General features: G+C 35.0%; 2 pseudogenes; one reads left to right on the top strand and one right to left on the bottom strand.

Moving 5' to 3' along the window:
- Window positions 1–11,749: 11,749 nt before the first annotated feature.
- Window positions 11,750–21,730, bottom strand: LOC113196081 (UDP-glucuronosyltransferase 2B31-like; annotated as a pseudogene).
- Window positions 21,731–45,051: 23,321 nt separating this feature from the next.
- Window positions 45,052–45,617, top strand: LOC113196076 (dual specificity protein phosphatase 18-like; annotated as a pseudogene).
- The last annotated feature ends 25,891 nt before the right edge of the window (window positions 45,618–71,508 follow it).

The raw sequence follows: 71,508 nt of genomic DNA, 5'->3' as shown, positions 1-71,508 counted from the left end.
GAATTTAGGTCCTTTGCCCTTTTTTTTTTTTAAATTGGAACTACTTGAGGTTTCCTGTGTGTGTTTTTTCTATATTTAGGATCATCTCATCGTCAAATAGGAACAGTATTTTCCTTTATGATTTTAGATGCCTTTATTTATTTTTTCCTTGTCATTCTGCTCTTGTTAATACTTCCAGTACCATGTAAATAGAAGCAATGAGGGTAGGCATTCTTGCCTTGCATTGAATCTTAGAGGAAAACCTTTCAGTTTTTCCATTTATGATGATGTTAGCTGTGACTTTTTCATATATGGCCTTTATAGGAACTTTCCACCTATATCAATTTGTTGAAAGATTTTTGTCTTGAAAAATTGTGAACTTTGTTCTCTGCATCTAGGGGATGAACATGTGGTTTGTATCATTCATTTTGTAAATATAGTATATCATATTGACTAATTTGCATATGTTAACCTTCCATTCCAGGCATTAAATCTTATTTGCTTATACTGTAACTTTTTGGCATGTTGAATTTGTTAATATTTTTGGGGTTAGGGTTATGGTGGCTCATAAAATGAATTTGGATTATTTCTTCTACCTTTTTTTTTTTAGATCGAGTTTAAGAACTGTTGGTATTAATTATTTTGATGTTTGGTTAAATCTAGCCATTAAATCATCTAATCTTGGGCATTTCCTTGTTGAGATTTTTAATTACTACTTCAATCTCTTTGTAGTTTATTCAGACTTTCTGTTTCTTCTCATTTCATTCTTGTTTTCTAGAAATTTATTTCCTCTAGTTTATACAATTTATTGACATATGTTATTCATAATAGTCTTTAATGATCCTTATTAATATCTCCACTTTTGTTTCTGATTCTATTTGTGCATTCTCTTTTCTTTAAGTCTTAGTCTTGCTAAATTTCAGTTTTATTTGTCCAAAATCTCTTTTGTTAATTTTTTTCCTGCAGTTTTCCTGTTTTCCTTTTGATTTCTTTGTTCTGATATTTATTGTTTTCTTTCTTATGCTAAATTCCATTTTATCCCTCCCCTCTCCCATTCTCCTTCCTCTAGTAGAATCTGTTAGTTTATATTTGATTAGTTCTTTATGCTGTCCTATCCTTCCTTCCCCCTTTATTTTACTCTACCTTCTGCATATGAGCTAAAACATTTTTCATTTGGCTAATTTGACTGAGCATTCTTTATTTCCATCCCATATACTGGCAAATGCCATAATTTCATTGCTTTTTTTTTTAAATGAATGAGTAGAACTCATTTTATGTGTGTGTATTTGTGTGTGTATGTATGTATGTATATGTGTGTGTGTGTGTGTATATATATATATATATATATATATATAAAATTGCAATTTCTTAATTCATTCTTCCATTGCTGGGCATCTGGGTTGATTCCATAGTTTAGCTGTTGTAAATTGTGCTGCTGTAAACATTGATGTGGCTATTTTACTGTAGTATACTGATTTTAGATCTTTTGGGAAAATACCCAAAGAGTGGGATAGCTGGTGGTTCCATGCCTAATTTTTCTGAGGATTCTTCATACTGCTTTCCAGAGTAGTGGTACTAGTCTGCAGTCCCACCAACAATGTACAAGTGTACCTTTTCCCCCACAACCTCACCAGCATTTATTGTTTGTCTTCTTGATCTTTGCCATTCTGACTGGAGATGAAATCTTTGTGTAGTTGTGATTTGCATTTCCCTGATTGCCAGAGATATTTGACATATTTTCATGTATCTGTTGGCCATTTGTGTTTTTTCTTTTGAGAAGTTTGTTTAGTACTTTTGCCCATTCACTGATGGAATGATTTGATTTATTGGTCTTAAGTTTTTTGAGTTGTTTCTGTATTCTGAATATCAGTCCCCTATCAGAGGAGTAGCTAGCCAAGATTTTCTCCAATTCTGTAGGTTTACCTCTTCACGCTTTTCACTGCTTCCTTTGCCGTGCAGAAACTTTTTAGTTTGATGGCACTTATTGATTCTTGGTTTTATTTCTTGTGTTTTGGAGGTCTTATTAAGGAAGTTGGTGCCAACACCTAAATAATGAAATGTTGATTCTGTTTTCTTCCTGAAGTTGTAAAGTTTCTGATCTAATTCCTAAGTCTTTGATCCACTTCAATTTGAGTTTTGTGCAGATTGACAGAAAGGAGTCTGATTTCATTTTTCTACATATAGCTATTCAATTTTTCTAGCACCATTTGTTAAAGAGTTGGTATTTTCTCCAAGATTTATTTTTGGCACCTTTGTCAAATATCAAATGGCTATATCTATGTAGATTTGTCTCTGTGTCTTCTGTTCCTTTGGCCTTTATATCTATTTTGATGCCAATGCTTTTTGTAATTATGCTCTGTAGCATAATTTCAGATCAGGTATTGTGGGATGCCTCCTGTGTTGATTTTCTTGCTTAGTATTACTTTGGCTATGCTGGGTCTCTTGTTGTTTCAAATGAATATAAGAATTGTCTTTTGATTGTTTGTTTGTAATCCTGTAAAGAATGTTATTGGTATTTGATAGGGATTTCATTGAATCTGTATATTGCTTTTGGTGGTACGGGCATTTTGAAAATATTGATTCTGCCTAATTAAGAACATGGGATGTCATTCATTATTCCCTCAAACTAATATGTATATATCCAGTTGCTTATTTTAAAACATAATAATATAGTTGAACACTCATGAATTATTATTTTTTTTTTTTGTTTTCTTTCTTGGGGATTGAACCCAGGGCCTCACATATGCTAAGAAGGGCTTTACCACTGAGAAATTTTATTTTTGAAATAGAGTTCATTACATTCCCAAGGCTGGTCATGAACTTGTGAATCTCCTGCTTATAGACCACCAAACCTGGCTCATGTATTTTTTTTTTTCTGTTTTATAGTTTACTATTCATTTTTTGGTGGTGACATGATTGCATGTTTAAAGTTTAATGAAAAAAAGTAATAATGTGTTTCTTTCTTGTATATTATTATCTATATTATATTTTGGATATTATGCCTTTTATTTTATTATTAGTTTCATTAATGATTATTGCTAAAATGAATTTTGTCATAAGAAGAGTTCTTTTTTCTTTTTTCCATAGTTTTTTTTTATTGCTGCATTATAGTTGCACATAATGGTAGGATTTGTTGTTATATATTTATACATGCATACAATATAACTATATATAGGCTAATGTCATTCTCTAGTATTCCTTTCTTCTCAAGTTCTAAAAAAAAAATTTCCAGCTTACAAAAACAATTAAGTCTATGTTTCATCCAGTTGTTTAAATATATATCTTGTCAAGCAAAAAAAACTTGCTCTTGGTTTCTTTTATTCTTGGTGATTTACAAACTTTATTCTGAATTCAAAGGCTATTAAAGACAAGAGTCTTAGATCTTTTGGACATATAAAATACTTTCTGTAGCATAGGATCTCACAATTGTTCCACACAATATTAGGGACTTTTTTTTGCTTGTGCGTGTGTGTGTGTGTTGGGGTGGGAGTACTGGGAAAGGAACCCAGGGAAACTTACTATGGAACTACATCCCCAGTCCTTTTTTTGTTTTTAATTTTGAGATAGTATCTTACTAAATTGCACAGGTTTGCCTTAAACTTGCTATCTTCCCTGCCTTAGTGTCCTGACTTGCTGGAATTGTAGGCATGCATCACCATACCCAGTCGATATTTGTTTCTTGATTCCACCTTCAATTCATTTTTTCTGTGTGCTATAAGATCCTAGGTGTTGTAGTTGGAACTCCTATGAGGAGATAAGGTTTAGCAATGAGACATCTTATATGTTGCAGAAAGAGGGACATCTACAATACAAGGTAACTTCTACATTATGATCCAAAGGAACTCAACTCAACTTGGCTGGGTCCCACTTGTCAGTCTTAATTAAAGAAAAATAGTCTCTTCTTTAAATTTGTCTTATTAATCAATTACAATGGTACATTTAAATGAAGTACTCCAGCATATTCAAAAACTATGTAAAAATATCTTTTGTCTTTCTACTTAAATATTTTATTGGGTTGTATAGTTTTGGGTAGGTAGCTAGTTAGGACCATTCAGAATTTCTGAAGTAATATTTCCATGGAAAAGTATTTTGTATATTATGAGGGGTGAACTGTAAATTTCCATGCTGCACAAAGAGCTTGACTAAACCCTATGCTAAGATGCATGACCAAAGTTTAGCCGTAAAGGTGACCTCAGTTGCCATGCTGAATATTTGTTCAAGCAAATGAGATTCAACCCAAAATATACAATGTCCAACCCACACTAGTCAAGCCATTTCAGTAAATTTTTACTTGCCACTTCTGTAATTTTCTGTTTCAAAAAATCCTGAAGAAACTTTTTGGTCTCCCCTCTTCACTTCCCTATTGTCTCATTTTGCTTCCTGTTCTCCCTTTAAAAACCTCAGTGGCCTTTGTCTTAATTGGAGTGGAATTCAGTTTATACAGGAGTCTCTCTGCTGCTACAAGAATCAGAATAAGATTTTTCATGCCATTTTTAAGTAGTGTCATGCTCTGCTTTGCTTTGACAGGAACATGTTACACTCACTTGCATTTTATTAAAATAGTGTTTCTGAAAACAGTGAAAACATCAGATTTATGATCGTCTCAGATCGATAGGCTAAGGCTCCAGTGAGTCTCATTTAAGTTATGAAATTACACTTCAGGATTAAAGTAGATTTATTTGAGGATTTTTTAAAACTTTGTTTTAATTAGTTACATATGACAGTACAATGACCTTGACATATCATACATTTGAATCAGATGTGGGATATAATTTCTCATTTTTCTGAGTGTACAGGTTGCAGAATCACATTGGTCATGCAGTCACGTATATATACACAGTAATAATAATGTCTCTTTCATTCTACTATCCTTCCTTTCCCCCCATCTCCTGCCCTCCCCTCCTATCACTCCTCTCTACATTGCTTAATGTTGAACCAAGAGTGAAACATTTGGGAAATCAAGAGGGCACATGTCTTGGAAAGCTTGAAAGATGATCTTTTCACCCTTTGAAAGTTTGTTGAATTAAGCGGAAAGGTCTTACCTATTATGTCTACTGACCTCAGTTCTATTTATATTTTCTTGTCTTCACAAACTTTTGAATCAACCATTTATAAAAAGAAGTTATAATCACAACCTCAGTCCACAGCAACATTGTCACAGACTTTTTTGGCTATAGGTTGCTGGTTGTAGCTGTTTGCCTCCATTGTCAATTCAGAAGACTGTTAGATCAAGGGCCTTTAAAAATAAAGCGAGATGCACACTATAAGGCACTAAAAGGGGCAAGTTTTTTTTTTTTCTAGAAAACATACATATAAAACTGCATTGCAATTGCTTTCATATTTCAGAGAAAGAAGCGCCTAAGACCACTGTGAGGAAAGTGAAGGCTACATGGAAGAGGTAATATGTGACATGAGACTTGAACAAGGAATACAAGATTAGTAGATGAAAAAATGGACAAGCATATACTGGTAAAAGCAATGTGCAAACAAAAAAAAATGCTTCATGTTAAACTGCATTCTTTTAAAGAAATAATGAAGTCACTGAGTATTATAGTAGTATGTACAGGGAAGTGGAATAGGATGGTGCCAGAATCAGAGGAAGGATAAAAGCTGTTCCATAGTGTCAAGTGTTATGACTTCATGATAAAGATTGTGAATTTTTTTCCCCATAGAAAATAGAGTCACAGATAACAAAAAGGGACATCTATTTTTCAGTGGCATTTGAAATACCCCTACAGTACATAGAAGGGGTAGGTATAAGGTTGCAGAACAAAGAGATAGACATTCCAGGAAGTTTTTGAAGAATTCTTTGTGATAAGTAACTACATTTAAAATAAGGAATTTGAACTCTGGTCCTAGGAAATGTAAATGTGTATAAAGAACACTAACTCTTATAGTTTATATTTCCCCCATTGAACTAGAAAAATAATTATAAAATGTTTAAATATTCTTTTTGAATTTTCTATTAGTAAATATTCAACAAATATCTTTTCTCTTGAACTATTATCAGTCCGATGGTGTTATGTTTTCAGAATTTCTAGAGAATTACAAAGAATAATTTTGGGGAATCTGCTTGTAAAGCAGAGTATTGGGTCCTAAGGTATCTGGTATCTTGCCACGAAATCTTTGATATGATCAGTTAAAGAAAATATCTTATTATTTGAGTTGGATTTCAAGTTATAGCATGTTAGAATTCTAAAGATAATAAGAAAGATATTAAGAGGGGAAAGAGAGGTACTAGGGTCAGTACAAGATATAGTCCATGCTTGTATGTCAAAATGGATTCTACTGTTGTATAACTAAAAAGAACCAGTTTAAAAAAAAAAAAAAAGAGATCACATAGTGAATGCACTTAGTATGACAGATAAGGGAATGAGTTTAAGATATTAACTAGAACTAATGAAATTGATATAAATGGAAATATTCATAGTTCTTATATGGATTGAAACCAGGGGCACTTAACCTAGAGCCACATCCTTAGCTCTTTTTATTTTTTTATTTTGAGAGACAGGGTCTTACTAATTTTCTTAAGGCCTTGCTAAATTGCTGAGGCTGACCTTGAACTTACAATCCTCCTTTTTCATCTTCCTTAGTTGCTGGGATTACAGTTGTATGCTACCATATCCAGCTCTCTATATTTATATGTAATCATGGTGTGGAATACAATCTTAAAACTTCATGAATAGAACCTCATGCAAATAAGATTATCAATGAAAATTTTGAATATTCAAGAAATTGTTAGCCAGTCATTTTAACTTCAATGCAAAAAAACTAAACAAAAATTCTAATGGTTTACACATTCACTTTGCTGTATATATCTATTTTGTGGGGTAGCTCTCATTTTCCAAATTAAAAATAACTTGCTTATTTTTTCTGAGTGACAGGGGAGAGAGTTAACTTGTGCCCGCTTGTTCATAAGTTAATTTATTATTTTTAAAATTTTAATTTACAAATAAACTATTAGACAATAAGCCACCTGTGAGAACAAAATTAATTCTGTTTAAAAATAACATTTTTAGAAACAAATTACTAAACGGTAATTCTAAGAAAAACTGTGAAAGTGACAATTTTTGATATAAATATAGTGTATTAATACAATTTTGGGGTTTATAAATCCTTGAAATGTAAAATAGAGCCCATTTTTAAATTTATAAATAATACAGCTATTGGAAAAAATCAGATATTATCTTGATGCTAAATTTTATTCAACTGACATTTAACAATTAATGATGTATTATATAGGATTAACAGTAATAATAAGTATGGTTCCTTATTGCCAAGATTTTTTTTCTTTATTTTTTCCCCTGGTACTGGAATGGAATCTATGTCCTTGAGCATGCTAGGCAAGCACTCAATCACTGAGTGGCATTCCCAGCCCTTACCAAGACTTTTCTATTCCAAGTACCAAAGTAAGGTACTGATGATTTTGGAATTCCCAAGCATTCCTATTAAACTGGAGGATCACTTATGAGTGATCAATTTATATTTTTATTATGTGAGTGTTAAACTATCTTCAAATCTAAACAAAAATTGGCATATGTAATTAGGAGGGGGTATCATAAAACTGAAAAATAGCAAATACCTAAAGACTTCAGGTGTAGGTATCATTAAAAAATAAGTTATAACTATATTTAACATTGAGGAGCATCTGATCTTCTTCCCATGCCACACTTCTATAAGACTTCTTATTTTCTCACCTTCCTTAAAAGGGGGACGTGTAAATCTGATGGATTAGAAAGAGAGTCCTATGGATCTACATTTTACCATGTACAGGGTCTATCTTAAAGGCAGAATCCTGTCTCCACCATTTCTCTTACATCATTCAGTTTTAGATATTGGCAGGTCCAAGTCCAGCTTTCTCTAAAGCTAACTGACTGGGCAGGACCTAAACTCAAGAATCTCTAAATAAGCTTCTGAACAGCAAAATGTAAGTAATGTAAAAGTGGCTAGGATTACTAATCAATCCTAAAGAGCATGATATAATTCAGTATAATTTTCAACATTATTGTGCCAGTGTTACAGTCAGATTTTTGGGTACTGTGACTAAAAGACCCAACCAGAACAATTTTAGGAAAGGAGAAGTTTATTTGATGGCTCACAGTTTCAGAGGTCTTAGTCCATAGATGGCTGGCTCCATTCCTCAGGGCTTGAGGTGAGGCAGAACATCATGGCAGAAGAGAGTGGCAGAGGGAAGTGGCTCATATAATGATAAAGGAAGCAGGCAGAGGTCTCTACTTGCCAGATAAAAATATGTACCCCAAAGCCACAACCCCAATTCCCACCTCCTCCATCCACACCTTACCACTTCAGTTACCACCTAGTTAATCCCTATTAATTCACTGATCCAGTTAAACCTCTCACAACCCAATCATTTCTTCTCTGAAACTTCTTGCATTGTTTCACATGTGAGCTTTTGGGGGAATCTCACATCCAAACTGTAATAGCCAGTATAATTACTCACCAAACTTAATGCTTTTCTAATAAGTTTCTAAAGTATACAGTGCTATGATAATCCTGTAGGGAAAAGGGCAAATGTCAGGGCAGGTTCTTGTTATTTTTGTATTGGCTTGCAATACCTGTATACTACCAACTTCACACTGCACCTACAATTATACTTCTTTTTGAGAGTGATGTTAATGACAAAGTCATTATCAACCAAAACCACTCTTATTTTGACATGTGTCATGTTGTAGGAGTCTGTATATTTTTTTTTAGAGTGGTTTCTGAGATATATTAGAGCTATCATAACAGTTCACCTTTTACTCTGGAAATTTCTATAACCAGACTCTATAGAGGGTAACACTATTAAGGTACTTTGTTTTGAAACTTGGGCACTGAATGGTGCATTGACCCTTTCTTCTGACATGTTACTGTTGACCCCAGAGAAAATACCACAATATTTTTATTATAACTCTGGACAAAATCATTTTCTATGAAGAAAGAATTTGCTCTTCACAAAACAGCAAAGCAAACACTATTGAAAGGATTTCCCTTCCAACTTCTCTATTCTTCCCCTTCAGCTGTCTTTCTCCACACATTCCCTGGCAGCCACCATTATAATTTCTATGAATTTTACTAGTCTAGATGCCTCAGGTAGGAGGAATCAAATATCTGTTACTGACTTAGTTCTTTTACTGCAACATTTTCAAGTTTCATCTGTATTGTACCAAGTGTCAAAATTTCTTACCTACCCAAGATAGGTAACATTTCATTGAAAAAATAAATATATAGTATGAATATTATATAGTATATATATGTCATGTTTTGTTTGTTGATTTATCTGTAGACAGTTTTTTTACAAATTTTTTTAGTTGTCAATATTTATTTATACATGGTGCTGAGAATCAAACACAGTGCCTTACACATTCTACACAAGTTCTCTACCATTGTACTGTGACCCCAGTGCTGTAGAGACTTTTGTTGCTTCTGCCTCTGGCTTTTGTTATTATTACTAGAACATGACTGTACAAATATCCTTCAAGACCTTAATTTCAATTCTTAAGAGTATCAATTTAGAAGTATATTGCTAGCTTAAATGGTAATTCTATTTTCATTTTCTTGAATGACATCCATATTGTTTTCATTTTTTCCTATTTTTTGATATGCCTAATGAATTCCTTTGGACAGAGATGAGATTGACTTCTTCATTGTGTATTTGTGGAAATGTTTGTGTGTATGGACAAGCTAGAAAAGAAATAGTGTTATTATATATCATTTGTATGTGGGAGATACTGTTAGAAAATGTTGTACTCACATTCTTCATTTATGATATTAACTGCCAATATACATTCTTGGAAAGAGGTCCCATAGCAGGAATTTCTCTCTCTTTAATTCTCTGTAATTATTGTTCTACGAAATCACTTGGATTTATTTTAGGCAAGTATTCTGGTGATTATTTTAGTTTAGTCATTAGTTTTCTTTTTTTTATTTGGTACCAGGGATTTAACCCAGAGGCACTTAACCACTGAGCCACATCCCCAGCCCTTTTTTATTAGAGACAGGGTCTCACTAAGTTGCTGGGGCTGGGTTTGAACTCTCAGTCCTCCTGCCTTGTCCTCCTGAGTTGCTGCTGGGGTTACACATTGTGCCACTGATCCTGACTATTAGTATTTTCTTTCCTTCACTATGAACACTAAGTAAAAGTTAGTTATGATTGAAATGACTTTATACTTGTTTTTGCTTAATTATATAATCCTTTGTACTTATGCCATGAAAAAGGATTAAATGTTTCCATGTAAGTGTTATGGAAGGTAATGGGACAATATGCTATTGAGGAAAGAGAAGAAAATTTGACATTTTCATTTAAAATATGTATTATAGAGTAATAATCATTTTGAACTACCATAAGCTTAGTGAATTTTACAACATACTTGTGAGGTAGCTAAGTGACACTGTCTTGTTTTGAAAAAAGTAAACACGTGTGCATATACATTGGGAAGGAATGGAAATTCAGTTAAGTGTTCTTACTATTTCTACTACCAGTTCTACATTATCACAACCATAATTGACAGCTTACATCTATTTTCAAAGACTGAATATGAGAATAAGTGTAAGCAGATCTTTCTGTTTAACTGGTTAAGAGGAAAAGAGAATGAACTTGTGAAACCAAAGACATTCCCAAATAGTTCACTGTTACGGTAGGAAGCAGGTAGGAAATAATATACTTCTCATCAACATACCTTCCCTAGAAGTTACTTAGGCAGGAAAGAAGAAGATAAAAATCTTATCAGGTCCTGAAGAAGAGAATTGATGCTAAGGCTGGATGTATAAGCAGCACTTCCAGTCTGCCAAAACCAAAGAAAAGGGTGAATCTTGACACACGATTTTTAGTATTGAATACCTTGTTCAGAAAAAAACTAACACTACAAAATTCTACACCCAAATGAAGGTAAGGCATACTGAGTATTTGGCAAATCTATGTTGATACTATAACTAGACCTTTGGAAGTTCTTGTGTCCATGAATAACTTGTGAACCACAGTCTAGCTCAGTAAATTAATATTGTATAACCTGTGAATTCCAGCAGTAATTTTTAATAGGCACTTATATATCATTTTTATTTTTCACCATCTTCCTTTGTTCTGAAATATTTATTTTTTAAAAAATTTTTTATTTGTTTTAATTAGTTATACATGAGAGTAGAATGCATTTATGCACTTTAATACATCATACATAGATGGGATATAATTTCTCATTTTTCTGAGTGTACATGTTGCAGAATCATATTGGTCATGCAGTCACATATATACATAAAGTAATAATGTCTGTTTCATTCTACTATCTTTCCTATCCCTACATCCCCTCCCCTCCCCTCCCATTACTTCCCTCTACCTAATCTAAGGTAAGGCTATTCTTCCCTATTGTTCCCTGCCTTATTGTGAATTAGCATCTGCATATTAGAGAAAACATTCAGCCTTTGGTTTTGTGTGATTGACTTATTTCACTTAGCATGATGTTCTCCAACTCTAATCAATTACTGACAAATGTCATAATTTTATTCTTTGTTAAAGCTGAGTAATATTCCATTCAGTATACATACCACATTTTCTTTACCCATTCATCTATTGAGGGACAATAAACAAGTGGTATATCACTGAAAACTAAGCTGTGCCTTGATTAGGTAAGTTGTGAAAAGTAGTTTTGTCACCAGAAGAAAGAGCCTGGTTCACAATCTCTTCTTGTGAAAATGAACTGGAGGAGGCTTATCTGTCAGGACCCCAGCTTTGGGTCTAGGTAAAACTATGCCCTTTTTTTCTTCTTTCCTGTTTTAGCTAACTTCTGGCAACAAAACAGCATTTAGTGATGATGAACATCACAGTTGCCACATAGGCCAGCAGGAACCCAAGCACATCCAAAGAGTAGTACTGGAACAAGGAAAGGTCATGAGCAGCAACTGGAGGTGTTTAGCTCCTTTGTGGCGCATGACAAACTCAATCCAGAATACAGCTCGGTTCAGAGGCTTCACTGGCTGATCATGGTGAATTCTTAATAGCCTCATAGCATTCTCTTTATGTCTAAAGGACAAACCATAAGACACCAATATTTAAAGCAAGTTAATTTGCGTAAGTATGTTAAGTCTATGAAAATTTTTTAGAAATTTTCATAAAACTGAATGTAAACAAGTGCCATAGAATAGCCATAGAAGGGCCAGTTCGGTGACACAAGCCTGTATCCCAGCTATTTGGGAGGCTGAGACAGAATAACAAGTTCAAGGCTAAGCCTGGGCAACTTAGTAAGACATTGTCTCAAAATAAAATAAAAAGGGTTGAGGACGTAGCTCAGTGGTAGAGCGCTTGCCACCAACAAAGGCCTGAGTTAAATTCCCAGTACCACACATGCAAGGAATAGTTATATATTTTTGTGAGTTTTTGGTTAGATTTTTGTAGAAAGTTTAGTTTTTAATTTGGAATTTTCTTATTGACAAATATTTTCCGAAATAAAAATGGAAGGCTGATTGAGAAAATAAATCTCTTGCAGCAAAGAAAATGATAATAATTCATTCTAAGCACTATAAATAAGACAATGCAATTGAGATGATCATCTTGAATTCTTTTAAGAGCAATTGTGTCGTAGTGTGTGAAATGACTTTCAACCAGTCTCTGTTTTCACTCTTTTTTTAAGAGAGAGAGAGAGAGAGAGGGAGAGAGAGAGAGAATTTTTTTTAACATTTATTTTTTAATTTTCTCTCTCTCTCTTTCTCTCTTAAAAAAAAAGAAGAGTGAAAACACAGACTGGTTGAAAAGTCATTTCATACACTCCTTATATTTTACTTTGAGAAAGGGTCTCTTTAAGTTGCTGAGGCTTGCCTTGAGCTCACAATCCTCTCTCTCACAAATCACTGAAATTATAGGCATGTTCCACCATGGCCAGCTGCAAAAGCTTGATTGAGACTTGAAATCTTTTATCTCTTTACTCATATCCTTTTTATGTAATTAAATTAAGCATATCTTATAAAAGTATATTGTGGGTTTTAAACATCCAGTCTTAAAATCTTTTATCTTTTAATGATGTAGTTAATAATTAATGTAGATACTGATATATTCATATTTAAATGTACCACCTTATTTCACATTTTCTTTACCATTTTTCCAACTTGCATTATGTTTATTTTTTTCTTATCTGCTTTTACAGAATTTTCAAAATTCAAATGTTCTACAAATTTCTTTTTTGATAATACATTGTCAAGGTATTCTTATAGGTAATACTTAAATAATGAGTATTGGTAGTCATAATCAATGCTGACTTGATACTAGAAATCTAAGCACTACACATTTTACAGAACTATTTTTGTTGGATCAAGGGAAAATTTTACTATAACAGATATTTTATAAAAATTGAAATTATTTGTTTTCCAAGTGCATCATTAAGAAAGTGATGAACTCAACTATTCAGAATATAAGAAAATACATGCAAATCAAATATCTCCTGATGAACGTGTCTCCATAATAAAGACTAACTTAAGAGGACAAATAACCTAATTAAGAAAGGATTTAAAGACTAGAATTATTATTTCTACAAAGAACAAACATGAATATCTAGTATGCATGTGAACAACCATTCATTTTAATCAACCTGTGAAATGCAAATCAAGATCACAATGAGATACCACTTCATAACCACTAGGATGGATATAATAAAAAGAAGTCACATGGGCCAGGCATGGTGGTGCATGCCTGTAATCCCAGTGGCTCAGAAGGCTGACACAAGAGGATTATGAATTTAAAGCCAGCCTCAGCAGCGGTGAGGCACTGACTCTAAATAAAATACAAAATAGAGCTGGAGATGTGGCTCAGTGGCCAGGTGCCTCTGAGTTCAATCCCCAGTACCCTCCCCCGCCAAAAAAAGACAGATGATGGCAACTTTTAACAGTGATATGGAAAAATTGGAACTCTCCAACACAGCTGTTAGAAATTAAAAATCCTGCCACTTGTTTGGCAATCAGATTGGCATTTAAATATTAATATGAAGTTCTCATGTGAGGGAGTAATGCCACTCATTGGCAATACACAAAAGAAATAAAATTTTTTTTCATACAAAACAAACCATGTTCATAGAGTCAAAATTGGAAAAAAAAAACCCTCCCAAATGTTTGTGATGTAATAAATGGTTAAATAAAATGTGTTATATCCATTTACATCAAAGAATACCATTCAGCAATAAGCAGAAATCAAGCAGTTTTATATGTTTAAACATGGACAAAATTTAAAAACATCACAGTAAGTGAAACAACCCAGTTGAAGCTGACTACCATTGTATGTCCGGTTCTATTTGTATGAAATGTGCATCTGAGGCTAATTTTTAGAGACTGAAGGTATATAAGTTGTTGTGAAGAGCTGGAGATTACTTGAAGGGTATATGAGATTTTATTTTACTTGAAGGGTATATGAGATTTTATTTTGGCACAACAAAATTGTTCTAAAACAAAACAAAAAAAAGTTCTGGTGAGGTAGAACAGGATGGGGACCTCTTATAGTCCATTGCCAGGAATGCAAATTTGTACATCCACTATGGAAAAAACAATATGGAGTTTCCCCAAATATCTGAAAATAGAACTACCATAGGATTCAGCTTTCGCATTACTGGATATAAATACAACAAAAAAGAAATCAGTTTATCAAAGAAGTTCCTGAACTTCCATGTTTACCTGCAGCACTATACACAAGAGTCAAGGTATAAAATCTACCAAGGTGTCTATTATTGGATAATCGCTAAGGCAAACATGGTATACATACACACACAGCTGGATTTTATTCAGCCATGAAAAAGAAAGAAATATTGTCATTTTCACTAACAAGGATAGAAGTGGAAGTCATTATGCTAAGTCATATAAACTGGCACTACAAGAAAAGCACTGCATTTTCTCACTCTCATGTGAAGTCTAAAAAGCTGATTTAATAGAAGTATAGTGCTGAATAGTAGTAACTAGGGGCTAGGAAGAGTAGGAGCAAGGCAACCTAAAGAGAAGTTGAAAACACAGATCAAGCTACAGTTAGAAAAAAAAAAAAAAAAAAAACAAGCTACAGTTAGATAGAAGGAATACGTGCTACTGTTATGTGACACATTAGGTTAACTATTGTTTACAATTTCTTATAAAGAACTAGAGGAGAGGAGTTTGATGGTTCCTAGCAGAAGAAATTATGAATGTTTAAAAATATGGAAATGAAAATTTTCCTGATTAGGTCATTGCATATTGTATACATGTATCAAATTATTCTGCCACACCAAATAAGTATATATAATTAAAAAAATGTTGGTAGTTTTGGGATTTTAGGTATTGAATGGAAGTATCTTATTTCTTCAACTTCATTGTCCTTCTCTTGTATGTATTCTGTCATATTAGTAAAAACTTTGCTCTTTACATTAAGCTTTATAGTAAGAAGTTCTTAGTGTCACATTATTTTGCTAATAACTAATACAAGTAATTAAGTAAATTCATAGGGTTAATTTGAAATTTAAAAATGATTGGTTGAGAATTAAAGCACATTTCAGAGAGTTAAATAATTTTAGTTTTTAAAAATTAGACTCAAAATAGGAATAAATCTTTTCTCATTGTCAAGGGTACCTAATTGTAAATATTAGTTTACTGAAAAATTGTTATACTTATGAAGGCTCATTAATAACTGTATTAAATGCATTGAGTAAATCTATACTTGTCATTGCAATAAAATCCAATTTAAGAGCTGCTCCTTTGGCCTTTATGTGCATGACATTATCAGGTTGGTCCACAAACAAGGGAATGCCCACCAGAGGGATCCCATGATAGATGGCCTCATAGATGCCATTGGTTCCACCATGAGTTATGAAAGCTTTTGTTTTTGGATGACCTAGGATTGGAACAAATCAAGGGAAATTATTTATGTCAGGAAAAAAAAGTGTTGAATATGTAATATAAAGCACTGAAGATTGTTTTCTAGGTAGTAGATTCTTATAATGATGAATCAACATCACATTTTCAATCTCGAAGCAAGAGGTACCTATATCCACTGGCGAGGTAAGTGAAGACTACATGGAAGAGGTGGTATGTTATGTTAGATCTGAAAAATGAAAACAAGGTTGCCACATGGACAAACCGAAAGAAAATATGCTGGGTAGAACAAACAACCTATGCAAACATAAGAGGGGACCTGGATTTATGTGTTCAATTAAAACAACAATGACGCCCCTGAGCATGCTATGAAGGGTGTCCAATGCAGCAGGGAGTGGGTTGTTTGTGGTTATGAAATCAGTGGCTATACTTCATTAAGAAGTACAACTTCATGATTAAGGTTTTAAACTTGATTGAGAATTATTTTTCAGTAGAGAAAGAGGATAATCAGAATGTTGTGCCAGGAACTACCTCTGAAGGCTATATCTTTCAAGTTCAGGACAGGACTCCTAGGATTTTAATTTCTAGGCTTCACAGCTGAGGCATAAATTTGTCTTACTATTTCTCTGCTAAGAACTCTTTGTAAATGTGGTTTGTTATTGTAGCACTTTTTACAACAAAACTGTACTTGAACAGTTCCAAACTGTATATACTGTATGAAGTTTGTTCTCCAAATGGGTTTTCTATTTCTATGTGAAATTTATATCTTACAGTGTCCTGTAAATACAGATTAAACTCTACCCCTTTTTCTTAAAATTTTTTAAAAGATTGTGAATTTTTTTGGGGGGGGGTCATGAAACATGCAGAGTCAGTTGTAATAAAAATAAAGGGCTATTTTTCGTTGGTATTTCAGATAGCACTATTGTAGATCACAGGATAGGTGTAAAATTGTAGAAATAGGCAATAACGGACAATCTAGGAAGTGACTAAAAAATTCTCTGTGAGAGGTCATTACCCCTGAAATATAGATTCTTGGACTATGACCACAAAGAATGCGAATTTGTATAATAAAATATCCCCAATTTTTCTTTATTTGTTTTCCCTCTAGGACTAAAAAGAATTTTTTTTTAAAGAGAGAGTGAGAGAGGAGAGAGAGAGAGAGAGAGAGAGAGAGAGAGAGAGAGAGAGAGAGAGAATTTTTAATATTTATTTTTCAGTTCTCGGCGGACACAACATCTTTGTTGGTATGTGGTGCTGAGGATCGAACCCGGGTCGCACGCATGCCAGGCAAGTGCGCTACCGCTTGAGCCACATCCCCAGCCCCATAAAAAGAAAAATTTTTAAAAAATGGGTTATTTTGAATTTTTCTTAATACATTTTTATGTTTATTTTCTGTTGAACTATTATCTTTCTGATTGTTTTTGAGATTTGTTCTCCTGAGTCTTACCAAGAAGATTATTCTAGGGAATCCACTTGTAAATTCAAGTATTGGGTCCTAAGGTAGCTGGTTTCTTGCCATCAAATCTCCATATGACTTATTAGGGTATAGAAAACCTCTTATAAGTTAAATTTCAAATTATAGGATGTTAGAATTTTAAAGAGATGAAGAAAAAAATCACATTCTTAAATACATATTCTATGAAAGATAAAGAAATGAGATCAAGAGACAATAAATAATGAGATCTATTGAAATGGGGATGTAAACAGAGTACTTAATTTTCCTGTATTTTTATATTTAATCAAGGTCATATAAATAGTAGCTTTATATAAGGAGAAGCTTAGATAAATGATTTTATCAATATCAAATGCAAATATTTAAGAAATTGATAATTATAATCTAGAGGATAATATGTAAAAAATTTCTAATGACTTACATTTGTTTTAGAAATATATATTTGATACTAGTTCTCATATGCTAAATTTAATATTAACTTTTGTCTTGATATGTGAAGATTATCTATAACCACTTTTTCCATAGGTTTTTAGTATTTGGACTTTAGTATTTGACTTGTAGGGTCACAGTTTTAATGCACAGGATCCCATCTGCATCTATTCTCTTATACCTTCCTTCTTGAGAAATTAATAGGGCCACATCCACTGGAGCAGACTGGTTTGTTTCCTCTCAGTCTCCTTGGTTTGGTGGATACCTAGACTCAGGGTTGGTGAGCCCTGGACTTCCTTTCTGTAACTAGCATCATAAAGAGATCATGAGTAGGCCCCTTCCAACATATAGAGGGAAAATCGAGGCCAGTATTACATAGGATAATGATGCTGTATGATGCTATTCAGACTTTTCATTACCTGCCATTGCTATGACACTGAGGAAGTTACTAATATTTAACTCCAGGCTGATTATGTCTGTAGTGTGTACTGTGTCCTCAGAAATTCTGCAAGTTAATGGAGGAAATGATAGGGCAGAATTTGGAGATTACTGTGTATCTACCTGCAATACTCTTTTAATACCAAGTTCATATTGCATCTGTAAAATATATTTCTTTCTGAGCACAATGTTAATGCCAAAATGTTGTTAATCAAGAATACGCTTCATGCAATTTTAGAATTTTCTGTGTATATTTTGTTTTAAAGGTGATTTCTCAGAAAAATTTGTACTATCAAGACAGTTAACCTTTCACATTGAAAAGTGATTCTATAATAAGAACATTTACAGAGTTTAAGATAACTAAATAACTACTTATTCAGTAGTTCTCTACCATAAGGGCACTTTATCTAACCTTTTGTGGAATCTGGGCAAGGGTGATGCAATCACATTGGCCCTTTCTTCAGTCATGTTATTGACCACTGACACCACAACACCATTCTCTCCAGAGCTCTGGGCAAAGTCTTCCATTTCATGTAAAGGAAAGAATTTGTTCCATCACAACAGAGCAAAGGCAGAACACAGACTATTGTAAGGTTTGGTACAACTATTTAAGGAGAGAAATCAAGTATTAACAGGAGTTATGTTTGGCTCTTTTAAAATTAAGTTAAATATACATAATGTAATAAATAGTTATAACCATTTCTAAAGGTTTAAACTTCTGTAGTATTCTACATGCATATATTTCACATTCTTTTGCAAACATTTTTTTATTTTTTACAAAGGAAATTTGTATAAGAACTCCTGGTTTCTTTCTCCTCTGGTCCATTGTCTACCATATTTCTACTTTCTGCTCCTATGAAATTGATTAGTCAGGTATTTATATCAGTGGATTTATAGTAATTTCTTTTTTTGACAGACTTATATTAGTGTAATTTTTTTAATATTGTAGCATGTGTCACCATTCCTCAAAGTTGTTAAGGTTTAGTGATATTTTTATGTACATTTTGTTTATCCATAAACCCTTTAAGGAATACCTAGGTTGTTTCTACCTCTTCACTTCCAGGAATAGTTTTATGGTTGTCTTTGGTCCAATACCTTGTCAAGGTCCTTCAATCAATTCTTCTACAATCTATCTAGAAGTGGAATTGGTAAATCATTAATTTATTTTTAATTCAGTATTGGGGTGTGTGTGTGATGAGCCATCCATGGGTTGTGTGTGGGTCACTGAGCATCAAAGCCTAGTGGATAGAAACATCTGGTGTCTGGGAATTACCAGTGGACATTTTCTCTGGTTAATTGCCCAAGGACAGTCTGTCCTGCTTTGGCATGGTCCACACAGCACCTGAGATAGGTGTGGCCTGCCAATATGTCAATCAACCTGCTGACTGGAAGACATTAGAAAGCAAGACTCCTCCCTGGAAACCTTATTTCTGCCTTTGATATGCCCCCTTAAATAAACCAGTGTATCCATCTTTCTTTTGTCCAGTTCCAGCACCCAGTGGACTAGATCCATCAGGGTTCTGCTTTATGTAAATATATTTCTGACTATTTGTGTTTGTTCTTCACTAATTATTTGAGACTTTAAGTTTTCTGTTGGCTTATTCCCTCCTCAACAGCATATAAGAAGAACCCTCTAATGAGATACTAGCTGTCACTCCCATTATGTGTGTGTGTGTGTGTGTGTGTGTGTGTGTGTGTGTGTATGTTTCCAGAATTTGAATCTAGGGCCTTATGCATGCCAGTCCAGTGCTTTTCCAGTGAGCTACATCCCCAGCCTGTGTTGTCTTTTTTAAAAAAACTGAATCACTTAGTTTTGTTGGAGACAGATTTCTTATATGAAACACATTCCCTTTATTATGTATATATGCAAGTGTATGCATATTTCTGTGTGTGTATTCAAACATGAAATGAAATAGTCATTACAGACTAGTGAGAATGTTTTTCTCCTTGACCAAATGCTTGTTGTCCTTTCTGAAATTGCATCCCCTATAGGAGCTAGCTTTTGTGCCTCTTCTTTGCAGTTAGTATTTGAGTATTCTTCTTTGTATTGTCAAATTGAGAATCCTCTAAATTTGAGTCTTGTTAAATTAGTTTAACTAGAATCTGCCAACATTGATATCTAATACTGTGTATCTAATATAAGATATTTTTAGGTCTCTCAAATTCCTCCTAACTTAGATATCACACTGGCCTGCCTTTAGCAACTATCTTGTTAGGTCAGTGTGGTCAGAATCCCTGCAGCCGTTTATGTTTCCTCTTTATAACTTTCTATCCACTGACCCTTACCTTACACCTTTTCTCTAAATATATCCTTTGCCTTGTATTCAGAGTTGAACTTAATTTATCTTTCTACAAAATCCAGTTGCAATGGTGCCTACACTTAGTGTTCAGAACATAATGAAATCTGCCTTACTGCCTTTAATGTGAAAGTGACAAAATAATTGAATTTATAAATGAGGGAACTAACATAAAGATATGGAGACAGTTTCCTCAAAACTACATAGATGCTTATTCTAGGAATCTGTGGAGGTTCTTAATCTACATTTTACACTCATGAAGATATTTAGTGACATTTATAATTATTGCTTTTGAAGATGAAATAATATGGATAAAATAAATGTTAATAAATGTGTATGTCTGCCTAGGGAAGTCCTTAGTGGCTTATTGTGTGTGTGTGTGTGTGGGGGGGCTTCCTGTTGTGTCCAAAGATTTCAAACGAATCAACAAATTAAGCTTTTCCATAGTGTTTTGGCTTTGATGTATTATTATGATAAAATATTTTTATTTTATCACCACACTTTCAAAAGATTAACTTCTCTGATTTCATATTCCTTCAGGCTCACCCTCAAAGACATGGCAAATTTTGGAATTTATATTGCTATTAGAAAACAGGGCTTACCTAAAGCTTCACTGTAAAACTAATTCCACTTCTTCTCATTAAATGTTTGGAACCAAAAATCAAAATAAAGCACACACAGCATGTTTTTTATCCACTCCATGAATGCCATTTGATCACTTAATTCTGACATAAGAACAGGCACATAGGAAGGAGGGAATGAAAGTCCTGCACTATGTTTTTCATACGTGTAGCCAAAAAAAAGAAAAAAAAGCGAAGAGTGTACAGGAATGGTATTTTAAGTAGCTCAGCTAGCAGCTCGCCACAGGGACCAAATGCATCTGCAAGAATAACATCAAACTTGAATCCAAGTAGTTTTGTCATAAGATTCTTGTTGAAAACCACATCTTTACGGAGTGTCTCAAAGTATTCAGAATATTCCCACATCATTTCTTGAGTGAAAAGTGTGTCCAAATTGATTCTTTTGGCAGCTCATATATCAATTTCCTTATTGCTTCAATGTAAAAATCCTCTAAGTCATTTCTAGACATTGCTGTGGAGTAAGATTCAAATTTAATAGCAGATCCTTCTTCAACATTAAAAGAAAAGGAAGCTGAGGATTTCAGAACAGTCACCTCATAAGCCCTCTGGACTAGTTCACCCAATATTGTCTTTATATTGATCCAATGGCTGTATTCCATTGGCCACACAAGCACCTTCCCACAACTTCCAGAACCAAAGTGACTACTCAGCTGTAATAGAAGCAAAACTGCAGTCATTTTCGTAGACATCCTGGTGAGATGCAAGGCTTCCTTTCACACTGGATTTCCTCTGCTCTTGATGATATCCAAGCAGAAATCATTAGTTAAAATATAACTTGTACAAACCCAAGTAAATACATACACTAATAGACAGATTGTCTGACTGCCAAGTGGGAAAAGCAGATGATAGATGACCTCATGTCCATGTGTATATGTGCCATGATTCCTTTCTGAGTGCTTTCCTGTAGTTAAGAGTTGATGGCCTTACACATATGTGTCACTTATGTTATGGTTGAGGTGTTAGAATAATGTCAAGAACAGTGGCATGTGACATGTTACTTTTGTTTGCAGCTTCTTTGTACAGAAATAGAAATGTAGTCATGATCCCGGTGAATCAGCATTTGGGCATAACTTCCTTCAATGGATTTTTTTTTTTGGTGTGGTGGCAATCTTGTTTTCACATAAATCACATATCATACAATTCAGCAATAAGCATAAAGCTCAGTGGTCCACAGTACTATCTCTGAATTGTAAACCCACACTGAAATCAAGATTCAAGCATTTTAGCATCCTGGAAATAAGCCCTATGCCTCTACCCATTCTCTTTTTCCAGTCCTAGGAACCTCTGATATACTTTTTGTCTCTTTATAGCACTTTGAAGGGACTACTATCAAAGCTATCTAGGTACAGAATATGAACCATTTACCATTATGTTACACTGACTCCATTTCTTGGTAATAGTTACTTTCAATGTTGTTACTTTTTTTGACTCCCCTTTATATACCTCTGTATTAACTGAAAGAGTATTTCATTAGTATAATTAAAAATATGTCAATTTAATGTCCAGGTATCTATCACTGTTTAACAAATTGCCCTCAAATGTAGAGGACTAGAACAGCAACTTTTTTGTTGTCTTCTTTCATAGTTTGGTTTGTTGACTGGGCTCAGCAAGATGGTTCTTACACAGGCTTTCTTAGGTGCATATAGTCCTGTGGTGGCAGGGATGTAATCATGGAAGGTCATTCATTTACTCATCTGGTGATTGTCAAGAAAAAGTCAAACTGATGGTGGGTTGGAACAAGTGGGACAACTTTCTCTCTCTCCACTAAAGGGTCATTTATTATGGGGGGCATCTGTTCTGACTCAGATTCTATAGAGAGTGGAGGATTAAATAAGAGAGAAAGGCACAAACAGAAAAAGGGCACAGGGACAGAAACTAAAGACAAAGAGAACACGTGTTGTCTTTTCTAATAGTCTTCAAAAATAAAGTATGTTACTTCTACTGTATTCTCTTTGTTTTTTTAAATTTTTATTGTTGGTTGTTCAAAATATTACATAGTTCTTGATATATCATATTTCACACTTTGATTCAAGTGGGTTATGAACTCCCATTTTTACCCCATATACAGATTGCAGAATCACATAGGTTACACATCCATTGATTTACATATTGCCATACTAGTGTCTGTTGTATTCTGCTGCCTTTCCTATCCTCTATTATCCCCCTCCCCTCCCCTCCCCTCCCCTCTTCTCTCTCTACCCCCTCTACTGTAATTCATTTCTCCCCCTTGTATTTTTTCCCCTTTCCCCTCACTTCCTCTTGTATGTAATTTTGTATACCCCTGAGGGTCTCCTTCCATTTCCATGCAATTTCCCTTCTCTCTCCCTTTCCCTCCCACCTCTCATCCCTGTTTAATGTTAATCTTCTTCTCATGCTCATGATTCCTACTCTGTTCTTAGTTACTCTCCTTATATCAAAGAAGACATTTGGCATTTGTTTTTTAGGGATTGGCTAGCTTCACTTAGCATAATCTGCTCTAATGCCATCCATTTCCCTGCAAATTGTATGATTTTGTCATTTTTTAATGTAGAGTAATACTCCATCGTGTATAAATGATTAAAAAAAATGTGTTTTTTTTTTTATCCATTCGTCTATTGAAGGGCATCTAGGTTGGTTCCACAGTCTTGCTATTGTGAATTGTGCTGCTATGAACATCGATGTAGCAGTGTCCCTGTAGTATGCTCTTTTTAGGTCTTTAGGGAATAGACCGAGAAGGGGAATAGCTGGGTCAAATGGTGGTTCCATTCCCAGCTTTCCAAGAAATCTCCATACTGCTTTCCAAATTGGCCACACCAATTTGCAGTCCCACCAGCAATGTACAAGTGTACCCTTTTCCCCACATCCTCACCAGCACTTGTTGTTGTTTGACTTCCTAATGGCTGCCAATCTTACTGGAGTGAGATGGTATCTTAGGGTGGTTTTGATTTGCATTTCTCTGACTGCTAGAGATGGTGAGCATTTTTTCATGTACTTGTTGATTGATTGTATGTCCTCCTCTGAGAAGTGTCTATTCAGGTCCTTGGCCTATTTGTTGATTGGGTTATTTGTTATCTTACTGTCTAATTTTTTGAGTTCTTTGTATACTCTGGATATTAGGGCTCTATCGGAAGTGTGAGGAGTAAAGATTTGTTCCCAGGATGTAGGCTCCCTATTTACCTCTTATTGTTTCTTTTGCTGAGAAAAAACTTTTTAGTTTGAGTAAGTCCCATTTGTTGATTCTAGTTATTAACTCTTGTGCTATGGGTGTCCTATTGAGGAATTTGGAGCCCGACCCCACAGTATGTAGATCGTAGCCAACTTTTTCTTCTATCAGTCGCCGTGTCTCTGATTTGATATCAAGCTCCTTGATCCATTTTGAGTTAACTTTTGTGCATGGCGAGAGAAAGGGATTCAGATTCATTTTGTTGCATATGGATTTCCAGTTTTCCCAGCACCATTTGTTGAAGATGCTATCCTTCCTCCATTGCATGCTTTTAGCCCCTTTATCAAATATAAGATAGTTGTAGTTTTGTGGATTGGTTTCTGTGTCCTCTATTCTGTACCATTGGTCCACCCGCCTGTTTTGGTACCAGTACCATGCTGTTTTTGTTACTATTGCTCTGTAGTATAGTTTGAAGTCTGGTATCGCTATACCGCCTGATTCACACTTCCTGCTTAGCATTGTTTTTGCTATTCTGGGTCTTTTATTTTTCCATATGAATTTCATGATTGCTTTCTCTGTTTCTACAAGAAATGCCGTTGGGATTTTGATTGGCATTGCATTAAACCTATAGAGAACTTTTGGTAATATCACCATTTTGATGATGTTAGTTCTGCCTATCCATGAACAGGGTATATTTTTCCATCTGCTAAGATCTTCTATTTCTCTCTTTAGGGTCCTGTAGTTTTCATTGTATAAGTCTTTCACCTCTTTTGTTAGGTTGATTCCCAAGTATTTAATTTTTTTTGAGGATATTGTGAATGGAGTGGTTGTCCTCATTTCCATTTCAGAGGATTTGTAGCTGATATACAGGAATGCCTTTGATTTATGCATGTTGATTTTATATCCTGCCACTTTGCTAAATTCATTTATTAGCTCTAATAGTTTCTTTGTAGACCCTTTTGGGTCTGCTAGGTATAGAATCATGTCACCTGCAAATAGTGATAATTTGAGTTCTTCTTTTCCTATTTTTATGCCTTTAATTTCTTTCGTCTGTCTAATTGCTCTGGCCAGTGTTTCGAGAACTATGTTGAACAGAAGTGGTGAGAGAGGGCATCCCTGTCTTGTTCCAGGTTTTAGAGGGAATGACTTCAATTTTTCTCCATTCAGAATGATGCTAGCCTGAGACTTAGCATAGATAGCTTTTACAATGTCAAGGTAAGTTCCTGTTATCCCTAGTTTTTCTAATGTTTTGAACATAAAGGGATGCTGTACTTTGTCGAATGCTTTTTCTGCATCTATCGAGATGATCATATGGTTCTTATTTTTAAGTCTATTGATGTGGTGAATAACATTTATTGATTTCCGTATATTGAACCAACCTTGCATACCAGGGATGAATCCTACTTGATCATGGTGCACAATTTTTTTGATATGTTTTTGTATCCGATTCGCCAGAATTTTATTGAGGATTTTTGCATCTAGGTTCATTAGAGATATTGGTCTGTAGTTTTCTTTCTTTGAAGTGTCTTTGTCTGGTTTAGGAATCAGGGTGATGTTGGCCTCGTAGAATGAATTTGGAAGTTCTCCCTCTTTTTCTATTTCCTGAAATAGCTTGAAAAGTATTGGTATTAGTTCCTCTTTAAAGGTTTTGTAAAACTCTGCTGTATACCCATCTGGTCCTGGGCTTTTCTTAGTTGGTAGTCTTTTGATGGTTTCTTCTATTTCCTCAATTGATATTGGTCTGTTTAGGTTGTGTATATCCTCCTGACTCAATCTGGGCAGATCATATGACTTAAGAAATTTATCGATGCCTTCACTATCTTCTATTTTATTGGAGTATAAGGATTCAAAATAATTTCTGATTATCTTCTGTATTTCTGAAGTGTCTGTTGTGATATTGCCTTTTTCATCCCACATGCTAGTAATTTGAGTTCTCTCTCTTCTTCTCTTCGTTAGCATGGCTAAGGGTCTGATGATTTTATTTATTTTTTCAAAGAACCAACTTTTAGTTTTGTCAATTTTTTCAATTGTTTCTTTTGTTTCGATTTCATTAATTTCAGCTCTGATTTTAATTATTTCTTGCCTTCTACTTCTTTTGCTGTTGTTTTGCTCTTCTTTTTCTAGGATTTTGAGATGAAGTATGAGATCATTTATTTGTTGGTTTTTTCTTTTTTTAAGGAATGAACTCCAAGCAATGAATTTTCCTCTTAGAACTGCTTTCAATGTGTCCCATAGATTCTGATATGTTGTGTCTGTGTTTTCATTTATCTCTAAGAATTTTTTAATTTCCTCCTTGATGTCTTCTATAACCCATTGATCATTCAGTAACATATTGTTCATTCTCCAAGTGATGCATGATTTTTCCTTCCTTCTTTTATCGTTGATTTTCAGTTTCATTCCATTATGATCAGATAAGATGCATGGTATTATCTCTACTCCTTTATATTGTCTAAGAGTTGCCCTGTGACATAATATATGATCTATTTTTGAGAAGGATCCATGTGCTGCTGAGAAAAAAGTGTAGCTGCTTGATGTTGGGTGGTATACTCTATATATGTCAATTAAGTCTAGGTTATTAATTGTGTTATTGAGTTCTATAGTTTACTTATTCAACTTTTGTTTGGAAGATCTGTCCAGTGGTGAGAGAGGTGTGTTGAAGTCTCCCATGATTATTGTATGGTGGTCTATTAGACTCTTGAACTTGAGAAGAGTTTGCTTGATGAACATAGCTGCACCATTGTTTGGGGCATATATATTTATGATTGTTATGTCTTGTTGGTGTATGGTTCCCTTGAGCAGTATGTAGTGTCCCTCTTTATCCCTTTTGATTAACTTTGGCTTGAAATCTATTTTATTTGATATGAGTATGGACACTCCTGCTTGTTTCTGAAGTCCATATTAGTGATATGATTTTTCCCAAACTTTCACCTTCAGTCTATGTATGTCTTTTCCTATCAAATGCGTCTCCTGTAGGCAGCATATTGTTGGATCTTGTTTTGTGATTCATTCTACTAGCCTGTGTCTCTTAATTGGTGAGTTTAAGCCATTAACATTTAGGGTTATTATTGAGATATGGGTTGTTCTTCCAGCCATATTTGTTTATTTATGTTACTAAACATGGTTTGTTTTCCTCTTTGATTATTTCCCCGCCCTTTACTGTACTACCTCCCGCTGTTGGTTTTCATTGTTATTTTCCATTTCCTCTTCCTGTAATATTTTGCCGAGGATGTTTTGAAGAGATGGTTTTCTAGCTCCAAATTCTTTTAACTTTTGTTTATCGTGGAAGGTTTAATTTCATCTTCCATCCTGAAGCTTAATTTTGCTGGATACACAATTCTGGGTTGGAACCCATTTTCTTTCAGTGTTTGAAATATGTTATTCCAGCATCTTCTTGCTTTCAGAGTTTGTGTTGAGAGATCAGCTGTTATCCTGATTGTTTTACCCCTAAATGTAATCTGCTTCCTTTCTCTTGTAGTTTTTAAAATTCTCTCCTTATTCTGTATATTGGGCATCTTCATTATAATGTGTCTAGGTGTGGATCTCTTATGATTTTTCACATTCGGCATCCTGTAGGCTTCTAGGATTTGGGATTCTGTCTCTTTCTTCAAATCTGGGAAGTTTTTTCGTGTTATTTTATTGAATAGATTGCTCATTCCTTTGGTTTGGACCTCTATACCTTCCTGTATCCCAATGACTCTTAAGTTTGGTTTCTTTATGTTATCCCATATTTCTTGGATATTCTGCTCATGGTTTCTTAACAGTCTTGCTGAGCTGTCTGTGTTCTTTTCAAGTTGAAATACTTTGTCTTCATTGTCTGATGTTCTATCTTCTAAGTGTTCTACTCTGCTGGTAGTATTCTCAATTGAGTTTTTAATTGTTTTATTGCTTCCTGCATTTCTAGGATTTCTGTTCGTTTGTTTTTTATCACCTCTATCTCCCTGTATAGTTGATCTTTTGCTTCTTGGATTTGTTTATGTAATTCATTGTCGAAGTGATCTTTCATTGTCTGATTTTGCTGTCTAATGTCTTCCTTGAGACTCCAGATCATCTGAAGCATGTATATCCTGAATTCTTTATCTGACATTCCATCTGCTGTAGCTATTACCTCTTCTAAAGTTGAATTGACCTGCATTGCTTGTGGTCCTTTCTTTCCTTTTCTTTTCATACTGCTTGCGTTTCTTTCTGCTTGGTGAAACTGTTGTGTTAATGAATTTTCACCCTATATATTTATATTGCTCTTGTATAGTTGAAAAGTCTCCCTTGCAGGGGCGGGTGGCTGCTGTGCTCCTCCTCCAAATTGGGGTTATCTGTCTACCATGCTGACGGGCTGCTGGGCCTGTTCTGCCAGCCGGTCGCAGGTCTGCCTACCTTGCAGGCTCGGGCGGCGGCTCTGCTCTGCCCTTATTCCAATTGGGGAGACGTGTCTACCATGCTAGCGGGTCACTGGGCCTGTTCTGGATACGGTAGGCGGCTCTGCTCTGCCCCTACTCCAATTGGGGTGACGTGTCTACCATGCCGGCAGGCCACTGGGCCTGTTCCTCCGGTCGGTCACAGGTCTGCCTACCTTGCGGGCACGGGCAGTGCCTCTGCTCTGCCCCTACTCCAATTGGTGTGACGTGACTACCCTGCAGGCGGGTCGCTGGGCCTGCTCTGGTTGTGGGCGGCGGCTCTGCTCTGCCCCTACTCCAATTGGGGTGATGTGACTACCATGCCGGCAGGCAGCTGGGCCTGTTCTGCCGGTCGGTCACTGGTCTGCCTACCTTGCGGGCGCGGGTGTTGGCTCTGCTCTGCCCCTACTCCAATTCTGTATTCTCTTTGTTGAGGGAGCTACAAGCCTTGCTAAAGGTCTCTGAGAGGGGACCTGGTTTGTCGAGGTTGTCAGAATATAGTCATATGTCAAATCACCACAATATTTTGAAGTCACTAACAAAGGTCACTAGTTACTATAAAATGCATTAAATATTGATATTAGAAGCAAAGTAATTTCACGAAAATTGTGTGAATTTAGAGTTTTACAGGTATAGAAATTTAATGATATATTTACTCATAGATTTTTTGTAATATTTTATTTGTTTTTTTAGATATACATGGCAGTAGAATGTATTTTTAATATATGGTATATAACATTCTAATAAAGACCCAATTATTGTCATTGTACATGATGTGGAGACATGTATTCATATATGCAAGCAGGAATGCTGTGTCTGATTCATTCTATTGTGTTTCCTATTTGCATCCTCCTCCCTCCTCTTTATTCCAATGAACTTCTATTCTTCCCTCCCCCAGCTCGTTGTGTGTTAGCATCTGTATGTTAGAACATTTGGCCTTTAGTTTGTGGGGATTTATTTATTTCATTTAGGATGATAGTCTGCAGTTCCACCTATATACTGGCAAATGCATAATTCCATTCTTCTTTATGGCTGAGTAATATTTCATTGTGTATATGTACCATAGTTTTTGTATTCAGTCATGTGTTGAAGGGCACTTAGGTTGGTTTCCTAGCTTTGCTATTGTTAGTGAGCTGCTATAAACATTGATGTGGCTGCATCTCTGCAAAATGATGATTTTAAGTCCTTTGTGTATATACAAAGAGTGGGATAACTGCATTAAATGGTGGTTCCATTCCAAGTTTTGTAAGGAATATCCATACTGCTTTCCAGAGTTTTTGCACCAATTTTCAGTTCCATTCACAATGTATGAGTGAAACTTTTCTTCTATATTCTTGCCAACATTTATTGTTACTTGTATTCTTGATAATTGCCACTCTGACTGAAGTGAGATGGAATCTCAGTGTAGTTTTGTTTCTAATTTCTAGAGATGTTGAACATATTTTTATATATTTGTTGACCAATTGTATTTCTTCTTTTGTGAAGTGTTTGTTCAGTTCCTTTGTCCATTTATTAATTGGGATTTTGTTTTTTTGGTGTTAATTTTTTTTAGTTTTTTTTGTATATTCTGGGGAAAAAATGAAATATGGAGTGATTATCTTGGCATTTTTAAAGAAGAATTGTATCTTCTTTGTGAAATGCCTCCCGACCAGTCCCTTACACTTCTCTTCTATCCTCTACTTTCTAATTTCTATCTAGTAGACAGAAGTAATTTTTAATATGTGTATCCAATTATGTTACTATCTTTCCTAAAATTTCCATCTGGCTTCTTACTGCCATTAGAATAAAATCCAAACCCATTCTGGGGCTTGAGGTTTCTAATTGGTCAGACAACGGCAATGTTTTCTGCTTCATTTTGTCCCTGCTGATTCTGTCTAGGAGCATTTGTCTTCTTCCCATTCCCTGATGACACCAAGTGTATTCTCACCTGTGCACCTTCATACTTTAAATTCTCCCTATCCCTTTCCTTGGGCATCCTTCCCTGCAGCACCACAAGTCTTGCTCACTTGTCTTGATTGAGGTCTTGGCTTAAGCATCACTTCTCTGAGGTGTGTTTCCAGGTCATATTAGCATGGGAGCCCTAGGCATTCCTTCTATTAGTTTGTGTTTATTTTTTTGTATTTGTTTCCTAATATTTTAAAATACAAAAATATTATATTTTGTATGATAAACCCTAAATTTAAGTATAAAATACATAAAAAATTGCACATATCCTAAGTGACCAGCTGGACATTTCACAATTAGCTTGGTAAATATGGCGAACCAAGGACAGCAATGTATCTACCAACTGGATCATGATACAGAATATCCCTTCTTCCCAGAAGCACCCCTGCTCATGAGTACCTTTAGTCACTACTACCTTCCCCAAATTAATTATGATCTTGACTTTTAACACATAGCTTAGTTTTATTTGGCTATATAGTATCATAATATGGCATATTCTCAATTGGGCCTTTATTTTGGTTAGGAGCTGTGGTGTAACTCTATTGCTACATTTTATTTATAAAACTATTATGAGTTATCTCATTGTTTTATATATAACAGACATTTGAGTAGGTAACTTAATGAAATTTAACTTAATGAAATTTCTCATTAAGATGTTTGTTGATTCTGAATTACTTAGAAGGATATTTCTTAACTTCCATATTTTAGAAATTCTAAACATTATCTCTTGTGTCCACTATCTTCTTCTTGGTAATGTAGTTTTAAGGTGATATTCTGCTTAGAGATAATACTGCCAGTAGCAATAATGAACGCTGAATTATGATAGCCATGCTATCTGGATACTACACATTCCACAACATTTTTTTGCTTTGGAGAATGGAAAAGGTTAATTTTTAAAAAATTATTTTATCAAATACCATGCAGGACATTTTAATGTGCTTGAAAAGATATCATAAAGATTTTTTTAATCAATTCATTTAGAATGTAGAAAATATTTACAAATCATACATCTGCTAAGAGGCTTATATCCATAGTCTATAGAGAATCACTACAATCAATAATAAAAAGACAATCCTATTAAAAATGTGTAAAAATGTGAATTCATATTTTTCTCAAGGTACTGTATTAATTGTCAATAAGAACTTGAAAGAATTTGCTTAAGCCATAATGGAAATTCAAATCAAGGCCACAATAAGCTATAATCTCCTGTCCACTAGAAAGGTTATGATAAAAAGGAGTAGATGATAATGTGTTAGCAATTATGTAAAAAAATTACAACCCCCTTATACTGCTGATTGGAATGAAAAGTTTGTAACTGCTTTGGAAAAAATTTTGGTACACCTCATACACATAAAGTTCCCATATGTGTACAAAATGGACTCAGAGATTCCATTTGTATTATGTACCCAGAAGAAATGAAAAGATATGATCACACACACATTATATATATATATATATATATATATATATATATATATATATATATAAACTATAAATATATATAGTTACCAAAATTGGGAGCAACAAAGACATCCAGATTGTATCACATGAATAAATGGCATGTGATATATCCAATCATAAAATATTATTCAGGGAGAATAGAAATCAAATTCTGATGTATGGTACAACATAGATGAAATAAAAAATATGCTAGTAAAAGTAAGTAGGTACAAAGAAAATAATGGGATTGGTATGTTTTGATGAAATATCCAGAAGAGGATAATTGATAGAGAAAAAACATAAATGATGATTGTCTAGGACTTATTTCAATGCAAATTCACATGTCTTTTGATGATAAAGTTTTCTAAAATTATAGTGCTATGAAAGTTTCATAATTATTTAAACAGTAAATATATTTGAATTTGAGTTTTCTACTTTAAAAAGGCAAATTTTATATATGTGTGTTCTATCTATATAATGAACTCTGATAAAATAATTATAATAATAAAATAAAGTAAAAAAAATAAAATAAAATAAAAATTTGAGCCAAAATTTAGTTCCAGAAATTTTATTTATATAATTAAGACATTTGTCATATTTATTCAAATTCATTATTCTTTATTTATGTAGATTTCATTGTATTTTAAAAATTACTTCCTTATTGCAAATAGCTTGTATATATGGCAAACATTTTATGTATGCCTAGAAAAATTGCACTAATTGATTACCCATGTAAATGATGAGGCCAATGCAACTTTGAAATAGTTACTATAGTTGAAGTAGACAACAGTCCTGAAACACTAAAATTTCATCTGTTTGTTTGCAAATTGTCGCAGTCTGGCTGGGCACAAAATCACGAGCCACTCATAGCCTTGTAGATTCAAACAGCAATTCTTTATTCCCAAACTCACACCTGCACTCTACACACGTTCTGGGCAAATCCACGTTCTGAAACCCCAATACTCTCTGAATCCCACGAGAACTTAATGGGAACTCAAGGAGTGGGCCTGCCTGGGGCAGCAGGATATGCCCTATTCCCAGCAGGGTACACCTTAAACCTGGAACCGCCCTAAACCCAAGGAGCAGGATACTCCCTAATCCCAGCAGGATACACCCCAAACCTGGATCCGTCCTGGTCCTTGAGCAAGGTCACCTTACTCAAGCATACATGCAATGTCACTGCAAATGACCTGGGTCCAAAGGCAAGCCCATTTCCACAATGGAGAGTCTTTCTTCTAAGCAACATGAAGTAGGCTGACAAAGATATTGCCATGTGTCATTCCTACTTGGCAATGGCTCTCAGCAGCAAATAAAAACAGATTTCACATGGCTTAAATCACTTAAATTCTAGAAATTAGCCTCTAGAAATTGTCTGAAATTCATACTCATCGATGAGTAGACAATCCTTCTATTAATACTACCTAATGACAAAGTCGCTATACTCATGAAGGATTATTAATATCATGCTTAAGGTCTTGAGAAGATCTGCACTTGGCCATGTCCAATCTAATAGCTTCTCCCTTGGCCTTCACATAAGCAATGTTATCAGATAATCTGCAAACAAATGAATGCCCACCATAGGGATCCCATGGTAGGTCACCTCACAGATTTCATTGGTTCAACTGGGAATTATAAAAGTTTTTGTTTTTGGATGACCTAGGACTGAGTAAATGTCAACAAAATTATTAATTAAAAGTCTTAGAAATGAAATGAGAAATGTGAGTAAAAGGGACTAAAGGGGGCAATGCATTTTAGATAATAGATTATTTTGGATATGATTCCACTTTGAAATTTCTATCATATCTCATAGGATGAAGCACCTTCATCTACTGGAGAAGTAAATGAAAGCTACATGGAAGGGGAGGTACATGACTTGAGACTTTAAATATGAACACAAGATTGATAAATGGAGAAAATAAATGAAAAAAATGGGAGTTAAAAAAGCAGCATATGCCAATAAAAAATAAGTTGAGGAGCGCACGTCAAGACATTTTCTCACAAAGAAGTACTGAAGTCATTTAATTTGGTATGTAGGGTGCCCAAAGCAGCAGGGAGTGGTGGTGATGGAGTGCTTGATTGTGAAGAAGGTGAGGATACACTTCATCACTTCATATGAAATATGTTAGTTACCACTTCATGAAAAAGATTCAGGTTTTTTGTTTGTAGAAAATGACGAAACATTGACAATAAGAGCTATTTTTTTATTGGTATTTAAAATACTTCTTCAGTAGACGAAAGTGAAAGTTGTAGAAATACCAGACAGAAAATCCAAAAGTTTATGGAAAAATTCTTGGAGAGAGAATTACATCTGAAATAAAAATACTCAAATACTGGCCTAAAAAATATGACTGAGCATAACAAAATGACATCTTTAAAAAAAATTTTTAATATTTATTTTTTTTATTTTTCGGTGGACACAATATCTTTATTTTATTTTTATGTGGTGCTGAGGATCGAACCTAGCCTCTGCTCATGCCAGGCGAGCGTACTACCGCTTGAGCCACATCCCCCCCCACAAAATGACATCTTTTTATAATTGATCCTTTCCCCCATCCTTAGTACTAGAAGAAAATATAAAGAAGTTAGGTTTCAAACCCTGGGGCACTTTACCTGAGTGACATCTTCAGCCCTTTTCATTTTTCATTTCCACAGGGTTTCACTAAATTGCCTGGGTTGGCTTGAATTTATAATCCAGAATTGTTGGGAATACAAGCATGAACTATCATGCCAGACTTCATATGAGTGTTTTAAATAACAAGTGTCCAAAAAACTTTTTTTTCTTCCTGTTGAACTATTATCATCCTGACTGGCTGTTCAAGTTTTCAGTATTTATTCTCCATAGTCTTACCAAGAAGTTCATTCTGGGGAACTTCCTTGTATAGCTAAGTGTAGGGTCTTATTGTACTTGAGTTCTTGCCATCAAATTTCCATAGAACCTGTTAGGTAAAGACAAAACCTATTCTATGACTTACAATTTAAAGTTAGAGAATATTTGAGTTCTAAAAACATCGAGAGATCATGAAGTTTAACACCTGACACATAGAAAAGAGGACAGGAGTTTTTGAATCATAAGAATTATTAAGACTGAAGTAAATAGAATATTTACATGTCATGAATGTCTCTATAATCAGTTGAGTACTTACTGTAATTATTCATATACAGTAATTAAAAATGTGATGATTAATGACAAATTCAAGTGCTTAAGAAATTGTTTGCTGTCAATATGATTGCTGTGGATAAAGGTAATAAATTACTACTAAGGTACATATTTATTTTATGTATTTTATTGTAACTCTCATTTCCTAAATTTAATAAGACCTTGTTTATTCCTTTCTAAGTGGTATGGGAAGGAGTTTACTTATATCTACTTGTTCACTTAGTTGCTTATTATAGTTTGTCTTCTTTTGATATACAAAACAAGTAATGCTCTTAGATATTTGTGAGAAGTAAATGAATGCTAACTAGGAAGTACATATAATTTGTTTTGGATTCCAAATTATTAAGCACCAATCAAAAGAAACATTTCAACTGGTAACAGTGAACCATAACCTACACTTTCATTACTCTGGTTGAAAATTCCTTAAGTGTTAAAAAGAAGAAATCATTGATAATTTGTAAATAAAAACACACTATTTAAAAAAGTGAAATATTGTGATGTTGCTAAATTTGTTTAATTGTTAACAACTTGAACATATACTACAAAATCATGACAGTGGTTAGAAAGAAGGTCCAAGTTATTTTCATATCCAGAATCATAATACTTTGGAGTTTACTTCACTCTTCTTTTTATTCTTGACTTTTTAGTGGTGCAGGATAATTATAAATAATAGTGGGATTTGTTGTTACATATTCATAAGGAACATACATAAATTTGGTTAATTTTATTCCCTAGTACCTCCTCTATCCCTTCCTTCCTTCCTCCCATAAGCTCACCTTCCTCTTTTCTTCTGGTCTCGCTTTTATCTTTCCTGAGATCCTCCTCCCCTTTTTCCTTTTATCTCTAAATTTACACATATGAAAGAAACATACATATATGATCCTTGACTTCATGAGTCTATTATCTTGCTTTTAATATAGTGCTCTCAATGTCTATTTCCCTATAAATAACATAATTTTTGCTCTTCTTTATGGCTGAATAAAGCTAGACACACACACACACACACACACAATATTTTCTTTATCCATTCATCTGTTGACGGCCATCTGGTTTCATATCTTGGCTAAAGTAAATTTTGCTGCTATAAACATTGATGTGGCTATATCACTATAATATCCCAATTTTCCTTCTTTTGGATCAATATCCAGAAGTGGAATCTGCTTTTCAGAGTGCTTGCACTAATTTGTAGTTCCATCAAAAATGCATAAGTGTATGTTTTCCCCCACAACCTCACCAGCATTGATTATTGTGCATATTCTTGATCATTGCTGTTCTGACTGAAGTGGAATGCAGTCTTATTGTAGTTTAGATTTGCATTTCACATGTTTGGTGAACGTGTATTTTTTATTTTGAAAAAAGTCTGTTCAGTTCTTTTGTCAATTCATTGTTTTGATTATTTGGGTGGTTTTTTTTGGGGGGGGGGTACTAACCTATTTGAATTCTTTATCTATTCAGGATATTACTTCCCTGTAAGAAGAGTAACTAGGAAAGACTTTCTCTTATTCTGTAGACTCTCTCTTCATGCTCTTAGTCATTTCCTTTGCTGCAAAGAAAATTTTATTTTGATGGCATCCCATTTATTGATTCTTGGTTTTATCTCTTGAACTTTAGGGGTCTTATTAAGGAACTTGATGGCTGCAACAATATGAAGTTAGAGGGTTGGTTGATCCTGTTTTCTTTCAGCAATTGCAAAGTTTCTGGTCTAATTCTACGTCTTTGATTCACTTTGATTTGACTTTTGTGGAAGGTGAGAGGGCTCTATTTTCATTTTTCTACATATGGATATGCATTTTCCCAACATCATTTGTTAAAAAGATCATCTTCATCCAACATATATTTTTGGCACATTTATCAAGAATCATATGATATACATGGGTTTCTTTCTGTGTCTTTTATTCTCTTCCATTGGTGCCAATGCCATGCTTTTTTTTTTAAACTATAGCTTTATAGTATAATTTGATCAGCATTATGATGTATTCAGCATTGCTCTTTTTTGCTCAGGATTACTTTTGCTATTCTGGGTCTCTTATTCTTCCAAATGAATTTTAAGACTGCTTTTTCTAGTTCTGTGAAGATTGTCATTGGTATGTTGATGTGATTGCCTTGAATCTGTACATTGCTTTTGGCAGTATGGCCATTTTGACAATATTAATTCTGCCTATTCAAGAATATAGGAAGTCTCTCTATCTTCTAAAGTATTCTTCAATTTCCTTCTTTAGTGATCTATACTTTTTTATTGTAGAGATATTTCATCTCAGTTTTTTTATTGTAAAGATATTTCACCTCGTGTTAGATTAATTCACAAGTATTTTTTAAATGTCATTGTTAAAGGGATGATTTTCCTGAATTTTCTTTCTCAGCAGAATTGCTGTTGGAGTATAGGAAAGCTATTAATTTATGAATATCAATCTTTTATCCTGTCACTTTGCTGAGTTCATTTGTCAGTTCTGGAAGTTATCTAGAGGAATTTTTTTTATATCTTCTAGATACATGTCATGTCATCAGTAAATGGAGATATTCTTTTTTTTATATATTTCTTTATTGTCCTTCTTTTGCCTGATTACTGTAGCTAAAGTTTCAAGAATTATATTAAATAAAAGTGGTGAGAGTGGACATCTTTTTCTTATTTCTGATTTTAGAGGAAATGCTTTCATTTTTTTTTGTCCATTTAGTGTGATATTGGCTTTGGGTTTATCATATATAATCTTCATAATGTTGAGTTAATTTACTTATATCCCTAGTTTTACCAGCATTTGAAAAAAATATTGTTTTAATTGTTGATGAATCTTTATTTTGTTTATATGGCATGCTGAGAATTGAACCCAGTGCTTCACACATGCTAGGCATGCATTCTACCGCTGAGCCAGACTACCCTACTCCCCTTCCAGCATTTTTAACATGAGTGAATGCTAGATTTTGTCAAATGCCTTTTCTGCATCTATTGAGATAACCACATGATTCTTGTCCATAATTCCATATATGTAGTAAAATATATTTATTGATTTACATATGCTGAGGTAACTTGGAACTCATGGGATGAAACCCACTTGGTCATTGTATTTTATCTTCTTGATGTATTTTTGAGTATGGTTTGCATACTGTAGTGATACAGCCACATTAATGGTTTATAACAGTTCAGTTCACAATAACACACACACATAAAATACACACATATATTTGTTATATTTAGATATACATGAGAATAGAGTGTATTTTGACATATTACAAATACATATTAGAATAAATAAATTATTCTAATAAGGATACTATTCTTGTGGTTGTACATGATGTGAGGTTTCACTGGTTGTGCATTCATATATGAAATAGGAAAGTTATGTCCAATTCATTCTACTATCTTTCCTATTCCCATCCTCCCTCCCTTCACTTTATTGCCTTTTGTCTAATCCAATGAACTTTTATTCTTCCCTCCCCGATCCTTGTTGTATTTTAACATCTGAATATTGGAGAGAACATTCAGCCTTTGGTTTATGGAGATTGGCTTTTTTCACTTAGTATGATAGTTTCCAGTTCCATTCATTTACTGGCAAATGTGATTATTTCATTCTTCTTTATGGCTGAGTAATATTTCACTGTGTATATGTAACAGGTTTTCTTTATCCTTTCATCTGTTAGAGGACACCTAGATTGGTTCCAGAGCTTAGTTATTGTGAACTGAACTGTTATAAACCATCCATGTGGCTGCAACACTGTAGTATGATGATTTTAAGTTTTTGATTTTAAACCAAGGGAGTGGGATAGCTGGGTCAAGTGGTGGTTCCATTCCAAGTTTTCTGAGGAATATCCATACTGCTTTCCTGAGTGATTGCACCAATTTGCAGTCACACCAACAATGTGAGCATACCTTTTTTCCCCACATCCTCATCAACGTTTATTGTTACTTGTATTCTTGATAATTGCCTTTCTGATTGGAGTGAGATGGAATCTCAGTGCAGTTTTAATTTGTATTTCTGTAATTGCTAGAGATCATGGACATTTTTTCATGTTTGTTGGTGGCATTTCTTCTTCTGTAAAGTGTTTGTTCAGTTTCTTTGCCCATTTAATTATTGGGTTATTTGTTTTCTTGGTATTAAGTTTTTTTTTTTATATAAACTGATGATGAATGCTCTATGTGAGATGCAGGTAGCATAGATTTTCTCCCATTATGTAGGTTCTTTGTTCATGTTCTTGATTATTTACTTTTATGTGAAGATTTTTAGCTTGATACCACCCATTTATTGATTCCCAATTTTACTTTTTGTTTTTTAGTAGTCTTCAGTTAGAAATTTGGTTCCTAAGCCAATATGATGAAGAGTTGGGCCTAACTTTTTTTTCTATTAGGTTCAGGGTCTCTGGTCTAATGCCTAAACCCTTGATTCACTTTGAGTTGAGTTTTGTGCAGGGTGAGAGTTAGGGGTCAATTTCATTCTGCTACATATGGATTTCCAGTTTTCCGAGCACCACTTGTTGAAGAGAATATCTTTTCCCCAAGGTTTATGGCACCATTGTCTAGTATGAAATAACTATATTTATGTGGGTTTGTTTCTGTGTCTTCTGTACTGTTCTATTAGTCTTCATGTATATTTTGGTGCCAATACAAAGTTATTTTATTATTATGTCTCTCTAGTATAATTTAATGTCTGGTATTGTGATGCCTCCTGCTTCACATTTCTGGCTAAGGATTGCTTTGGCTATTCTGGGCCTCTTAGTTTCCCAAAGAATTTCATGAATGCTTTTTTTTTTTCTATAAAGAATGTCTTTGGAATTTTAATTTAAATCTGTATAGCACTTTTGGTAGTATGGGCATATTGACACCATTAATTTTGCCTATCCAAGAGCATGGGGGATCTTTCCATCATCTAAGGTCTTCAGCTTTAATTTTAATTATTTCCTGTATTCTACTGATTTTGGTGTTGATTTGGTCTTCTTTTTCTAGGGCTTTTTGATGTAAAGTTAGGTTATTTATTTGGTGACTTTTTATTCCTTTAATGAATGAGCTCAATGCACTGAACTTTTCTCTTAGAACTGCGTTCATAATGTCCCCAAGATTTTGATATGTTGTGTCACTATTCTCAGTTACCTCTAAGTATTTTTTTAAAAATTTCATCCTGGATTTCTTCAACTAACATTGGTCATTTAATACCACATTATTTAGTTTCTGGGTTAGAGTAGCTTCTATTTTTATTTTATCATTTATTTCTAATTCATTCTATTATGATCTGATAAAATCCTTGGTATTTTCTTTTTTTTCTTTTTCTTTTGTATTTGCTAAGAGTGGCATTGTGGCTTAAGGTATAGTCTATTTTAGAGAAGGATCCATATGCTGCTTAGAAGAAATTATACTCAGTTATTGATGGACAAAATATTCAATATATTTCTATTAAGTCTATTGGTTGTATTTTTTACTTTTAGCTTCTTTATTTAGTTTTTGTTTGGAAGATATCTCAAGTGATAAGAGGGACTTGTTAAAGTCACCTAGTATTACTGTGTTTTGGTATATTTGATTCTTGAAATTTTGAAGTGTTTATTTATATGTATGTCAATGCTCCATTGTTTGGTGCATAAATATTTATGATTGTTATGTTTTGTTGATGTATGATTCCCTTATGCAGTATGAGTGGCCTTCTTTATTCCTTCTGATTAACTTTGGTTTGAAGTCTACTTTATCTGATATGAGGATAGGGATCCCTGCTTGTTTACAAGATCCCTGTGAATGGTATGTGTTTTTTTCCCATCTTTTAACCTTCAGTCTGTGATGTCTTTGCCTAGAGGTGAGTTTCTTGGAGACGACATATTGCCGAGTCTTCTTTTTAAATCTAGTCTTCCAGTCTGTGTCTTTTTATTGATGATTTTAGTAAATTTACATTCAATATTATAATTAAGAAATGATTGTTATTCCCTGCCATTTTGATTAATTACTGGTTTTTCATTTGAATTAGTTTCCCCTTTGATTTTCTATTATTTTGTGTATTTCTCCCTTTGCTGGTTTTTGCTTTTATTTTTTATTTATTCTTCATGAAATATTTTATTAACTATGTTTTTAGTGCAGGATTTCTAGTTATGAGTTCTTTTAACTTTTATTTATCATGGAAAGTTTTTGTTTTATCATCAATTCTAAAGCTTAATTTTGCTGGGTATAGTATTCTTGGCTGGCATCCATCTTTTTCAAAACTTGGTATATATTATTTTAAGACATCCTATCTTTGAGAGTCTTGGATAACAAATCAGCTGAGATCCAAACTGGATTTTCTATAAATATGACCTGCAATTTTTCTCTGACAGCCTGTAAAATTCTACTCTTATTCTGTATGTTAGGCATTTTTATAATAATGTGCCTTGGTGTAGGTTTGTTGTAATTTTCTGCTTGTGGTTCTGCATTTGATTTTCTATTTCATTCTTAAGATTTCTGAAATTTTCAGATATTATTTCATTGAAAATATTGTAAATTTTGTTGGTTCATATCTTTGAGCCTTCAACTATTCCAATAAATCTTAAATTTGTTCTTTCCATTATCCCATAATTTTTGGAAGTTCTGTTCATGGTCTCATAATATCTTTTGTCCATGGCCAACTTCATTTTCAAGATTACATATTTTGTCTTCATTATCTGAAAATCAGTCTTCCAAGTAGTCTAGTCTGCTGGTGATGCTTTCCAATAAATTTTTACTTAGGTTAATTGATTATTTTTTATTTTATTTTATTTTTTAAAAATTTCTATCTCTTTATTGAAGTGCTATTTTGCTTCCTGTATTTTCTACCTTATATCATCCTTTACCTCCCAGATCAGTTTAATTGTGAACATTCTAAACTCTTTCTCTGACATTTCTTGCACTGTGGTGTCATTGGATTCTGTTATTGAAGTATTTGGATTGGTTTGGGGGCAATTTGTTCCCTTGCTTTTTCATGTTGTTTGTGTGTCTACCCATCTAACCATTGGTTTTGAGGTAGCAAGTTCTATCCTGTGGACTTATACAGTGTCCCTGAAAGTTTCCAGTACCTCATAGTTTAAGGAGAGACAGGTTAATATCAACAACCAATGTAAACAATTTATACCATTGAATCAAATAGATCTTGCTATGAAATCTACAATATTCATTTTAAAAATAATCAGAAATGATATGATCAGTTATTGCCCATGATAAAAACAGTAAGTTCACAAAAGTGTTTACAACTTCAAGGGTGAACAGGGATAGTACAAAATTTATATAAGATGTGATGATTATGAGGGTAGAGGAAAAAATAGGTATAAAAAATTAAAAGAAGAGTATTAAGGTTTGGATATGAGGTGTCCCCCAAAAGCTCATATGTGAGACAATGCAAGAAGGTTCAAAGGAGAAATGATTGGGTTGTAAGAGTCTTAATTCAATTAGTGAAATAATCTAAGGGTTAACTGAGGGTAGAGGTAGGGTGTTGCTGAAGGAGGTGGGAATTTGAAGTGTGGCTTTAGGGTCTATATATTTTGTATCTGAAGAGTGGAGTCAGTCTCTCTGCTCTCTGATAATGATGTAAGCCTCTTCCCTCTGCCACTTCCCTCTGCCATGATGTTCCACCTCACCTTGAGCCCAGAGTAATGGAGACTACTGTCTTTGCATTGAGACCTCTGAAATGGTGAGCCTTCAAATAAACCTTTCCTCTTCTACAATTCTTCTGTTCAGGTTGATCCTTTAGTTGCAACAGTGAAAATTCTGTCCAAAATAAAGAGTGAAAGAGATGTCAGTAGAGACTGGCTGTTAGTGAGGAAAAGAGAGAAAGAGAGTTGAGAGAGATAAGTAAGAAAAAAATGTATAAAATAAAAAATTAATAGAAATTTTAAAAATGAAAGAATATAAGAGCAAAATAGATATCTACTAATCAAACATCTTGGTCCTTAAATACTGATTTATGAAAATTAACTGCCTTCAAAAAATGCCAGAATTGAGAATAAATAAAAGATATAAATCTGAGTAAGTATCCAATTAAAGATAGAGTTCATTAAGAACAAAGAATAAGAGATGGGGGTGGATAGAAAAAGGTTTATAGATTCACCAGATGAATAGGGCAAACTCAGAGAAAATGTAAGTCATGTTTATGAGGGTGGAGTAGAAAAAATAGAAATAAAAAAATAGAAGGAAGAGTGGAAGAGAATAATAGAGTTTGGCTGTTAGCAAGAAAAAAGGCAAAAAGAGAAACAAAATTGTGAAAGAGAGAATAACAAATCAATCTAAAATACTCTAAATAAAATCTTAACCCTCAAAAAACAGCATGAAAACATAACTACCTTCAAGAAATGCTAAGAATATTAGAGCAGAAACAAATACATAACTGTCCATCATGCCCCTAGAAAGTCCTATTGTTATTTTACTGGTTTAGTCAGGCCTTATCTCCATCAGGACTGAACTCACTGTTCTGTGTCTGTGAATTTTTTCTACTCCATGGGTGAGAATGTGGGGAACTTCATGAGATTTTATTGCATTTAATGAATGATGACTGTATTACAGAGTGAAGGACTAAAAACAAAGAGCTACTATTAAAGAGGACTGATTAAAAACACTAGCACACAATACAATATGATTCGTAAAAAGCAAATGGTAAAAGAAAGAAAAAAAGGGCAATGGTAATCTGGGTGGGGCTGCTCAGAGCCCAGAATGGAAGTGGAAACGGAGACTTCTCTGGAGACCTGGGTAGTGGACTTCTCCTCTCAAGGAGAAACCATTATTATGGAAATCAGATTGCTGGGCAGGTGGGGATTGCGGTCTGTGCTTCAGAGCTGGTCTCTCTCTTTGAGACCCTTGGCTGGGGATAATCGGTGCCACTTCTTCATGAAAGAACCCCCTGGTACTCCTACTGGAGAGAGGGAAGACTGGTGGGATCTTGAGGTCAAGTTGAAAACAAGCCCATTCCAATGCTAATTCCCCAGGTAACCTACCTAATTCACCTCGCACCTGTCCACCGTGGATTTTGTTATGCTGTATAACCCAGAATTTAACCAACGCTTCTCTTCTCGGTGTTTGCCGACTTTTTTCCACCTGTAATGAGCTGGATGACCAGCTCTTGGGCCTTGGGCAGCCTCCCTTCTGTGCCTCTCTTTCCACCTGTGACAAATGGAAGTATTAACTCTAGACACCAGTCTGATTAGGTCGAACTACACGAAGGAAGCCAAAGGCAATTCTTGGCTTGTTCATAGGTTGTAAAATGGTGAACCTCAACTGCTGTCGAGTTGCAATTTCTCTCCCTCCCTCTTCTTCATGCTGAACTATTTTTCAAGTCTCAGGTCATTTTTTTTCATGGGAACTTTGCGACTCCTTAGCCCCCAGCCTGGAATGAAACTCTTTACTCTCTCTCCCGCAATGCCTTGCTTTTTAACCCCCTAACAACAGCAAGAAGAGATAGTTATCATTTTTAAAGTGCACATTTGGGGGCTGGGGATGTGGCTCAAGCGGTAGCGTGCTCGCCTGGCATGCGTGCGGCCCCGGTTCGATCCTCAGCACCACATACCAACAAAGATGTTGTGTCCGCTCCGCCGAGAACTAAAAAATAAAAAAAATTCTCTCTCTCTCTCTCTCTCTCTCTCTCTCTCTCTCTCTCTCTCTCTCTCCTCTCTCACTCTCTCTTTAAAAAAAAAAAAAAAAAGTGCACATTTGGTGCCAGGCTCTATATTCAACACTACCTGGATTATCTCCTTTAAATTTTCACAGAATTCTTATTTTTTGTGGTAGTGGGGATTGAACCCAGAGGCTTTCTACCACTAAGTCACACCCCCAGCCCTTGTATTCTGAGAGAAGATCTAGCTAAATGGCTGAGACTGGTCTTGAATTTGCAGTCCTCCTGCCTCAGCCTCTTCAGTTGCTGAGAATATGGACCTGTGCCACCACACCCAGATCACAGCATCCTTTTAAGTTTTCCAGGGACACAGCTTAGAAAAATGCAGGCCTCATGTGTCATCAACTGCTTACCCAACGCCTTGATGACAGCACCCCTGTGCACCTTCCTAGTTCAGTTCCGGCAGCCCTCAGTCAGCGGCCTCTCATAGATCACCAGACGCCTGTACATCAGCAATGGTGTGGCTGCCAACAACTAGCTCTTGCTGTCCAGCAACCAGATCTCATCAGTCATCAATGTCTCAGTAGAGATGGTAAATGCCATCTATGAGGATATCCAGTATACACAGGTGCCTGTGGCTGACTCACCCATTTCTGAGCTCTATGACTTCTTTGACCCCATTGCTGACCACATCCACAGTGTGGAAATGAAGCAGGGCTGCACACTGCTACACTGTGCCGCTGGCGTGAGTCACTCAGCCACTTTGTGCCTTGCCTACCTCATGAAGTACCATGCCATGTCCCTGCTGGATGCCCACACATGGACCAAGTCATGCCGGCCCATCATCTGACCCAACACTGGCTTTTGGGAACAACTCATCCATTATGAGTTCCAGCGGTTTGGCAAGAATGCTATACACATGGTCAGATCCCCAATGGGAATGATCCCTGACTTTATGAGAAGGATGTCCTTTTGATGATTCCACTGTAAATCATCCCCTAAGCCTCTGCTTTGGGTCAGCTTACAGACCTATTGTTGATCCTATATCAGGATCTGAACTTGAACCATCTTTGTTGATACAGGAAAGCAACAGATGATACCTTTTATAAGGGCAAAAAAAGAGAAAGTGATGCCACAGCTTTCAACTTTGTAATCCATATCTTTAAAGATTAAACTTGATTGTTAGAGGTGAAAAAAAAGGGGCAATGGTGTTTCTTTTCTTTCTTTTTTTTTAATTTAATTTTTAAAAAAATTTTTTTTATTGGTTGTTCAAAACATTACAAAGCTCATGACATATCATCTTTCATACATTTGATTCAAGTGGGTTATGAACTCCCATTTTTACCCCAAATACAAGTTGCAGAATCACATCGGTTACATATCCACATTTTTACATAATACCATATTAATGACTGTTGTATTCTGCTACCTTTCCTATCCCCCTCCCCTTCCCTCTCATCTTCCCTCTCTACCCCATCTGCTGTTATTCAATTCTCTTCTTTTTTTCCCCCTTTCCCCTCTGCATGCCAATCAAAATCCCAATGGCATTTCTTATAGAAATAGATAAAGCTATCATGAAATTTATATGGAAAAACAAAAGACCCAGAATAGCAAAAGCAATTCTAAGCAGGAAGTGTGAATCTGGAGGTATAGCGATACCAGATTTCAAACTGTACTACAGAGCAATAGTAACAAAAACAGCATGGTACTGGTACCAAAACAGGCGGGTGGACCAATGGTACAGAATAGAGGACACAGAGACCAATCCACAAAATTATAACTTTCTTATATTTGATAAAGGGGCTAAAAGCATGCAATGGAGGAAGGATAGCATCTTCAACAAATGGTGCTGGGAAAACTGGAAATCCATATGCAACAAAATGAAACTGAATCCCTTTCTCTCGCCATGCACAAAAGTTAATTCAAAATGGATCAAAGAGCTTGATATCAAATCAGAGACTCTGCACCTGATAGAAGAAAAAGTTGGCTCCGATCTACATTTTGTGGGGTCGGGCTCCAAATTTCTTAATAGGACACCCATAGCACAAGAGTTAATAACAAGAATTAACAAATGGGACTTACTTAAACTAAAAAGTTTTTTCTCAGCAAGAGAAACAATAAGAGAGGTAAATAGGGAACCTACACCCTAGGAACAAATTTTTACTCCTCACACTTCAGATAGAGCCCTAATATCCAGAGTATACAAAGAACTCAAAAAATTAAACAATAAGATAACAAATAACCTATCAACAAATGGGCCAAAGACCTGAACAGACACTTCACAGAGGAGGACATACAATCAATCAATAAGTACATGAAAAAATGCTCACCATCTCTAGCAGTCAGAGAAATGCAAATCAAAACCACCCTAAGATACCATCTCACTCCAGTAAGATTGGCAGCCATTATGAAGTCAAACAGCAACAAGTGCTGGCAAGGATGTGGGGAAAAGGGTACACTTGTACATTGCTGGTGGGACTGCGAATTGGTGCGGCCAATATGGAAAGCAGTATGGAGATTTCTTGGAAAGTTGGGAATGGAACCACCATTTGACCCAGCTATTCCCCTTCTCGGTCTATTCCCCGAGGACCTTAAAAGAGCATACTATAGGGATACTGCCACATCAATGATCATAGCAGCACAATTCACAATAGCTAGACTCTGGAAGAAATGGTGTTTCTATTAGTACCATTTGAAGAAGTTGGTGAAGAGGATCATTTGACCAACAGAGAGCCTACATGTGGCAAAATCTACTCTTTGTCTCCTAAATGTTCTGAAAAAAGAGACTAATTACTTATTTTACAAATCATTTATTTTAGTAACAATTTCCCCAGAGATATGAAAAACATCATGTTTCTTACTAGGGAGATTGTGATCTTGACTAAAGAAATTTGCAAGCAGAAGTGTTGGTTTCTTTTTTCTCCTAGTCCTTTCCGATTTACTAAAGCAAGGCAGAGAGCACTTCCTCTTTGTCCTGAGAGCTCATCCTAACCCTGAATAAGGTTTTGGGGGTTGGTCTACCCAAGTGAGATGATACTTTAAAGAAAGACCTAATATTTACCAATGATTTTTTTTAATTTAAAGAAGATGGGGGAAAATCTTAAAATACTGTTTAAAAAAGCCTAGAAATTTACACACTGACAGAATATTTTGACATTCCACAACTATCCTTACAGGTGTATGTCTTCATCTTTTTCTTACTAAGCCCATCTATTATGTAAGAAAGTTTATAAGTGTGAAACAATCATTCAAGATGACTAGATCCTAATATTTTTCTTTCCAATCAAGTCAATTCTAGGATCCTTCACATCTTGATACTTTTTATTCTCATTGAAAAGAAAAAGATAGTCTCACTATCCCAATTGATACTGAACATTTCTTCACCTATCCAATTTGCTGTTGTGTTTTGTATTATTATTTGCTTGTATTGTTTATTTAGGAAATATGATAACAAAACATGGCTAACAGCAGTCTTATAAAACTCATTTCTTCTATTTTTTTCATCTTCTGTGTTCTTCTGTTTTGTAAAGAGTTTATATTTACTTTTTCAGTTTGGAAAACAAGTAATATTTCTATACTTTTAATGTTGACCTTTAAATTTTGCAGCGCTTATTCAAATATTATTTTATTTTATTGATATTAAAAATAATTTGATAGCTAGACAAATAGCATGGTATAAGTACATTCTTATCTTCCCCTTCTGTGTTTTTTACATCTTTATGTAGAGATTTTTAACCTAAACAATAAATAAAGACTCTATAAAAATAGTATTTGAAAGTAAGCAGAGAATAATCCAATGTGAAATATGAACAACATGGAAAGCATATTAAAATATGCATAAAAAATCATAGGGTAAAGGGAAAACTTTAAAGGCAAAATGAGGAGGGTTATGAAACTTATTGTGAAATCTTAATTCCAGCATCCTCAATGAGTAGTAACAAGGTTACACAATCCAAGGTTGATCAGTCATTGGACAGATATTCTTGCAGAAGTATTTTTTTTCTTTTTAAAAATCATATGTAATTTCTTTAAATCAGAGCATTATAGCTATACATAGAATTTGTGTTCATTTTCACAAAATCATACATCCGTGTAATTTGATTTACTCCATTTCAGTCCCTGTTCCTCACTTTCCCTTCTCTCCTCCTGTACTTTATTCTCCTTTCTCTACTACTTTTTCTTTCACTTAGTTTTGATTGGTGCTTTCCATATATATATATATATATATATATATATATATATATATATATATAAAGCAAAAGTACGTTGTGGTAGCCTTTGCTCAAGGTTATGGTTCTGCAATATTTGTCATAGTTGTTACTATCAGGCAAAGGTGCATGACATCACCTCTTTCATAACTTCCCGCTTTTGTTATAGTTGGTCATGACATGAACAACTCCATTTTGATTTTGACAACTTTCACAAGTTTTTTAAATCTTTTATGCACTTTATTATTATTATTATTATTATTAAGATTAATGCTACTACAATAATTAGACAAACTTACTTTATTGATGTTTTTCTCATTTTGGCTTCTTATATCTTTCTTCTCCCCTTTAGGTTTAACTTTCTTCTCATTGAAATTGCACCATGATTTAAAATATGAGGTAAGGGAAGGGGTAATTCTTCATATTTTATATGTCTACATTTTTTCTGTACCTTTAAATATTATCTTTGTGTACATATCTTGTTTTGATAGTCACTTTTCTCCAGCACTTTGAAGTATTACTCTGTTGTTTTGCAACTCTTATTGTGTTGATGAAAAGTCTGTTGACAATTCAGTTGCTGATATTTGGAAGGTAAATGTTGTGTTTCTATGGTGGCTTTCAAGATGTTATCTTTGGTGAGGGGGGCTATTATATAATTTCACTGTGATTTCACTCCTAGAGTCTCTTTTGGAGTCTATCTGAAAGATTTAGTATGCACATTTTCAGTGCTCTCCAGAATGAATCTTTAGTAAATTCTTAACTAAGAGAAGGAGGTTGGTATTTATTTCTTTTCCTTGAGATGTATTTATAGAACTCTCTAGTTGACACTGTTATTTCAATCCATACCATTCTTATAATGCAGACCTTGTATTTTCTTAGTAATCTGTGTCTCATCAGTATTCAGTTGATCTCTATCCCTTCTCATGACATCTGTGAGAATGGTGACAGATTTTGAAATAATTATCTATCATTATCTGTACATTACTGACAGAAATACTCCTAGCATGTATTTTTGACACAGAGTTTCTGAGGTTAACATCTTTTCCAAGAGTATGTGAAAGTAGGTAATCCCATTGGTAATAAGCTCTATTTCAGATGAGACATAAGTATAGGTTGTATGTTTGTAACCTTACCTTTTCAAGCACAGGATTACACAATATTATTTTTATTAAAGCTAGACTTTATCCACCTTTCTTTGAAAAAATCATTGCTGAGACAAGTAGTGGTTCTCAAGGGTTTTTGTGAAGTCAATAAATTGGGGAATGTGGTATTTTTGTGTCCTCTAGTGTAGTTGAGTCTGAGCTTCCCACTCTACTTACATTCAGGTACCACATTTGGATAAAAGGTAATGTACTCAATGACTTCACATGTGTAGACAAGGCCTATTCCAAAATGTGCCAAGAACTGCATTAGCATTTTTTAAAATATTCCTGTTTGACATCAACTGTCTGCCTGTGAACCAATTCTATGAGTACTTAGATGTTAAATTCGTCTTTTAATTTTTTTTTTTTTAGAATTGTGCACATAGGAAAGTTTTGCTGATTTTCAATGCAGGCAAATAAAAGAGTTATTTTTAAAAGTGGACATTATATGCAATAGAGCTAGAATTTCAAAGTAACAATTCATAGAAAAACTTGCTTTCTCATTGCCTATGGAAAATGCTTGAATTTCACCCCATTCCCTATCCCAAGTCCTGTTTAGGGAAGCCAGCAAAGTGCTAGGTGTTGTTTTAGAGAACGAAGAATAAAAAAAATCTATGAAAAATTTTTGCCAGTATTTGAGTCTACCAACCACTGTACTCTCTTGTACTTCTTGCAATATCAATATGAACTGGCAACAGACAATGTGAATGGCTCCGTAGTACCTCAGTTCTCCATGAGTGGGGTTCAGAGGCTGGAGACCATCTGAGAGCACTGGGGGAAGTCCATCAGCCTTTGGTTCTACCTATTGGACATGGAGGTCCAGTACTAGCTTTACTACCACAGGGTTCTGAGATGCTCACAAACTACTACAATGCAGGCTACCACATCACATGTGTCAGAGAAGTTCAGTTCTACCCTGAGAACTTACTTCCCAATGTGCCAAGAACTGCATTAGCATTCTTTCATTTTCCTGCCTGACATCAGCTGCCTTCCCATGAACTGATTCATGAGTACCTAGGAAATCTGTCTCTGGCTCAACCTTGCTAACACCAAGGCAGAAATGATCATTCCTGTGCTCCAGCTGCATTACTGCTCATCATCAGTCAGCAGAGGAATTGCTATCAGTGCAGGATGTGGGATTCTACTCACATTCAGCTACCACATTTGGATGAAAGATCCCATTCTAAACAACTTCACTAGGTAGTGAAATTCTATCACCTTTTACTGGGTTGAGTGGAAGGCTGATTTTGAGTGGCACATTTTGAGGTATGACTGTTAAGTATGATTGAAGTTTTGTGAGCTTTGGCTGAACAAAGGTGCTCACGTAATGGGATTAGATATGCAGGAGCATTCACTGTGCTGCTCTACACCTACATGGTCCACAGGCCTCATGCCTCAGCTTCAACATTACTAAGTTCTCTTCTAATCATCAATATGGCAACTGTTTAAAAATGCTGAAGAAGATTTGATAGACCATGTCTCACCTCTACAACTTTGTCTCCCTTAGCTACCTCAGTGAGGCAGAAAGCAGTAACTAGTCCCCCAAACTCACCAATGAAAAGAGACCTACTGCAAGGGAAGACCCATCTGCTGCAGGGGGCCCAGCCTTCAAACTCAATGTTGAGCAATGCTTCTTTGGTCTGTTTTTATTTGTCTCTTTGGGCCAGGAAATATGCCCCCTTTACAAAGATTGTGGACAAAGATCCAGCCAGCCTCTCTGTCTCAAGACCCAGCATTCCCAGAATATTGAAAATAGCCTACTCGTATAGTCTTTTCAAAATGGGAATAGAGGACTGAGAGAGAGAGAAAAGGAAGTTATTATCTTACTACAAAGCCACAAAACCAAAGCAGATCTTTAGGATGTGCCTATTGCTTTTCCTGTCATAGTTGGAGAAAAGCAGTGTCTGAGTGCTCAGTTAGTACACTCAGGAAATAAAAGCAAAACATTCTCTTCTGAAGATAAAAAAAAAAAAACCTCTTGTTTCAATGATATCATCACAGTTATGGTGCATGATCTTGTCTCCTGTTTCACATACTGGCACTATGGGATTTATTCTCTAATTACTCTGGCTTCAGTGCCTGATTTTTTGTGGACATTGCATTGGTAGCTGAACAATTTGTTTTTTATATCTTGTATCTGAGGGGAGATGGGTCAAATATTTTTCTCAGTAGTTTAATTTTAGTTATTGTTTGTAGAATAGAGAATAGAGTAAAAGAATACGTGTTGGCTCTCTCATTGTGTTATAATAATGGCTGAATGTTACTCAATTATGTTTAAAGTAGTAAGGAAATGATTTGTCTGTTAATATCATATTATAAAGGAGAGTTAATGTAAACTTATTAAGGAGATTTAGTTCCTAGGAAGAAAAAAACCCTACATTTGGGTTATTCTAAAAGGGAAAGAATATATCCATGCTGTGGAACTGAGATTAAGTTTTTTAAGCCAGAGAAACTAAATCTTTCCCTTCTTTCATTGGGCAAGGTTCAATATTTATTTGTTCTTAACTATGTATTTCTTTTTCATCCTTAATCAAATACCTCTAATGTGGAATCAGATGTCTCATCTATTTCAAAAGTGTTGTTTGCATCAAATTTTAAAATTTTAGAAGGCCATATTTTATGTTTAAAATTCCAAAAATAATTTAGACTTTTTCTATTTGTAACTTAGAATATTACATATTTGCCTACCTATCAAATAAACACAAATTTTTCTGTCTTATTTTTTTGCTGAGGGCCATTGCCAAGTAGGAATGACGCATCAAAATTTCCTTGCCAAGCGTACCCCATGTTAAATGGACTTGCCTTGAAAATCCGCTGTGACCTTGCATGTGTGTTTGAGAAAGGTGACCCTGCTCAAGGACGAGGGTGGATCCAGGTTTAAGGTGTATCCTGCAGGTTTGAGGAAGTATCCCGCTCCTTGGGTTTAGGGCGTTCCCGGTTTAAGACAATGTGGTTTTAGGGAAGTTCCAGGTTTAAGTTTATTGCTGCTGGGAATAGGGCGTTCCTGCTGCCTGAGTTCCCGCTGAGTTCTCATGGAATTGAGAAAGTATTTGGGACGTGAACTGTGCGGGCAGATTTTAGATTTCCTCTGAACTTGTGTGGAGGCCGGTGTGAGTTTGGGAATAAAGAATTGCTGTTTGAATCTACAAAGCTGTGAGTGGCTAGTGATCTTGTGCCCAGCCAAGACTGCGGCATGTTTTCATTGTCTTAGATTTACTTTTTTCCGTGTAAATAGCCACATAAACCATAAATCGCATTCAAATTTTAGTGCTACAGATTTAAACACAGCATTCATTATAAGGAAAGAAAGTTATGAATGTTAGTAATAACACATCCTGGATTTTCCATAACATCTTTAATTTCAGACATTTTCTATTCTTGTCTTCACTTATTCAGAGGTAACTTTTAGACCAATGTAGCAGCATTTTTATTCAGAAAATATCACTGCACTGAAAATTCTTGAAATAAATCTGGATAAAAGTGTCACTGTGGGCATTAAAATATTAAATATTGTTCATTTATAGCACTCAATCAACAGAATTCAAATGAACTTGTTGAATTGTATATTTCATGTAAGACACTTGATGTGTGAATAAAGTAATGATCCTTTTATTGATAAATAATCACTATAATCTTGTGATTTTTATAACCAACTATTTCTCAAATCTCAACTCTTCATACTAATTATCAAGAGCTCCAATGTAGGAAGAGGAAATCTTAATTTACTGAAATTAGCAGAAATAGCAGTTGAATCATTTAGCAAATCATGTTCCTGAACTCTATTAGAAAATGCAGCAATATTACTTTGAGTATCACACTTACCTAGGAAAAATGATATGAAAGTTGCTCAGATGTCACCTGAAGTACAGTCTCATGTCACTTGTTAAAACTTTAATGAACATATAACAAATAGATATCTGTGTTTAAGATATTAAGGTTAAGATTATAGGTGATTGCTTAAAGTAACTGTCCTGTGATTTTAAAATGAATGATGTATATTCACTTTTCTTGTGACATTAATTCAGAAAAATTATAACATTTTCTTGGGGTTCTCTTTGGGCTATAAATAGCCCAAGATATTACCATATTACCTAGTAGTTTCTTCATATGTATACACACACACATACACACACACACACACACACACACACACACACACGATCATGTTTTGTCATCACCCTCCTCCATTTCCTTTTCTGGGCTTTGTGGTTCTACCAGCTCTGGAGACAGCAGGACCTTCCTGTTTGTGTGTGTATAGTTCAAACTCATCATTTCGTAACTGCCTGTGGAGTTGCCGAATGTTATCACTGACTGCTTTGCTTGGACTTGTTTATTTTCTGGAGAGATGGCTACATTGAAGATAAAAATTGCTTTGAAGATTTTGAACTATATCTACAGAGCATTGTGCTGGTTAGAAAAGGTTCTGTTTCAAGCAGTTTCCTAATTTGAATGTTCTTTGCATATTCTAATTTTTCCCATGGGAAACCCAAGTCTGTTGTTTATGCTGTGAAGAATATTTCAAGTTTTCAATGTTCACTTATTTCTCTGGGTTCAGTGAAATACTTCTGAAGTATTGCCAGGTTAGGGGGTCTTCTCTTGAGACCTCAAGGCACTTCAGGATAAATAAATCCTCTTTAAGGCCTCATATTTCTTCCATTATCTTCTACACTCACACAGGGTGTCAGTCCTTAGTGTGGTTGTCTATAGGCTAAGGGCAAATTGATAAGGCTGGGAACTGAAGGATTATGCTGGGGCAAGTTCCACAATGAGGTAAGACTTCAAATCCAAATTCCTCAGAAAACTTGGAATGGAATCATCATTTGACCCATTTATCTCACTCCTTGGCATATACCCAAGAGAGTTAAAATCAGCATGCTATAGTGACGTGGCCACATCTATGTTCAAAGCAGCTCCATTCATAATAATTGAGCTATGCAACCAAACTAGGTGCCATTCAACAGATGAAAGGGTAAAAAAAAATGTGGTACATTACACACAATGGAATATTGCTCAGCCAAAGAAAAGTATGAAATGAAAAAGTGATTGAGCCAGAATAATCTGAGACAAGGAGTCAAGGATCATTGGTATGAAGCAGGGTTAGGATTTGAGGAATGCTGGGCAGGGCTGCCAGAGAGGGAATAGTTGTTCAACTAGGAGATGAGGATAGACTCTAGCCTTCAGACTTACTCTGGAGCCTGAATGGGGATTATTGTGATGTCTTTGTGTCTTCTTAGCATTCACATTTGTGAATATAAAGGGCTCAAATTTAAAGATTTTCGTATGACAAAATGATTGTAAGATAGAGAAGGAAAAGAAATTTTACAGGGAATCTGAGGGAGAGACCTGGAAAAACAGATATGGGAAGACTTCATAAAAATAACAAAAGCAAGTTCATTTCATGGACTTTTAGGAAGAGCGACTTATGGAAAATTACAATTTCTCTCTTGTCTGTGCTGGGTAAATTGACTGTAGCCATATTAGAAGTATAATAAAATCCCTGGTGGAATTTTATACATCTGTAATTAATGTTTTCAGATAACATACAAGAAACACAATTAAATTGAGAATTCAGAAAAGGGACCATTATTACATGGGAGATATTTATACCAATAAGATTTTTTTATATAAAATTAAAATTTAACTGGGCATCTTGCTTCTGCCAATCCTATTTTTATTGACACAAGAAAGTTCTTCTTAATGCTAATCATATACTGTTCACTCTGCTCTACTGGATATCCCTTGGTGAAGAAAACCAGTCACCTGCTCTGCTGAAATCTCCATTTTATTTTTGTGTTTTGGGGTGAGGATGAAAAGAAGGTATGGGAACAGATAGTAAACAAGGAAGTAAACAAACTTAAACATAAATACAAATCATAGAAAACATGTGAACAGAGTATCATAATGGCAATTGAGAGACTTTTTTTTTCATTTTTTGTTGCATTTATTTGAGCTTTTAATGCAGAAAATAATTGCAGAGAAAAGACAAATTCTTATCACTCCTAGGTGCCTAGGAAGGTTATGCAAGCTTTCCCAAAGTATATGTTTCTCTGTTACTATGCATGTCTGTTGCAGTTTGCACTTATAAATTATTTTATAATTATTTAGTCAACTCTGGTAATAACCTTCTAAATTAAAACTCAGCCTCAGTAATGGATGTTTTGACCCCACTTGCCAAGTCCATGAACAAAAAATGAGTGAAGACCTCTGGTTGTAAAATAACTTTTCTTTGTTTTTCTAGCAAGTAAACTGTCATCACATTTAATTGAGATTTGAGAAATGGGTAGCAAAACAGCAGCGAATGATGGCATTTGCTATTTAGTTGAAGCCAAGTGAATTTTTGCCTAGAATGTTCAGACCAGCATCCATTCCTTCTTTCTTTTTAAAAACAGCACTTAATGATGTCTAGGTATCCATCTTTCCTCTTTGCAGGCATGAACCCCAGCCCCAAGGTCGTCCTCAATGGAATATGGGTGATTCTTTAATCTTGCCAGTAGTTGAGTCAGACATTGGCATGTGATCTAAGTCTCATTATAATGATACATTGTTTCTTGGAGATGAGCCTGTTTGGCTGTCTAGATTATTCTAAAGTATCCAAGACCGAGGTTCAACCAAGAGATTTTATTGGGAGGGATGCCTGAAGGGGAAGAAAAGGAGAGGCAGAAAGCAGAGGAGAGGTAGAGGGCAGAGAGGGAGAGGGAGAGGAAGAGCACAGAAGAGAGAGTGAGAAAGAGAGTAGAGAGAGGAGAGAAAGAAGAGGAAGAAGGCAGAGTGAGCTTGCAAGCTTCGGCTAAAATGAGAGACTTTTAACATATATAAAATGATTGCAGCTGGGCATGGTGTTTCATGCCTATAATCCTACCAGCACTCGAGGCTGAGGCAGGAGGATACAGAGTTTAAAGCCAACCTCAGCAAAAATGAGGCACCAGGTAACTCAGTGAGACTCTGTCTCTAAAAAAAAAAAATACAATATTAGGCTGGAAATGTGGCTCAGTGGTCAAGTGCCCCTGAGTTCAATCTCCAGTATATCACCCCCCACCAAAAAAGAATTCATTGCAAAGAAGAGAAACAATTATTGTTTTCAGTGTGTAAGTTAAATGCAGTTTTGTGTGGGTAAACCTTCCTATACAGAAGGTAGGAAGATTATGTGGAATTAGAAGATAATTTAGAGGTTATGTTGGATATAAGAAATATTGTGAAAAACGAAGGATGCATAGGATTTTAAGATTTATTAGATAAGAGAGCTGAAGGAGGAGATATGTTAAAACTTCAAATTACTAAAGTGGGCATTTCTATCCCTTAATTTGGAGAAGGGGAAATGAAGCATGGACACTCAGATGTTTCTGAAATATCTCACAATGAATAAGTGATAGTATATATTTCAACACAGGAAAGATAGTTTTGCTGAGAGCCACAGCCGAGTCTGTATGGCCCCTGGCATTTTGCCAACAGTATTGATTGACAGGCAAGGCGTTAATATCCGCCTCTGCCGCTACTTTTGAGTTCTAGCGCTAATTTTGAGTTCTCGCGCTATTTTTAGTTCTCACGGGGATTCCCCGGGAGTTCCCATTGGTTGGCGAAGGGCAGGAGGAGGGTTTTCCCGGGGAGATATTTCCGGCTGGGGGTTGCTGGAGGAGCCTCGTGGCTTTTCGGGAGGATTCCCCAGGAGCGTGTGTGAGGTTTTTTCTTGCAGTAGAAAAAATAAAATTTGTTCCTGCTTTAGTGGCTCGTGATTTGTGCCCAGCCAGACTGCGGCATTTGGCGGCCCGGACGGGGAACGTCTGAAGCTTCGGGGTAAGTGAAATTGCTTACCCCTAAGGGAAGGCAAGAGAATGGGTGACCATTTTAAAAAACAATATGTTCTTGCTTTGATTTGTTTTGGTTTTGTTTCAAGCTGCCTATCCCTAGAATTTTCTCAGGCAGACTGGGAAAAATGGTTGGCTCAAGGTTTGAAGTTGTTTGCCCCTGAGGAAGAGATAGAAATAGACCACAAATGCACATGTCCAGAAAATAGGAAAATTGATACAACGATTTTTTGTTCCATTTTTGTTTCATTCTGTTTCGGTCTTGTTTTGTGTTATCTTTTTGGGTTGCGTTATCTTTGTAACAGATTAGAAATTAGTAAAAAACAAACTGAAAGAGTGTTAAATAAATTGTTAGAGGTTCAAACCATGGAGAAAGACAATTTAGATCAAGCAAAAGAGAAGGTCTCTCAAGCTAGTCAGACAGAGGAAGAAAATTTAAAGGAAGAAAGCTTAGAGGAGAAACAGCTATCAGGGGGGAAGCAACAACAGGAGGCTGCTACTAACACCGATCTATCACCAGAGGGCGTAATTCAGCCAACAGCTCCACCTATGGAGATAGCTGAGTGGCCCTCAACCCCCTCAACCCCCGTAGTTGATAGATGGGATCCTGAGACAGGACCTCAAAGATTAGCATGCCCTGTACTTGAGCAGGCAGGAGGGCAGCGAATTCACCGTGAGTTAGAGTTCAAAACAGTGAAGCAATTAAAGGAGGCTGTAACAACCTATGGTCCTCATGCACCCTTCACTGTAAGCATGGTCGAATCCATTACTAACTTGGACATGACTCCAGCAGATTGGGCTAGCATGTGTAGATCTGTGCTAAATGGAGGACAATATTTGTTATGGAAGGTTGCCAATGAGGAATTTTGCAGGGAGACAGCTAGACGAAATGCAGCAGCCGGTTACCCTCAAAGAAGTCTAGAGATGTTGCTAGGAAAAGGACCTTATGAGGGTCAGCGGCAACAAATTCAATATGATCCTGCTGTATATGCACAGATTGCTGCAGACGCAGTTAGGGCATGGAAGACTTTACAAGGACATGGAGATTTACAAGGTCAGCTATCTAAGGTAATACAGAGACCTAATGAACCTTACGCTGACTTTGTAGATAGGCTTATTCAAACAGCCTCCAAAATTTTTGGTGACACAGAACAAGCAATGCCATTTATAAAACAACTGGCTTATGACCAAGCAAATCGTTGCTGCAGAGAGGTCATTAGACCATGGAAACATGAAGATTTAAACACATATATTAAATTATGTAGAGACATTAATGAACAAGGACAAGTCTTGGCAGCAATACAACAGGCTTTAGATGCCAGGCCAAAAACATGCTACAATTGTGAACAAACAGGACATTTTAAAAGGAGTTGCCCCATAGGAGGAAGGTATAACAAAGTTAGGTATCAAAGGAATAGAACACCAGATATTTGCCCACGATGCCGTAGAGGGAGACACTGGGCTAATGAATGCCGTTCTCAAACCACCATAGAGGGTACTCCATTATCAAAAAATGGACAAGGACCAGGTGGTTACCCATGATATCGTGGAGAAAGGCATCAGGCTCCATTGCCAAAAAACGGACAGGGGGGCCCAATGCTCCGGGGCCCACGACCACAAATGTACGGGGCACTGGAGGAACCCAGAAAAACCATGGAGGAACCCAGCAACCCCATCAGGGTAGTACCCAGGACACATTATCCATCCGATCTCTCATCAGACGAACCAGAGGGAGCGCAGGGTTGGACATCTGCGCCTCCGCCAGAGCAGTACTAACTCCAGAGATGGGAGTTCAAATCATTCCCACAGGAGTAAAAGGACCTCTTCCCCAAGGAACAGTAGGCTTATTGTTAGGACGTAGTTCTTCTACGCTAAAAGGACTTATGATAAGTCCCGGGGTAATTGATCCCGATTATGAAGGTGAAATAAAAATTATAGCTAGTTCTCCAAAGGGTATATCAGTAATTTCACCAGGAGATAGAATAGCACAGTTATTAATAATATCCAGCCTACATGATAAATTTTCCAGTACTACTATGGAAAGAGGTTCCAGGGGTTTAGGCTCCACAGGTGTAGATTGGGCTATGCTGTCTTTGAATTTAGATTCTCGCCCAATGCTAAAACTAAATATTCAAGGACATGAATTTAATGGGCTACTGGATACAGGTGCAGACCTTAGCATCATATCTCGTCAAGAATGGCCAAAACATTGGCCATTACAACAAGCCACTCAAACGCTTCGAGGCCTAGGAGTGGCAACTAATCCCCATAGAAGTGCAATGGTCTTAGATTGGAAGGATCCTGAAGGATGTGAAGGAACTATACAGCCATATGTATTGGATCATCTTCCCGTAAATTTATGGGGACGAGATGTCTTAGATCAATTAGGTTTGACATTAACAAATAATATCAATCAAAATGCACCCACTATTATGGCTAGACAAGGTTTTAGGAAAGGAAAAAGATTAGAAAAACAAGAACAAGGTATAGCAGCACCAATACAAATAGATCAAAGAATAAATAGACATGGACTGGGTTTTCAGAAGGGGTCACTGAGGCAATAAAAATCACTTGGAAATCAGATAGACCAGTATGGGTTTCTCAGTGGCCCCTGACTAAAGAAAAGATACAAGCAGCCCATGACCTGGTCAAACAACAATTAGCGGAGGGACATATACAACCTTCTGTATCTCCCTATAATACTCCCATTTTTGTCATTAAAAAGAAATCTGGTAAATGGAGATTATTACAAGATTTAAGAGCCATTAATAATGAGATGGTTATTATGGGACCTGCTCAATCAGGGATTCCTCAATTGTCTGCTTTACCAAAAACCTGGTATGTTTTAGCTATAGATATTAAAGATTGTTTCTTTTCAATTCCAATTCATCCTGAGGATAGTCCACATTTTGCATTTACTATCCCTGCACTGAATCGTGAAGGTCCTGATCAGAGATATGAATGGAAAGTGCTCCCTCAAGGGATGGCTAACAGCCCAACTATGTGTCAAATTTATGTTAATAAAGCAATCCAGCCACTTAGAAATCAAAATCCTGAACTACAAATATTTCACTATATGGATGATGTATTGTTAGCACACAAAGATAAAAACACATTGTTGGAATGTTATGCCACACTTACAAATTTGTTAAAAAATTATAATCTAGAGATAGCAATAGATAAAGTACAATTAAATTTTCCAATTAATTATTTAGGAGTTCTATTATCCTCAACCATGGTCCGTCCACCTAAAATTCAAATACGAGTAGATCAACTCAAATCGCTTAATGACTTTCAAAAGTTGTTGGGAGATATAAATTGGATAAGGCCTTATCTAGGCATACCAACAGGAGAGTTGGGACCTTTATTTGATATCCTAAAAGGTCCATCAGATCCAAATTCACCCCGCATATTAACTCCTGAAGCAAGAAAGGCATTAAAAATTATTGAAACATATATGGAAAATATGCATTTGGACAGAATTGATATAAGTTTGCCTTTATTATTCATTGTAATACCAACAAAAAATATTCCTACAGGAGTATTTTGGCAAGAAGGTCCATTATTGTGGATACATTTATCTTACTCTCCTAACACTATTCTTACTAGGTATCCTGAGGCTGTAGGACAATTAATACTGAAAGGAATAAAAGCAGCAAAGGGAGTGTTTGGAATTTCTCCCAATAAAATTATTACTCCATATACTATGGAGCAAATTGATGAGTTAGCTAATGAGTTAAATACATGGGCAATAATCATGTGTAAATCAAATGTTTCATTTGATAATCATTTACCATCTAATCCTTTGTTGTCTTTTTGGTCTAAGCATCCTGTAGTTTTTCCTAAAATGACAAGAAAAACACCTATCGTGAATGCTCCAAATATATTCACTGATGGGTCTAATAATGGTACAGCAGCAGTAGTTACCCCTGATCAAACTTTTACATTTTTAGTTCCCAAACAATCAGCTCAAAAGGTAGAGCTCAATGCAGTTTTACAAGCTTTTGTGATGTTTAAAGATTCTGTATTTAATTTATTTTCTGATAGTCAGTATATAGTTAATGCTATAATATCCCTTGAAGATGCTGGTAGGATTTCCCCTTCCTCTACTGTTTTCTCTTTGTTTTCCACTATACAAAGTCTAATCTGGGATAGAAAAGATCCATTCTTTATAGGACATATCAGGGCACATACAGGATTGCCTGGAGCCCTTAGTTTGGGCAATGATTTAGCAGATAAAACTACACATGATATACATATTTTTTCTACTGTAGAAGAAGCTACAAATTTTCATAAAAGGTTTCATGTTAATGCTAATACTTTACAAAAGCGTTTTAAAATAACTAAGGAACAAGCCAGGCATATAATAAAACAATGTCAAAATTGTGTGACCTTTTTACCACAAGTTAATCTTGGAGTCAATCCTAGAGGACTGATACCTAACCATATTTGGCAGATGGACGTCACACACTTGCCAGAATTTGGAAAATTAAAATATTTACATGTTACAGTTGATACTTCTTCCGGATTTTTGATGGGCTCCCTTCATGCCGGAGAAAAAACTAAAGATGTTATAGCTCATTGCTTACAAAATTTTGCCACTGTGGGTGTTCCTAAACAGTTAAAAACTGATAATGGTCCTGGTTACACTTCTAACTCTTTTAAACAATTTTGCTCATCTTTTGGTATTACTCATATAACAGGAATCCCATACAATCCACAGGGACAAGGCATAGTTGAAAGAGCTCATCAAACTATTAAAACGTACTTATTAAAGCAAAAAGAGGGAATTGGAAAGGGGTATATATCCCCCAAAGATAAACTTAAAATAACCCTTTTTACTCTAAACTTTCTAAATTTGGATTCATCAGGACTTAGTGCTGCGGAAAGACATATGTATCCGAAAAATGTACATAAGCCTAAGGTACTTTGGAAAGATATTCTAACAGGACAATGGAAAGGTCCCGACCCAGTTATTGTCTGGAGTCGGGGTTCCGTTTGTGTGTTCCCACAGGGAGAACAGCAGCCGATTTGGATTCCAGAGAGGTTAACCAAAACAATTTCTACAGAAAAAGAAGATGATTTGACTGAAATCCATAACAGCTGATATCCAGAGCTCCAGCTTGGCTATTCTTACATCTGCGACAGTGATTAACCACGGTGCCTTTTTTCAATATCTATTTTATTATTGCATTTTTCCCACATCATAAAGTTCTATTTTATTTTTTGAGCTCATACAAACCTAGGTTAATGTTTTTCTGATCAGTTTTGTTTTTTGACTATGTTTTATTTTTTGACTATGGAGTTTTTAAACATTGCAATGGAGATTTCACCTAGGTAAAGCTACAAGGCCTTTATTATTGTCTTATATGTTGTATGTTATGTGCGCACACTTCTGTTTTGTGTTGTATGTCTGTATGTGTGTATGTCCATATATCTTATATGAGGAGCGCTCATGAATAAATGGATCCGAATTTTTTTTTTTATTCACGTGATTTTAATGGTTTAATTTAGATTGGGTAAACAGCTGTTGAAAATTGTTTTAATATGTGAACAAATAAGGAGGTTAACAGATCTGTTTGTTTGCTTTCACCTTTCCTTCTCATTATATTTAATAATTCTGTTCAGGATAATGTAAATTGTTCAAAAAATTGTTTTCTTAATGCCTGTTGGAATGTTACATCATTGCCAGAATTCCTATCTTCATCCCAGTGCCGGTGAAGACAAAGATAAAACCAAACTACAGCTTCTTCGGTAGCTATCAACAAACTGTATAAACTGATGCATCAGTGAATAATAACTCAACAAGTAATGCTCAATCAAGGAGTAGATTTACTTTGGGAGGAAATGGACATATTGACAGATTCCTCTACTTTGAACTGCTTGCACAACTTGCCTGGACTATGTATCACTTGTATGCATTGTGAACTATCTGTTGGTGCAGCGAATTGTGGTAATGCTGGCATCTTTGCTGATGGTGTCACCGGTGGTACAATTTTTCAAAGGAGCCATCAATTGGCTTAGTGTCGTGGCATTTATTATATCCTCCTCCCTTCAGCTAGTGATGGTCTAAAATTTGGGGGCCAACAGAGGTGAGGCAAAGAACCTCACCCCCCCATTGGCACCAAGGACAAGTTTGGGGGCCAACAGAGGTGAGGCAAAAAACCTCACCCCCCCCACTGGTGCAAAGGCCTATCCACAAGTATGGCTGTATGCTGGACCGGTAGTCAGTGACGGGTATGATCCGATTGCAGTGGTACCAACCTAAGACAGGAGGCTGACGCCTAGAGGTCAGTTCATCCAATGACGGGTAAGGACCATATGTTGAATTGGACTACCTAACAGGCACGGTCCCTAAGCCACATTACTTGTTGTTTATTTAAACAGAAGGGGGGAGATGCTGAGAGCCACAGCCGAGTCTGTATGGCCCCTGGCATTTTGCCAACAGTATTGATTGACAGGCAAGGCGTTAATATCCGCCTCTGCCGCTACTTTTGAGTTCTAGCGCTAATTTTGAGTTCTCGCGCTATTTTTAGTTCTCACGGGGATTCCCCGGGAGTTCCCATTGGTTGGCGAAGGGCAGGAGGAGGGTTTTCCCGGGGAGATATTTCCGGCTGGGGGTTGCTGGAGGAGCCTCGTGGCTTTTCGGGAGGATTCCCCAGGAGCGTGTGTGAGGTTTTTTCTTGCAGTAGAAAAAATAAAATTTGTTCCTGCTTTAGTGGCTCGTGATTTGTGCCCAGCCAGACTGCGGCATAGTTTCAAATCAAATACTCAACTATTACATAAAACTGCTTCTTGGAATACAGAGAAATGCCTGTAATTGGTACAGCATTTAAACATTTAGCTACATGATATGCTGCTCAAAAAGTCTTGAAAAATTGGCTGGGAAGATGAGGACATCTATGTTCCTTGGAGCCTTTAATATCTCTAAATACCAGACTAAAATTCCCTAGATATAGAACAATTAGAGAAAAATCCATCACCTCATCTTGTGAAGATACATCTACCAACTGACCTTCTTTTTAAGTCTTTATGGGAGAACAACTGCAAAGTAGGATTTTAAAGTGTGACCTTGTCTCTATACCCATTTACATAGTAAGAAAATGGCCAGATGTTTAATTGACTTGTGACCATGAGCACTGAGCTACATGAGGAATTGTTTCAATTAAAAAAAAAAAATTAGTGTAAGCTTCCTTACTTAAGTTATCTAAACTTGAGTAACAACAGAATCCTCACCTCAGGACAATGTTACTACTTTCATTCCTCTGCTGTCCCTAGATATTGTGGCCTTCTACAAAAACGTAACTGAGGAGTGCTAGTTCTTATTTGTATGATAAAATTCTTCAGTGAACATTTATTTGTATCTGCATATTTCCTTTGAGGTAAGTTTTAAATTCCAAAGTGAATTCTTCAATAGCTATAGTATTATTCAGATCATCTATAGCATCTTACCTGACTCTTGCTAGTTTGTTATCTGTGAGAAAATTTTCCAAGTTGTTGAATTTAAGAATGAAGAATTATTCACATAATATATATCTATATTATTCTTATAGTGGGTTTAGGAGTTGTTATGATACCCATTGTTTTGTTCTTTATCTTAGTTGTTTGTATCTTCTCTCTTTTGTCTTTGTTGTTGCTGGAATGTTTTCAATTTCATTAACTTTATTTTTAAAAAGCAAGATTTTTGTTTCTATCATACTTCTACTTTTATTTTCATGGATTTGTGCTCTTATCTTTATTATTGCTGTCTTGATTGTTTGGATTTAATTACTCTTCCTTTTCTAATTTCTTCATATAAGAAAGTAGATTATTAATTTGGTGCCTCTCCTCTGTTTCTAGAGTAAACGATCAATGCACTAATTTCCTCTCAGAATTGCTTTGGTTGCATTTGAGAAATTTTGATATGTTGTACTTTGATATCAACTCAGTACTATGACTGTTTTTATTTCATTTGAAATGTACTTATTTACTATAGGATTATTTCAAAGTGTGCTGTTTAATTTCCAATTGTTTAAGGATTTTCAGGTTGTCTTATTGTTAAAGTTTTCTAGTTTGATTCCATTTTTATCAAGGGCCATATATTATATAATTTTTATTCTATAAAATATCTTATATTTTATCTCAATCTTTGTGAATGTTCCATGGGCACTTGAGAAGAATGTGCATTTTTCTTTGTTGGTTGAAATGGTCTATAAATTTTGGTTAGACCCTGTTGCCTGATAACATTATTCAGCTCTTTTTACTTGCTTGTTTTCTACTGCTTGATGGTTTGGTCAGTTGGTGAGGGTGGACTCTAAATGCCCCCCAACTATAACTTTTGAGTTATTTTTTGCTGATTTCAGCTTCACCAGGTTTTGTTTCATGCTTTGTGTTTGGGTGTTAGGATTGCATTATCTCCTTACTGGGTTGAAACATTTGTCATTATGCAATGTCCTTTCTTGTTCCTTGTAATTTTTTGTACTGCATTTTACCTCGTCTCATATTCACACAGCCATTCCTAGTATTTACTGATGAATCTTTGCATGGGATTTTTTCTCAACTTATTGTCACATTGAAGTGAGTTTCTTGTAAATATCATATGATTGAATCTTGTTTTTTAAAAATCCACCCAGCCAATTTGTCTTTAAATTAATATATACATTCAAAATATTATTGACATTTTAAAACTGAAACCTGTCATTTTTTTCTTTGCTTTTTGTTATTTATCATATCTTTGTTTCTGTATTTTTTCCATTGCTTAGTTTACCAGAACTTTTTTTTAGGGTGTTATTTTTCACTTGATTATAATGTGTTTTTTTAAAAGAAATATTTATTTATTTATTTTAGTTGTAGTTGTACACATATCTCCATTTCACTTGTTTATTTATACGTGGTCCTGAGAATTGAACCCAGTGCCTCACGCATGCTAGGCAAGCGCGCTATCACTGAGCCACAACCCCAGCCCGAACTGTAAATTTCCATGCTGCACAAAGAGCTTGACTAAAACCTGTGCTAAGATGCATGACCAAAATTTAGCCATAAAGGTGACCCCAGCTGCCATGTTGAATATTTGTCCAAGCAAATGGGATTCAACCCAAATATAAAATGTCTAACCCACACTAGTCAAGCCATTTCAGTAAACTTTTCACTTACCCATTCTGTAATTTTCCATTTCAAAAAATCCTGAAGAACCTTTTTGATCTCCCCCCTTTTCAATTACCTATTGTCTCACTTTGCTTCCTAGTTGTTCTCCCTTTAAAAACCTCAGTTACCTTTGTGTTAACTGGAGTGGAATTCAGTTAATACAGGAGTGTCTCTCTCCTGCTACAAGAATCAGAATAACATTTTCATGCCATTTTTAAGTAGTGTCATGCTCTGCTTTTCTTTGACAGGAACGTATGTTACACTCGCTTGCGTTTTATTGAAATATTGATTCTGAAAGCATTCAGTAAAAACATTAGATTTATGTTCATCTCAGATCAACAGGCTAAGGCTCCAGCGAGTCTCATTTAAGTTATGAAATTACACATGTCAGAATTAAAGTAGATTTATTTGAAGATTTTTCAAATTAGATTTGTACATTGCTTAATGTTGAACCAAGACTTAAACATTTGGGAAATCAAAAGGACACATGTTTTGGAAAACATAAGTGATAATCTTGTCATCCTTTGATGGTTGATTGAATTAATTATGTCTAGTGAACTCAGTTCTATTTCCTCTTTCTCTATTTTTCTGTCTTCACAAACTTTTGAATCAAACAAACAACCATTTATAAAAAGAAGTTACAATCACAACCTCAGTCCACAGCAACATTGTCAAATAGGCTTTTTGGCTGTATATTGCTGGTTGTAGCTGCTTCGCTTCCTTTGTCAATTCAGAAGACTTTTAGATCAAGGGCCTTTGAAATAAAATGAGATGCACATTATAAGGCACTAAAAGAGGCAAGTTTTTTTTTCCTAGAAAACATACAATATGTATGAAACTGCATTACAATTGTTTTCGTATTTCAGAGAAGGAAGCACCTAATACCACTTTGTGGAAAGTGAAGGCTACATGGAAGAGGTAATATGTGACATGAGACTTGAATAAGGAATACAAGATTGGTAGATGGAAAAAAATAGATGAGCATATACTGGTAAAAGCAGAAACGTGCAAAAAAAAAGGGGGGGATTCATGTTAAATGCATTATTTTTTAAAAAATATTTTATTTTTTAGTTATAGTTAAACACAATACCTTTATTTTATTTATTTATTTTTATGTGGTGCTGAAGATCAAACCCAGGGCCTCACACATGCCAGGCAAGCACTCTACCGCTGAGCCACAGCCCCAGCCCAGAGTGCATTCTTTTAAAGAAATAGCAAAGTCACTGAGTATTATAGTAGTGTGTACAGGAAAGTGCAATGGGGTGGTACCAGAATCAGAGGAAGGAAAAAAGCTGTTCCATAGTGTCAAGTGTTATGACTTCATGATAAAGATTGTGAATTTTTTTCCCATAGAAAATAGAGTCACAGATAACAAAAAGGGACATCTATTTTTCAGTGGCATTTGAAATACCCCTACAGTACATAGAAGGGGTAGGTAAAAGGTTGCAGAACAAGGAGATAGACATTCCAGGAAGTTTTTGGAGAATTCTCTGTCATAAGTAACTACATTTAAAAATAAGGGTTTGGACTCTGGTCCTAAGGAATATAAATGTGTATAAAAAATCCTAACTCTTATAGTTTATCTTTCCCCTGTCAAACTAGAAAATAATTATAAAATGTTTAAATGTTCTTTTTGAATTTTTTATTAATAAATATTCAACAAACCATAAAACACCAATATTTAAAGCAAATTAATTTGCATAAGTATATTAAGTCTATGAAAGGTTCTTAGAAATGTTCATAAAACTGAATCTAAATAAGTGCATAGAACAGCCAAATTAAGGACCAGATTGGTAGCACAGGCCTGTATCCCAGCTATCTGGGAGGCTGAGGCAGTATAACAAATTCAAAGCTAAGCATTGGCAACTTAGCCAAACATTGTCTCAAAATAAAACAAAAAGGGCTGAGGATGTAGCTTAGTGGTATAACACTTTCCTGCCATGAACAAAGGCTTGAATTAGAAGAATAACCATAGACTTTGTGTGGGTTTTTTTTTTTTTTTTTTTTTTTTGTAGAATGTTTAGCTTTTAATTTGGAATTTTCTTATTGACAAATATTTTCCAAAATGAAAATGGAAGGCTGATTGAGAAAATAAATCTTTTGCAGCAGAGAAAATGATAATAATTCATTCTAAGCACTATAAATAACATAGTTAAATGCAAATGAGATGATCATCTTGAAGTCTTTGAAGAGAAATTGTCATAGTGTGTGAAATGACTTTCAACCAGTCTCTGTTTTCACTCTTCTTTACTGCCCTCTACTGTCTGATTTCCACTTAGTAGTCATGCCAGACTGACAGCACCTGCTCAAAAATTTTTCCCTTATCATCATACTTAGAATCATATCCAGATATATTCTTTGGACTACTGGACCACAAAAGGTCACATACGGGAAATATTTTCTCCTATCATTCTTCTTGTGCATATTCTGTTACAGTAATATTGTTTTCTTTTAGTTTTCTCGTGAAGTCATCAAACATGTTCTCATCTTAGCACCTTGATTCTATTCCCTCTCCTCTCCTACAGCATACTTCCCTGAAACTTCCTGAAGTTTTGTTTCTTCTACCTTTTAATTGATGCATTTGTCTAAAGGATAAGCACCTCTAGGAAGCTCCTCTGTGTTGTATGTTTATGTGAGCTGTATCCCTAGAATTTTAAAATACATTATATTTTTCTAAAATAAGAATTTAAATGTGAAATATAACAAAAATGCTTATATAGTAAAGAAAAGCTGGAAATTTTAAGATGCCATTGTATATACTAGTCAGATCATGATTTTGGATTTCACATCTGCTCAAAGTACTCCTTCTTTTTGGACTTGTTTAGCATTATTATTCCTTTCCCTAGAGTAAGCACTTTTCTTTTTTATTTTTTTGTCGTTGTAGATGGACAGCATACATTTATTTTATTTGTTTATTTTTACGTGGTGCTGAGGATCGAATCCAGTGCCTCACTTGTCCTAGGCAAGCGCTCTGTCACTGAGCTATAGCCCTAGCCCCAAGTAATCACTTTTCTGACTGCTAATACCATAGATTAGTTCTGCTTGTTTATATATGGGAATAGTATTGTACATGCTCATTTGTGTCTATATTTTGTGTGGCAGTTGTTTAATTCCATTGGTGTATAATATTCCATTATATGTCATTGCCACAGATTTTCTCTTCATGTTATGATTGATGGATATTTGGGTTGTTAAATTTCACCAATGCTTATATATATTTTTGTATATATATTGTTTTTCATATTCATATAGTTCTGTTGCTTATATGCCTGGGAGTGGTATTGCTGAGATAAAAATGGAAGTATGATTGTGATTTGTTTGTGGAATCTAAATTATTTAGAAGTATATTACTTAATTTCCCAAACTTAGAGGTTTATTGAGTTAACTTTTCTCTTTACATTTTTGTTTTCTAATTTAATTCCAATATGGCTGGTAAATATATTTTTGAATTCTAATCATTTCTAATTTACTAAATCAGTTTTATGACATACCCACACATATCAGGTTACATTTATTAATTATGTTCTTCAAGTATGAATATTATATTCCATTATGTTCTGTGTTATCAATAAAGGTTTTTAAAAGACCTACCATTATGACTATAGATCTGTGCATTTACATATATTGTTATTTAAGATTTTATTAGTAGGTTCAATTTATATTGAATGACTCATAAATTAAGAAATATTCTTTTTATATTTAGTCAGTTTTGTCTACTCTATTGAAATTAATATAGGTACAACAGCTTATTTACTTATTTTGTTGTACTGATTATTGAACTCAGAGGTGCTCTACCACCTAATCCTTTTATATTTTACTTTGAGACAGGGTCTCTTTAAGTGGCTGAGGCTTGTCTTGAGCTCACAATCCTTTGTCTCACAAATCACTAAAAATTAGAGGCATGTACCACCATGGCCAGTTGCAAAAGCTTGATTGAGACTTGAAATCTTTTATCTCTTTTCTTATAGTCTTTCTATGAAATTAAGTTAAGCAAATTTTATAAAAAAGTGTATCATGGGTTTTAAAAATCCAGTCTGATAATCTTTATCTTTTAATTAATAATTAATGTCATTAATAATTAATGCTGATATTGATATATTCATATTTAAATATACCACTTTATTTCATATTTTCTTTACCATTTTTCCAACTTGCATTATGTTTATTTTTATTTGTTCTCAACTGCTTTTAATTTATTATTACCATTCAAAATTGCTACAAATTTCTTTTTTGATAATACATTGTCAAAGTATCCCTATAGGTGATACCCTCCTTAAATAATGAGTATTGGTAGTCATAATCAATACTGACTTGATGGTAGAAATCTAAGCAGTACACATATTATGGAACAATTTTTGTTGTATCAAGGGGACATTTGATTATAAAATATATTTTATCAAAATTGAAAGTATTTATTTTCCAAAGTGCACCATTACAAAAGTGATGAAGTCATCTATTCAGAATGGAAGAAAATACATGTAAATCAAATATCTCATGATGGAGATGTCTTCATAATAAAGACTATAAACAGTGTGATATTAAGAAGACAAATAACCTAATTAAGAAAGGATTTAAAGACTAGGATAATTATTTCTACAAAGAATAA

This window comes from Urocitellus parryii, chromosome 10 (genome assembly GCF_045843805.1).
Source record: "Urocitellus parryii isolate mUroPar1 chromosome 10, mUroPar1.hap1, whole genome shotgun sequence".
Taxonomy (NCBI): domain Eukaryota; kingdom Metazoa; phylum Chordata; class Mammalia; order Rodentia; family Sciuridae; genus Urocitellus; species Urocitellus parryii.
Note: the sequence above shows the minus strand (reverse complement) of the source record. Positions and strands in the feature narration are given on the sequence as shown.